The 62,233-nt window shown below is 42.4% G+C and overlaps 4 protein-coding genes across 6 annotated transcripts; 3 read left to right on the forward strand and 1 right to left on the reverse strand.

Annotated features, from left to right (window-relative positions):
• Nucleotides 1–1,409: 1,409 nt before the first annotated feature.
• On the forward strand, nt 1,410–16,742 carry APOOL (apolipoprotein O like). Its single transcript, XM_081964147.1, has 9 exons — nt 1,410–1,493; nt 5,406–5,513; nt 7,693–7,812; nt 9,658–9,712; nt 11,196–11,294; nt 12,534–12,625; nt 14,353–14,460; nt 15,310–15,475; nt 16,301–16,742. Exons 1-9 carry the CDS (start codon nt 1,482–1,484, stop codon nt 16,399–16,401), a joined length of 861 nt encoding a protein of 286 aa, XP_081820273.1. The 5' UTR covers nt 1,410–1,481; the 3' UTR covers nt 16,402–16,742.
• A 142-nt stretch (nt 16,743–16,884) lies between these two features.
• On the reverse strand, nt 16,885–26,022 carry SATL1 (spermidine/spermine N1-acetyl transferase like 1). The gene is made up of 6 exons (XM_081964159.1): nt 25,903–26,022; nt 25,165–25,216; nt 23,509–23,589; nt 21,155–21,256; nt 19,821–19,861; nt 16,885–17,995 (listed from the first exon to the last, which is right to left on the reverse strand). Exons 1-6 carry the CDS (start codon nt 25,987–25,989, stop codon nt 17,825–17,827), a joined length of 534 nt encoding a protein of 177 aa, XP_081820285.1. The 5' UTR covers nt 25,990–26,022; the 3' UTR covers nt 16,885–17,824.
• Nucleotides 23,513–37,101, forward strand: LOC309397801 (uncharacterized protein). 3 transcript variants are annotated; one of them, XM_081964152.1, is made up of 9 exons: nt 26,330–26,406; nt 26,512–26,548; nt 28,016–28,155; nt 30,751–30,856; nt 32,952–33,131; nt 34,196–34,259; nt 34,519–34,601; nt 35,680–35,818; nt 36,963–37,101. In XM_081964152.1, exons 3-9 carry the CDS (start codon nt 28,077–28,079, stop codon nt 37,062–37,064), a joined length of 753 nt encoding a protein of 250 aa, XP_081820278.1. In that variant the 5' UTR covers nt 26,330–26,406; nt 26,512–26,548; nt 28,016–28,076; the 3' UTR covers nt 37,065–37,101. The 3 variants fall into 3 exon arrangements, with proteins under 3 accessions (XP_081820279.1, XP_081820280.1, XP_081820278.1); XM_081964153.1 differs by lacking the exons at nt 26,330–26,406; nt 26,512–26,548 and adding an exon at nt 23,513–23,694; XM_081964154.1 differs by lacking the exons at nt 26,330–26,406; nt 26,512–26,548 and adding an exon at nt 25,277–25,294.
• Nucleotides 37,102–38,906: 1,805 nt separating this feature from the next.
• On the forward strand, nt 38,907–59,756 carry ZNF711 (zinc finger protein 711). Its single transcript, XM_081964095.1, has 9 exons — nt 38,907–39,064; nt 43,980–44,081; nt 44,988–45,515; nt 51,546–51,704; nt 53,003–53,149; nt 54,156–54,293; nt 55,860–55,907; nt 56,357–56,500; nt 58,118–59,756. Exons 2-9 carry the CDS (start codon nt 43,997–43,999, stop codon nt 59,293–59,295), a joined length of 2,427 nt encoding a protein of 808 aa, XP_081820221.1. The 5' UTR covers nt 38,907–39,064; nt 43,980–43,996; the 3' UTR covers nt 59,296–59,756.
• Nucleotides 59,757–62,233: the final 2,477 nt, after the last annotated feature.

The raw sequence follows: 62,233 nt of genomic DNA on the forward strand, positions 1-62,233 counted from the left end.
TATAAAAGGAACATATTGCTCTTTTTTCAAAGATATTAACTTATTTAAAAAAATATATAGAGACTGTATATTATTGAAAAAGGACATTTATTCTTCCTAAATTGAAAAGTAACTTTTGTTTTGGGAAAAGTTGTAAAACTTCAGTTGTACATTGGACTTCAATAAACGGAATTCTCTGCATTTCAAAGATTCGTCTTTCCTTCCTTAGCGCTTTAGGTCCTTGAAGAAGAAAACAGAGGCTTCGTTCCTACAACCCATTTGTCAAGCACGGTAGTCCTCAACTTATGACCACAACCGAGACCAGAATTGCTCTTGCTAAACAAGGCAGTTGCTAAGTGAGCTATGCCCAATTTTACAACTTTTTGCCATGGTTGATAAGCATTACAGCTCTTAAGTGAATCATACCATCATAGCAGTTGTTAAGTGAATCATACTGTCCTTAAGCGAAGCCAGCTTGCCCCATTGACCTTGCTTGTCTGAAGACAGCTGGGAAGGTTGGAAGTAGCAATCCCAGCACCTAAGACCTTGCAACGATGGTAAACACGTACCGATTGCCTGAATTTTGATCATATGACCATGGAGATGCTATGATGGTTATAAACCCAAGGACCAAACGTAGATCATTTTTTTTCAGTGTTGTTGTAACTTTAAATGGACACTAAATGAATGGTTTGCAAGTTGAGGGCTCCCTCTATTACATCTTGAAGATTTAGGCTTGTAAGTTTTAGTTTGTATGTTAAACGACTATGGAAGTGTAGAAAGTTAGCAAAAAACAAAAACCCTTTCTCCTAGAAGAATAAAATATTTTCAGAAATATTAAAAAGGCAGAATATTATATTTCCGTGGATGAGAAATGGAGAAACATGCCCTTGGAAAGCAACTCCCACAGCAGATGTCAACACTTAAGAGATAAAGAGAGAGCTAGCTGTTCCATGGGTTGATTCTTCTCACTGTCAGTAAGTTCTTCCTTATTTCTAAGTTGAATCTCTCCTTGGTCAGTTTCCATCCATTATTCCTTGTCTTATTCATTATTATTAGTCTAACAAGGCTAAGAAACCAAGGAAGGAAACTACCAACAAAACTCATATTCATTTTCACCCCAAACACCAGGGGCTGGAACCTTATTTTAGCCCAGTAGATTTAAATCTTGGCAAGTTTTAAGAGGTGTGGAGTCCAACTCCCAGAATTCCCCAGCCAGTACTGGCTAGGAATTCTGGGAGTTGGAGTCCACATTTCTTAAATTTGCCAAGGCTGTAAAACAATGTTTTAACCCTCCCCACGGCAGTTGAGCCATGCTCCTGGGGGATCATGGGAGCTGTAGTCCCGCGCGGGAAACTCTGCCGCTAGGGCGCCGCCGAAGGAAAACACCGGGTGACGTCACTCCGACGCCACTTCTCCGCTCCACCAATCCTAGGCCGGCTTTCCTACAGCTCCGCCCTCTTCCGGGTTGGATGCCTCCCACGTGAAGAGGTGGAGCCAAAATGGCGGCCAAGGTGAGTGGCTGCGTCGCGCCTCTCCGGGTCTCCAATTCCGACGACTTTCGAGACTACTTGAAGCCCCCCCCTTTTTTTTTAATCTTTCCTTTTTTAGTTTCGGGATCCACGACGGGGCCTCCCAGCGTTAAAGGGAGCCGTTTTCCGCTTTTCAACTGAAAGCTGCTCCTAGGCTGCAAAGGGTGCCTGAGCATGTGCAGAGTTCCCTTTCCCTGCGGGGGGGGGTCTCTGAATCAGCCAGCAGGGCCCCTTTCTCATCTTCGCTCTTCTCTCCCGCCAGCCACGAAATTAGAACTTTGTCCTGCAAAAAAGAGGCCCCAAAGGGGAGGAGGGGATGGGAAAGGCGAGTGGACCTCTGAGCATGCACAGAGGGATTTGTCCTATGCCTTACTGCAGCCATCGCTCCTTCCTTCTCTGAATGGGGGGGAGGGGCGAAAGAAATAAGAGCCGCAGGGCAATGGATGAAGAAGCTCAATGGGCAAAGCTTGTTCCTTTGCATTTCTTCCCAAGCTTGGCCCCAAAGGTGGACATTTGGGGTGTTCCTGAAGATGCTGGGCAGCAGAGCATGTGCAGAATGCCCTCCCATCGTGAAATCAGATTTAATAGATTAACAGAGTTGGAAGTGACCTTATAGGTCATCTAGTCCAACCCACCCGCTCAAGCAGGAGAGACTACACCATTTCTGACAAATGGCACTCCCATTTCTCCTTGAAAGCTTCCAATGATGAAGCTCCCACAACTTCTGAAGGCAACTTCTGTTCCATTGGTTGATTGTTCTCACTGTCAGAAAATTTCTCCTTTTTTCCAGGTTGAATCTCTTCTTGATCAGTTTCCATCCGTTATTCCTTGTCTGGCCTTCGGGTGCCTTGGAAAATAGCTTGACCCCCTCCTCTCTGTGGCAGCCCCTCGAATATTGGAAGATACTATCATGTCTCCCCTGGTCCTTCTCTTTACTACGCTAGCCATGCCCAGTTTCTGCAACCGTTGTTCATATGTTTTAGCCTCCAGTCCCCTGATCATCCTGGTTGCTCTCCTCTACACTCTTTCTAGAGTCTCAACGTCTTTTATAATGTGACCAAAACTGTATTCTAGGTGTGATCTTACTAAGGCTTTATAGATTGGTATTAATACCTCACTTAATCTTAATTGCGTCCCCCTGTTAATGCAATTTAGGATTGCATTGGCTTTTTTGGCTGCCGCTGCACACGGCTGGCTCATATTTAGCTAGTTGTCCACTAAGTCTTCAAGATCCCTCTCACAGTCACTGCTATTAAGCCTGGTTTCACCCAGTTTACATGTGTGCTTTTGGGGTTTTTTTAACCTAAGTGGAGGACTTTACTTTTATCTACATTGAAAATCCCACTGACGCTGCCTCCAGATGTAACCCAACATCCTTGGGATGTTTCTGAGATTCCTGGCCAAACTTCTCTCCCTAAGAACCGCAATAATTATTTATTGGCCAAGTGTGATTGGACACACAAGGAATTTGTCTCCGCTGCATAAGCTCTCAGTTTACATAAAAGCTATGATAAATCACGAACACTTAGTGATAGTCATAGGATACCAACTAAGCAATCAACATAAATCATACTAGGAAACTAAATAAAACAATATAAATCGTAAAGATACAAGCAACAAAGTGATAGTCATAAGTTTAAAAAAAGGAGATATGTAATAGAAAAGATGAGAAGGTGCATAGTAATACAGTGTTAGTAAATTATTGACAGTGTTGTGGGAATTAGTTGTTTAGCAGAGTGGTGGCGTTCGAGAAAAAACTCCTTGTCTCTAGTTGTTCTGGTGTGCAGTGCCCAATAGGCTGACTCTAAAACCGCTTAGAGGGGGGCTCTAAAGCACTCTAAAGCGGTTTATAAGTCTCAGTGCTATTGCTATTAGCTTTCAGTGTCATTTTGATTTCTGGGAATGCCTCTGGAACGGATGGCATTTTTAGAAAATAAACACGCTAAGCATCTGTAACGTCAGCACCAGGGATGGCTTTACAACTGGCTAAAGGGGATGTGAAGGAAGAAGCTCACAGGCCTCTCTTGACATAAATACAGGGGTGATGTGCGCTTTCTCTAAACAGGCAGCGTGCATACTGCCCCACCAGCAATGTTTTTAGGGACTGCCCCACGATGAAGGAAGTCTCCTACAAGCCAAGCTTTTCTTTTGAGCTTTTAAAAAGAGTCTGGATAGCCGTTGGTCTGAAATGGTAAAGGGTCGTGATGGCGAACCTATGGCAGAGCCCTGTCTGCAGGCACGCAAGCTGTCGCCCCCACTCAACTCCACCATGCATGCCTGCGTGCCTTCCGCTGGCCAGCTGTTTTTGGGTCTGCCGTGCATGTGTGACATGCACGCATATGTGCAAGGGCGGGGCGTGTGCAGGGGGTTATGCGCACATGTGCAGCGGTTGCGCAAGCATGGGGGCGGGGCATGCAGGGTGGGCATGCACGAATTGCATTATGGCGCACTTTTGGCACGCAATGACAAAAAGGTTAGCCATCACTGCTATAAGGACTCGTGCTTGAGCAGGGGGTTGGACTAGAAGATCTTTAAGGTCCCTTCCAACTCTGTTCTGTTCTGTTGGTCTCCAAACTATTTTCTTAGCCAGCCGAAGAAAATGTTTTTCAGTGATGTGTTTCAGGGTAGGTTTTTTTTTTTTTTTCCCCTGTCTAATTTACATCGTGATTTCAAAATTGGAAGCATAATTCTTACGCTTTGCAGCTTGGAAATCCTGTTAGTTGCCCCTGAATTGTAATTAGGGATAACTGAGCAGCATTATTTAATCATAGCCACTTAATTTAATCTAAGTGAGAGACGGTTAAACAAAATCAAATAATCTCCGTTTTTATCCGGACCTCTAATAATATGCCCCTTCCACAGACAGGCTTGAGTCTTGTGATTTTAATGGAATTTTTTTTTTTTTTTACATCAATCAATGTTAAGATAACTGCTTCGAAATAATTGCTGGGCAGTGAAATCTATTACAGGAGCATTTTGTTAGTCGCTGCCCAGTTCCTTTCAGTAGACATCTCAAAGCAATCACTGTTATTCGTGGACTGAGCCCATTCTAGCTGTCATGCTACAATTCTTACCATGTAAATAAGATTGAAAATGTATGAAGAAATGAGAAAGTTTAAAAACTAACAAATCAATGTTGAAGTTTCCAGTCATGTTTCTAATAAGCCCCTCACCCCAAAAAAGTAATTTTGCCATTAAAGTGGATTAGACAAACGAAGAACAGTTGCAGAAATTGGGTATGGCTAGTCTAGAGAAAAGAAGGACTAGAGGTGACATAATAGCAGTTTTTCAGTATTCGAGGGTCTGACACAATGAAAAGGGGATCAACTTATTTTCCAAAGCGCCAGAAGGCAGGACAAGAAACAATGGATGGAAACCGATCAAGGGGAGAAGCAACTTGGAATTAAGGAGAAACTTCCTAACAGTGAAGACAATTAGCCGGTGGAACAGCTTGCCACCAGAAATCGTGGGCGCTTCATCGCTGAAAGTTTTTAAGAAGAGACTGGACAGTGACTTGTCTCAAATTCTATAGGGTGTCCTGCTAGAGCAGGGAGCTGGACTAGAAGACCCTTCCAACTCTATTCTGGTCCCTTCCAACTCTATTCTGGTTGATTGATTGAGGTGCAAAGAGAAAATATCTGCTCCGAGTGCCACATAGGTATCAGGAAGGGCATCCGGCCAGCAAATGCTCAGCTCCGCTCGGTCGCCCCAACTCCACCCCGAAACAAGGGATAAAAGGCTCATTTTTTTTAAAAAAAAAAGGATAAACCAGCCTTCCCAGCTTAAAGAGAAATGTGAGCATAACAGTTTTCTTGATGTTGGAATGGATGTTGAGGAACAAAAGCTGCTTTCCTGAAGGTATTGAATTTGTCCCTTGATTTCTTCCTCTGACAGCAGGTCGCCAAATGGGCAGCTCTTCCTACTGTTCTAGCATGGACTTCTACTCCTGCGCTTGCTGCAGCCGAAGGAGAACAGAAATCTTGCCGGATTAGAGCACACCAGGTGAGATTCGTAAGGTCACTGCAGGTTTTGTGTTGTGCAGCAAAGCTTTCCCTGCGAAGGTTACATCTCAGGAAAAAAAGTTATTTGTGTAGTAGCCTGGAAATGTGGAATTATGCTCAAAACAAAAAGATTTAGGGGGTATCTCCGTTGGGAGACAGAAAGTAGCACAGCGGAATGTGCAGCCGGAGAGAAAAACGTTGCTAGTAGAAACACACGAATAGAGTCACAGACACTGCTAGTAAAATTAAGTAGCTTTACTACTAAAGTTGCTTCACAAGCAGTGATAGTAGATGGTAGATATTAGTCCAAACACAATTCAAAGAACAAACAATTGCTTACAGTCGCAGTTCACGTTCCAGTCATCAAGTATAGGACAAGCAGAGAGAGAATCAGAGAGAGAGAATGAGCTCTCCTGACTTCCTCTTATAGCAAAGATAATTACATCTGTTAAGTACATCCGCTCATTTAAAGTAACAGCAACCTTTCGTCATTGTAGATAGATAGATATTGCCTGCCCAACACTAGGAGTATACTCCCAACAATGCATCTTTGTTTATTTAGCCATCTGTCAAATAAATATGCATGGTGGATCATAATACAGCACCCTAAGAGGAAAGTAATATGTAATTAATAAGTAAAAGCAATTAACAAGTAATAAGCTTCTCGTAACGACCTCTTGGTGGCTGAACTCAAGATCACCCAAAGTGATCTTTATAAATACAATATTTCCACCTATTTGGAAAGGTAGAACTTTTCCCATCTGTTTGGTTTTGGTTGAATTGCATTGGGGAACAATCAGACAAAACATGATTTAATCAGTCTTATTCTCTGTTATGGGCTTCCCCAGGCAGCAATGGCTGTTGCTGAGAATTCTGGGAAATAAGCTCCATACATCTAGAGAGGAGATAAGTTAAATTCATGAAAGGATTTCGCTCCTGTTTAGAGCAGCTTTGAATCCTAAAGAGCTACACTGATACTCCTTGGGGGAATACTTCTCTCTCTCCCCCCGCCCCCCAGCTCCTAACTCCAGGGTTTCAAGGACCTTTTTGGGTAGAATCGTGGCTTGATGGCTTTTCAGCTCAATCACTCTAGATTTTTTTAAATTTCTTATGAAACCAGATAAAAGCACAAAATGTAAAGAAAGAATGGGGAGGAGGGTTGGCTTGTAGTGATTTATTTTGATGGACTTCTGTTAACTCCAGAACCTACAGCAGATCAGGATGGGTCAATGATTGGCATTCCCTATTCCTAGCTTAGTGGTGTGCAAAAAAAAAACCCCAGTAGGTCTCTTTGGGGAGAGATGAAAACAGTGACTCGCTTGGGAAGGGTGGTGATATGGAAGACCCCTTTAAATGACTTAGAATAGGAGGAGAGGCGGAGTCAAGAGAGGAAGCAGCCTAGAATCCTTACATTCCCACAAAAAATCCAAGTTGAGTCCCTCTTAAGTTCTGTTGACTCTTATCTATTTAGTGCTGACACTTTAGTGCTTGACTAGACTCTTGTGTATAAAGATAAAGGTTCCCCTTGCACATATGTGCTAGTCGTTCCTGACTCTGGGGGACTCATCTCCGTTTCAAAGCCAAAGAGCCAGCACTGTCCAAAGATACCTCTGTGGTCATGTGGCCGGCATGACTAAATGCTGAAGGCGCACGGAACGCTGTTACCTTCCCACCAAAGTGGTCCCTTGCATTTTTACGTGTTTTCAAACTGCTAGGTTGGCAGAAGCTGGGACAAGTAACGGGAGCTAACTCTCATTATGCGGCGCTAGAGATTCGAACCGTCGAACTGCCGACCTTTCTGATCGACGAGTTCAGCGTCTTAGCCACTGAGCCACCATGTCCCCTCTGAGCCACTCTGTCTCCTCTTGTGTATAGACGCGAGCAATAAATGAGCCTAACTGGAACTTAACATGTGGTCCCGATTCTTCGTGCTTGACAAGAAGCAGATTTGAATACCTCTTATGAGCAATCGCATTGCAATATCTGTGGCCACCTAATGGTGGAGCTCTAGTTCCTTCTTATCAATAACCACATGGCCAATTCTTGTTGAATGAGGAGCAAAGAAATATCACTGATAAGGTAACGGAGTGGAGGCTCGGCGTTCATTTCCGTAGGCAAGCCCATGGTCACCATCTGCCCCTTCCTCCTCTTCTTCTTTTTTTTTTTTTTTTTTTTTGCAGCTTCCCATTTACAACCCCCCACCTCTGGAATCACGGTATGTTGACGAAAAACCCGGCCGGCTACAAACCAGGATTTCATCCGTAAGAAAGACGACAAGTTACTACCTAAAGAACTGCAAGGTGAGAACACAAGCAGGCTTCTCGATTTAGGAACAGAAATAATACATTTCAGAAGATTCAGTCACAACTCTGTTGGAGAAGGGGGGGGGGCGGAAGCATGTTGGAGATCAAAACAGCCTGTGAGATGCAGATTCAACATCTCTTGGCCACAACTCTTGCAAGCTTGTTGGGTTTTTGCATTTAAGATGTTTCTCCCTTGTGAATGGAGACATTCTCAAATAAGCCATTTCCCTATTTTTTTTTCCCGTGCCTATCGTTTTGTCCTCTAATTACCATGATAATCCTGAGCTTGTTGGATAATGACATCTGGTGAGGTGAACCCAGACTTAATGTTTAATGCAAGATTCCTACCTTGCAAACTGTAAATCTGAGTGGTGAGAGTGCAGTGTTGCAGGCTACTTCTGCTGACTGCCAGCTGACTGCAATTTGGCAGTTCGAATCTCACCAGGCTCAAGGTTGACTCAGCCTTCCATCCTCCCGAGGTTGGTAAAACGAGGACCCAGATTGTTGGGGGCAAGAGGCTGGCTCTGTAAACTGCTTAGAGAGGGCTGTAAAAACACCATGAAGCAGCATATAAGCCTAAGTGCTACAGCTATTTTCTTTCCTTCCTTCCTTCCTTCCTTCCTTCCTTCCTTCCTTCCTTCCTTCCTTCCTTCCTTCCTTCCTTCCTTCCTTCCTTCCCTCCCTCCCTCCCTCCCTCCCTCCCTCCCTCCCTCCCTCCCTCCCTCCCAGTGGTTAGAGTGCAGTATTGCAGGATAATTCTGGCCACTGCTAGGAGTTCAATCTTGACAGGCTGAAGGTTGACTCAGCCTTCCATCCTTCCGAGGTTGGTAAAACGAGGACCCAGATTGTTGGGGGCAAGAGGCTGGCTCTGTAAACTGCTTAGAGAGGGCTGTAAAAGCACTCTGAAGCCGTATATAAGTCTAAGTGCTATGGATATGGATATAGGGTAGACATTCTGATTGATAGTTGAATTAATAATTGGAATTAAAGATACTATAACTGTCCATAACATCTTTGACGTAAATGGCAATTCTGTATATTCCAATAGCTGAATTGGATATTCAGTTATGAGGCCACTGCTAAACCCGCATAGAGGTTTTGTATATAATTACACAGATTGTGTGCATATGTTTACTTTTCTCTCCTGTTCTCATCATACAATAAATACAACAAACAAAACCTTGCAAACTGTGATGAAAACTGAAATTGTCCCGCAGTTGCATAGCATGGAGATGAAAGAGAGAAGATATGTGTGTATATCGTTCACTACCATATGGTCATTCTTAATTGCTGAGAACTTGGATCGTGATGTGAATAAATCTAATAAGTAATGTTCATGTATGAGCACACCAAAACAATAGGGGAGATTCTTGCCAGTTTTTTGGGTTGTTTCTTTTTTTGATTTTGTAAAAGATTGCAATATTTATTTATTTTTTACTTTGTAAGCTGGAAATTCAGAGAATTGTAACCGCAACACATTATTTGCATTAAGTGACATTATTTACCCGATTCTGCCCGTGAATACACGGGGGATGACAAGGGGGAGCAGTGATTTGTGTTGGTGTGTATACAGTGTCATCCCCCAAAAGCTGCCCCTTGCATCACACACCACGCGTACAAAACATGAAGACAACTTCTCATCACTTTGTCATCCCATGTATGTATCATTTTCTAATTGCAAATCACAATACACTGGGATGGGTTTACACATTGCATAAAAACAAAGAGTATTTTTTTTTCCAGCCGTCTCTCCTTTCTATGAAGCTGCCTTCATATTTGCCAGTGGGATTTTTTTTTATTAAAAGAAAAAACCAACCATGATTTTTTTGTTTGTTTCTACAGGACGCTTACCTCTTCGTCAAAAATGGAGTCACGGCTTCCTTCCAGTTTGGAAAAGGTGGGTGTGTCAATAGAGCAGTTTGCACCTTCTTAAGTTTTGGTGTACCTCTTGTCAGCCTTGCAAGGTAGTTAGTCCAGACAGGAGGCACAGCTATAAGTATAGGTAGTCCGCAATGTGCGACCAGTTTTCCCCATTTTACAACCTTTCTTGCCCCAGCTGTTAAGTGAATCACTGCAGTTGTTAAATTGGTAACACGGTTGTTTAGTGAATCTGGCTTTCCCCCATTGACTTTGCTCATCAGAAAGTTGCAAAAAATGATCACTGCAACTACCATAAATATTTGCCAATGTCAACACGCAACGCACTCCTGGCCTGCTCACGACTTGCCGTAGGCAGAAGGGGGGAACTGCCACGACCAGAAGCACGTTCCACACATACCTTACGCCAGGTTACCAGAGCCAGCTGGAGTGGCGGGGTTTCTACAGCCCGCAAAAGTACTCCTTTGGAGAATGTGATTTATGACACACCCTGGGATGGGGGGACGACGACAGGGTTGTGGTTGGGCCTTAAATCAGGTGGGGCAGAGCTGGCTCCACTCAGGAACTGCTGACATGTTGCTCCTAATAAGTCACTGGATTTCCTTTGAAACTTGGCTCAAGGCTCATGGATTAATTAGGGGATCTATCAACCCTGACAGCCAAGTGCCCCACTTTTGATCATGTGATCATTGGGATGCTGCAACAGTTGCGTAAAAAACGGTCACAAGTCACCGTTTTCAGTGCCGTTGTAACTTCGAACAGTCGCGAAATGAATGGTTGTAAGTCTAGGATTACCTGTACTAACTTTAACTTTATTGTAAGGATACGTTAACAAACTCTTGCAAGCCTGGAAGTACAATTTTCCACCCGTCTCCTTTACTCCTGAGAAAGTAGGGAGGGTCCTTTCTGAGCTGCTTGCCCTGCCCATATTCCTTTTGTGGGCTCAGCTGCCTGTCAGGCCTGCAGTTATATTCCTTATTAGGATCCTTGGCCTGCCACACACTATTATTTCTTTATGCTGTTTCATTAGTGTAGTAATTGGGAGGGGGAATAGAAAGGAGTAGAATTGTGGAATGTGTTGTTGTCATTCCTTTCTAGAAGCCCAAGGTCATCTTTTGTCTCCGCACCTCTGCACCTGACCGGAACCGGCTAGGTGGAGATGCCAGCATGGAAGAAGAAGATTGGACCATGTGATGGATTTATGGGTGTGGGGATAAGACCATGAACTTTCAACTGGGTGGAATCCCAGGAAGCTTTTAGATTTGGGATTCCACAGATGTGCCAACATGTCTGTCTTATTAAATTGAAACTTTAAGGATAGCTCTGCCTTGGACTCTGATTTAATTCTGCATGATATTTGGAACGCTGACACTGCCTCTTACCCATTATGTAGTCCCTAGTCTTCCTTCTGTCTCTCAAGGCCATTCCCACACACCACTACAACTTCTGAAAATAACCAACGAGATAAAGAACTAACCACGATTGTTTTGCATCTCTTGAAGATGTGTTCGTTTACCTGAAGAATCCTCCCCCAGAATTTCTCCCTAAAGTTGGTGTGATCACAGTTTCAGGACTGACCGGAATAGTCCTAGCAAGGAAAGGTAAGATAATGCTTATTGTTACAACACTACCATTATGGGGAAGGAAGCTACTCCAGATGATAAGAAAAACTGCACTTACTTATTAGAGTGATCTTTGTTGCTGTGTTCAATTTATTCTTAACCTACAGTCGGTATCTGCCAGGGGTGTGGCTAACAATAGCCTAGACAGCAACTGTGAAAGTGTGATGGTAGCTCTGCCCTCTATGGGATGGGCACAACTTGAATTACACTATCACGGCTCCATCTTGGCTTTTTTTTTTTGACCGTGCTGTGGGGATACCCCACTCCAGGCTAAATTAATCTTTTTACCTACAGCTTTTGAAGCTGCAGCTGTGGACAAAAGGAAAAGACGCAGCTGCTTTAAAGAGTTCCCAGCAAATGTTATAGGTGCAAACCCCTGCTTCAAAAATACCATCGTACTTCCATATCCTAAGCCCTGCACAGCTACTGAATCTTGAGCGAGTGGAATGTGTGCTCAATTAGTTCTCAAGTAGTGTTGACTTGGTTAGTTTTTAGCGGCTGAGCCTGATGTGCAAACCTAGACAACTTGTTCCCACCCAGCCTTCACAAGTAACGATAAGCTGTTTATTCGTGAGTGAAACACACCCCTTTTTAATAACAGGGCAGTATCCGTCTTTTATTCACATGGCTAAAAAAAAAAATTTGAACGTTAATTAGTCCCAACAAACTTGGGTTTAGCCAAGGAATCTGAATTGCTTGCTGTGTACTAGAAACGAACGGTTGTTTGTGACAACTGGCCCCTCCCAAACCCCTCCTATTTGTTTCCCAGCCAGGGAGGGGTTGGCTAGCATCCACATCTGCTTTTCCCTGAGATCTGGCTTATTGTTCTCCTTCGCTCTCCTCTCCTTTCCTCTCTGCATATACGCGCACCTGGCCAATCTGTTCCTCCCCCCCCCTCAGTTCAGCCCCCCCCTCCCACCTGGGGGAGGATGGAAGGCCCCTGCCTCTGCCTCTGTCCCTGATGCTGTTCTCCTTTCGGAGCTTTCCAAAGTCTCCAAAGTTGGCCCAGGCCATCCCTCAACCTCCTCTTTGTCAGATTCTGCCGCTAGCTCTGTTGGCAGCCGATGGGCCACAATGCAGCTTGGCCAGTGCATGTGCTCTAGGAAAGCAGATCAATTATGTAATGAAATCAGTGAATTATGAGGACCCAGGTCTTGAAGCTTCATGTTGCAGTTAGTGGTACTCTGTGTATTCTCACTTGGGCCTTGTTTCTCTCAGGATCTCGGTTCAAGAAAATCGCCTACCCCGTGTGCCTTGGTTCACTAGGCGTAGCTCTTTGCTACCCAGCACAGTCGGTGATTGTTGCTAAGGTAAGTTCCTCTTAAAGTTCATATTTAGGGGAGATGATAGATAGATAGATGATAGATAGATAGATAGATAGATAGATGATAGATAGATAGATAGATAGATAGATAGATGATAGATAGATAGATAGATAGATAGATAGATAGATAGATAGATAGATAGATGATGATAGATAGATAGATAGATAGATGATAGATAGATAGATAGATGATAGATAGATGATAGAATAGATAGATAGATAGATGATAGATAGATAGATAGATAGATGATAGAATAGATGATAGATAGATAGATGATAGATAGATAGATAGAAGATAGATAGATAGATGATAGAATAGATAGATAGATAGATGATAGATAGATAGATGATAGAATAGATGATAGATAGATAGATGATAGATAGATAGATGATAGATAGATGATAGATAGATAGATAGATAGATAGATAGATAGATGATAGATAGATAGATGATAGATAGATAGATAGATAGATAGATAGATAGATAGATAGATGATAGATGATAGATAGATAGATAGATAGATAGATGATAGATAGATAGATAGATGATAGAATAGATGATAGATAGATAGATTGATAGATAGATAGATAGATAGATAATAGATACCGTATTTTTTTGGAGTATAAGACGCACCAAGGTTTTGAAGAGGCAAATTTAAAAAAAAAGTTTTTGCACTCTGCAGACCTCCCCAAAACAGCTTTCTTTTCTTTTTTTCTTTTTTTTTGCAAAAACGGGCCCGGGTTTTTTTTCCAAAAAAAAGAGAGGCATGAATAGCCTTTAAGAGACTTGTAGAGTGCTTGGGGGGGGGGGGGGGGGGGGGGCAAAAAACAGCTTGTTTTTTTGTCCAAAAAAAAGATGCATGAGTAGCCTTTAGGAGGCTTGTAGAGTGCTCCTAGGGGATGGAGGGGGCAAAATTGAGCAAAAAATGGGTCGTCGTTCGCTCATTTCTGCCCTCCCCAGCCCCCAGGAGCACTCTGCAAGGTTCCTAAAGGCTCTGCAGGGCCTTTTTGGTGAAAGGGGCGGGGTTTCAGGAGGCAAAAACGCTGTATTCAGTGTATAAGATGCACCCACATTTTCAGCCTCTTTTTTGAAGGAAAAAGGTGCACCTTATACTCTGAAAAATACAGGATGGATGGATGGATAGATGATAGATAGATAGATAGATAGATAGATAGATAGATAGATAGATAGATAGATAGATAGATAGATAGATAGATAGATAGATAGATGATAGATAGATGATAGATAGATAGATAGATAGATAGATAGATAGATAGATAGATAGATAGATAGATAGATAGATAGATAGATGATAGATAGATAGATAATAGATAGATAGATAGATAGATAATAGATAGATAGATAGATAGATAGATAATAGATAGATAATAGATAGATGATAGATAGATAGATAATAGATAGATAGATAGATAGATAGATAATAGATAGATAGATAGATAGATGGATGATAGATAGATAGATAGATAGATAGATAGATAGATAGATAGATAGATAGATAGATAGATAGATAGATAGATGAGAGAGAGAGAGAGAGAGAATTAAACTCCATGGGCCAAATTTCAAGTAGACTGCTATTCAGAATTAGGAAGCTTTTCTTCCACTCTCCGAATTGTCCTATTCATAAAAAAAAAAGCAAAATCACCACCTTGTGTCTGTTGTTGACTTGAATAACCCATTTCATGCTAAACCAGGTTACAGGTAGCAAAGTTTATACTGCAAGTCATAAGACGTATACAGCTGTAGGATCACTCTGGACCAAAAAACCTTCTGCAGAAGTTGCCCAGGAAAAAGATACTCAGGTATGTCCTTTTCCAAGAAGCTTTTTAAATAGCAAGTGTTTTGATATGTTTTAAAACATCAGCATTTTGCATCTGTTTAAATAATACAATTAACTGCATCTCTATAATTGCCCATTGTAAAGAGGCCCTAAGGTAGAGCTTAATGTTAGTTATCTACACATGGAGTCCTTGATGCTCCTGAATTTGGTGGCTTGCTTGCAGATGTTTCATTACCCAACTAGGTAACTGACCTCATAAACAAAAAAATTATACCCTAAGTAAACCTTGACAACGTTAAGATGTGTGAACTTCAACTCCTAGAATTAAACTAGGGACTCAGTAAAGATTTTTTTTTTAAGTTGCCTGTTTCATCGTTGGGTACCAATTCTTTCTTACCACAACTGACCAGATATGAAGCTGCTTTTAAAATCTGGCCCAAGTCCATTGTCTTTATCTCTATTTGTATTTTGTATTAAGGGGGGGAAATCTTAAATAAAATACATCTTACAAAAATTAAAATCTGGCCCAGGTCTTTCTCGTGCTAGCATTTATGACTTCTAATAAGAATTCTGAGCTAAAGCAGAAATATTTTGGCCAATGTCTATGGAGATTCCAGTTGTCCTTGGTTGTCCCAAAGGTGTTTTTTTATAAGAGGCAACTGGACTTACTGGTTTTTCATTTGAAGACGTTTTGCTTCTCATCCAAGAAGCTTCTTCAGAAAGTTTAGTTGCCTCTTGAAAAAGAAATATTTGCCAATGCTTTTATTAAAATCAATCCCTTTTTGGAAGCCACACTGTTTAATTAGAATAGACTGCCCAGCCAAGATATCCTTCTGGATATGCCATAATTCCGTCTCTTTTTCAAGTACAGGAAGCTTCACGAGTCAGTCATAGCCTCCCCAAAGCTCAAGAGGCTTCTGTAAAATCGGAGGACAAGGCAGAAACATCAGAGAAAGTGACCCAGAGGGAGAGGTCGGACGTGCACAAAGATTATGAGACTTCGGTGGGCGAAACAAAGGCGCCAAATGTCAGAACAGGTGAGATGTTTCTAATTGCCATCACAGACTTTTCACAACTCTGGAACTGCAATTCCCAAATTGGATGATAGTTCATGCAGATTTTGGGTAAGGGAGCTTGTTTTAAATATATGTGAAAGGCAGCTGGTTAGTGCAGGCTGTATCTGTTGTGGCCCGCCAGTGGCCAGTCATGAACAAATCTTCACACTAAACAAGCTAATTGTCTCCTGCAAACTCCCCTCCCCTTTCGCTCCTCTTTTATTCCCTCTGGGAGGGGCCATTCACCGTCCACCTGTGCCTTTACTCCCGAGTTGGCCCTTGTTCTTTAACCGTTCCCTTCTCCTGGCAGCTCTGTATATGCACACACTGGGAACAGGCTCCAGCTGTTCTTCTGCCCCACAGATGTCCGACACCGAAGGCAGCTGGTAACTGTCGAACAGCCCTGGCCCCCTGTCTCTGATTCAGAGCCTTCATCAGAGCCTTCCCCAGACTCCAGGACTGGCCCATGTTCCTCCCCAACCTCCTCCCTGTCTGAATCTGCCACCAGCTCCGCTGGCCACTGGCGGGCCACAACATAAATCAACCTCAGGAGCAGGGGTGAAATTCAGCAGGTTCTGACAAGTTCTGGAGAACCAGTAGCAGAAATTTTGAGTAGTTCAGAGAACTGGCAAATACCACCTCTGGCTTGCCCCAGAGTGGGGTGCGAATGGAAATTTTGCAGTCTCCTTCCCCTGCCACGCCCACCGAACCAGTAGTAAAAAAAAAAATTTGAATTTCACCTCTGCTCAGGAGCCTCTCCCTGATTCCAGAAATGCTTATCCTAACATCTTTGTGTATATTTGGCAGATGTATTGAAGGTGCCCAAGTTCAAAGCAGATGCCAGCCTCATGGACTATGGGCAGGCCAGCCCAGAGGACGCAGATCTGTATAGTAAGAGAAGCTTATAACCTCCAGTTTTCCTCACGGGACTTTAAAAACAGGTGTGGAAGCCCTTGTGCAATTTGCTCGCGGTCTGCATGGTGATAACGGAGTCGGGTAGCTTCTTAACTCTCCTTCTCTTGCCAACTTTCTCGTGCAATCCTTAAAAATCTTTTTCTACCCGTTAGTGCCACTTCGTATTTTCAACTGGTTGAAAGCATAATTGGCCTCTGGGTGTAAAAAAGCCAAGAAGCTTCTCAAGAGATCCTTGCTGCCAAATTAGTGAATAGTGTAAATAAACAAAGGATACCACGCTGCTTCTAATTAAAAAAAAAAACCTGCAGTAATAATAATAAGAGAATTTAAACCACACGTTGTTTTGCGTTTCTTTCTAATCCCTGAGCTACTCAGAAACTGTGCCTGTTTGAGTAATCTGCAGAAAGGTTGAGGACCACGGATGCTTAAGCCTGTAGAATTGATGGTGCAACTTTCAATCTATAAAAGATCAACGATATCGTTCTGTGCGCATGACTTTAATGCGTATAAGCACACTGCTGTGTTTCCCACACATCCTCTGTGCAGTGTCGAGGGCCTGGAAACGAAACCACATGAAGAACGGCTGCAGGATTTGGGCTCGGCTAGTCTAAACTAAAGAAGAATTAGGGGTGACATGGTAGCAGTATTCCAGTATTTGAAGGGTTACCACAAAGAAGAAGGGGGTCAAATTATTCTTCAAAGCACCGGAGGGCAGGAGAAGAAACAACGGTTGGAAAGTGATCAAGGAGAGAAGCAACCTGGAATTAAGGAGAAGCTTCCTAACAGTGAGGACAGTTAACCAGTGGAACAGCCTGCCTCCAGAAATCATGGGCGCACTCTAGAGGCTTCAGCAGGGCTGGGGAAAGGCAAAAATGCCCCCGTTCTTGCGAAAAACAGGCGGAAAATGGTCTGTTTTCCGCAAAAACTGCATTTTTGCCTTCCCCCAGCCCTGCTGAAGCCTGCAGAGTGCTTCTGGGGGCTCAGGGAAGGCAAAAAAACCTCCGTTTTTGCAAAAAATGAGACGTTTTCCCCCAAAATGGGATGGGGCAGGGCTTTAGGAGGCCAAAAATGGCTGTATTCGATATATAAGACTCACCAACATTTCCACGCTCTTTTTTTGGGGGGGGGGGGGAGGTGCCTCTTATATTCCCAAAAAATACAGTATGTACTTATTAACCAAATATTTAGGATGGGGGGGGGGTAGAGATTTCGGGACACACCAACGCAGCTTGCCAATGGAAAACACCAGACTCCAATCGCGTACCAAGCTACTGCCAGTCATAAAGAAGGCAAGCTTCTTTTTAATTTCGTGTTGCTAGTATTTGCCTGCCTTAGAGAGCTTCCCATTTTAGCCAGAGGTTTCCTTGGGACCGATGAGCCGACGGTGCGCCAACCTTGGAGAGAGAGACTACCGCGTTACTGTCCGGTAGCCATTCTGACGAGGTGCTCTTTATCGAATCGGAAGAGATGCCATCCCTCTTCGGTGGAGAGATCGGACGCCCCGTGCCTCATGTAGTACTCGATCGACGGCTTGTTCCAAACCACGACGAGAAAGTGCATGCAGCTGCAGTTGGACTCGAGGGCGATCTGTTCAAGGGTAAAGCCAGAGGATTTGCATTGGAGAGCAAACACGAAGATGTTCGCAGTGCAATGCAGAAGAATCCACTATAGCGGGGGTCTCTAACCTTGGCAACGTTAAGACTTGGGGACTTCAACTCCCAGGACTCTGGGAGTTGAAGTCCCCAAGTCCTAACGTTGCCAAGGTTGGAGACCCCTGCACTATAGCTAAAATGTTGACCAGTACAGCTTATTGTACCGGTAACGAAACTTAGAATTAGTGACTTCCTTCACAACAGTCATTGCATGCAGAATTGTACACAGGTAGTCCTCAACTTAACACCCAGAATTTCTGTTGCTAAGTTAATTTAATTTTGCCGCATTTTAACAACCTTCCTCGCCACTGTTGTTAAGTGAATCACTGCCATTTTGTTGAGTTGGTTAAAGGTAAAGGTTCCCCTTGCACATATGTGCTAGTCGTTCCCGACTCTAGGGGGCAGTGCTCATCTCCATTTCAAAGCCGAAGAGCCAGCGCTGTCCGAAAACGTCTCTGGTCATGAGGCTGGCATGACTCAATGTCAAAGGCGCACGGAACGCTGTTACCTTCCCACCAAAGGTGGTTCCTATTGTTCTACTTGCATTTTTTATGTGCTTTCGAACTGCTAGGTTGGCAGAAGCTGGGACAAGTAATGGGAGCTCACTCCGTTATGCGGCACTAGGGATTCGAACCGCTGAACTTCCGACCTTTCTGATCAACAAGCTCGGCGCCTTAGCCCCTGAGCCACGGCGTCCCAATGAGCTAGTTACATGGTGGTTAAGCAAATCTAGCTTCCCCGTTGACTTTGCTTGTCAGAAGGTCACAAAAGGGGATCACATGATCCCCAGGGACATGGCAACTGTCATAAATATGAATCAATTGCCAAGCGTCTGAATTTTGATCATGTGACCACGGGGATGCTGCAACAGTCATAAGGGTGAAAAATGGTCATAAGTCACTTCAGTGCTGTCGTAGCCTTGAATAGTCACTAAATGAACTTTAAGTCAAGAACTGCCATATAATTGTATCGGCATGTAGAATTGCTTATACAAAGCTGGAGGTACATGCTTTTTTTGAGTACTCTAGTTCTCTAAAGCAATGGTTCTCAACCTTGGCCACTTTAAGATGCATGGACTTCAATTCCCAGATTTCCCCAGGTAGTGCAAGTGGGCAAAGTAGATAAATAATTGCTCTAAAGCTACCTGGGCAAATCATGTTGACTAGAAGGAGATCAAGCCATTAAACCTTTTGTTAAGATTTGAATGTTTGTAGGTATAAAAATTGTTGCATTTTCAGGCATGCATCCATAGCTATACTTGAGCTATAATTTTTTCTCTCTCTCTAACAACAGCTATGTTGCACGCCAAATTGTGAAATAGTAAAGGAACATTCAGTCGTGAAAACCTGTCTTTGAAATCTAAGAATTCATTTTTTAGCAGTTTTAGCCGCTGGCTGCAAATAAAACTCAACTTATGAGAGAGGTCAAAAAATGTAAGACGGTGGACTCCATTGTCATCTTGACTTTTTCAGCCCTACAGACAACCCTGAGGCAGTGGCCTCTTTCTTTTGTGGACACAACCACGGATGCTCCTCTAAATTTAATGTCCCGTCCTAGGAATGGCCATTCGGACTGAGGAATGATGGAAATTTTACCCACCCAATTCAAGGAGAAGGAATCCCATTTTGGGGGAATTGCTGTAGCTCTTTTGTTTTTGTATTTTTAACTTTTCTGCTAGCTCTTTAGCAATAGAGTTATCCAATGAAAACGATGAGCATAACATTTAAAATATAACTTAAAAGTCTTAAATGGTTACTTGCCTGACTTAAACTTTTTAAAAGTTCCGTTCCAATGCCCCAGCCTGCCAAAACACAGTTAAGAAACTCAGTTGTCTGAATTGGAAATTTTCCATTTTGTTCTAACCCAAACTGCGGCTCTGGAGCCGCATGTGGCTCTTTCCTCCCTCTGCTGCGGCTCCGTTACCAGTTGGCGCCACAATTTTGAGAGGAGCTTCCAGTGGTGGGGGAGAGAAGCACAGTGCGCCAGGAGAAGACTCTATAGCAAGGGGAAGGTTTTCCAGTTGTCTCCACAATTGATAGGGCTTTCAGTTATGACAGGTAGAGGAAAAAGGATGCTGCGCTAGGAGGAAACTCTATGGTGGGGGAACTGAACTTCCGGTCAGCTCCAGAATTGAACAGGGGGCTTCCGGTTAGGACCTTTGTGGTTCCCGGTGTTTTCTGTGGGAAACGGGTCCAAATGGCTCTTTTGAGTGTTTAAGTTTCCCGACCCCTGTTCTAACCCATAGAATTATCTGTTCAGTAAGCAAAAGCTTGCTAACGTTGTATACAGGCTAAAACGTGTTTAGCTTCAGATCTTCTGAAAGGAAAAGAAAAACTGTAACTGCTTGGCTGCATCTATCAGGATGGAACCAATCCACCAATTACGTCAGGTGCATTTGCACAACGAACGTATATGTAGGGTACTTGAGTGGGGGGTTGGACTAGATGACCTTCAAGGTCCCTTCCAACTCTGTTAATCTGTTATTACCGTGCGTCTCACCTTGGCGACGTGAAGATGGGGAGACGTCAAGCTGCTGAGGTTGGGAAACCCTGCTATATTGGATAGTAACACATTCTTGGATTCACAAAATCTAAATAAATTCGGATTGTTCAACATACTTGAAACCCATCACCCCAGTTGGGCAAAGGATGCAAGCAACCACATTGTTGTGGCCCTCCAGCAGAACTGGCAGCAGATTTGGACAGTGAGGAGGTTGGGGAGGGACCTGGGCCAGTCCTGGACTGTGGGGAAGGCTCTGATGAGGGCTCTGCAGAGAGGCAGAGAGGGGGCCAGAGCCGTATGCCAGTTATCAGCTGCCTTCAGAGTCAGACATCAATGAGGCAGACAAACAGCTGGAGCCTGTTCCCAGTGTGCTCATGCGCAGAATTGCCAGATGACGGGAACAGCTAAAGAACGGGTCGGCTTGGGATTAAGGCCACAGGTGGACGTTGAACGGCCCCTCCCAGAGGAAATAAAAGGAGCAAAAGGGGAGTGGAGTTTGCAGGAGACTAATTCCTAATTCCACCTGGTGATTCTTCCATTTTCTGGCTGTATTAGAAATGGGCAACAAAGAAACAGGGTCATTAAAAGTTACCTCTATATTCTTCCATAACATAAAAGTCTTCTAAGTATAACAGCTTGCCAATCCAAGGGTCGTAGGTAAAGTAATACATCGCAAAAGCTACAATACTTGCATCTGTGGGGAGGGAAAAGAAGAAGCATTGCTTTAAGGAATTATATCCCCCAAATGAAAAAGGGTAAGGCTATCGAGCGACTAAAGAAATCCAGTCCAGTTTCTTTTCATTTTGTCAACTTAATATGACAGATTTTGTGATGGAAGTGGTTCTTGGAGAAAAGAGAATGTATGAAGATTTAAGGTAACCGCCTACCTAACTGCATTCTGGCAAGGACAGCCTTCTGTTAAAATGGACCAAGAAATTAATACCTCTCACCGAGTCATTGCATTTTATTTTGAACTAGCTGATATCCTGGCGTTGCCCGGGTATTTATTTATATGGGGGAAATGTCCGGATCAAATGTAATTTCTAATGTTGGATTTTTTCCCCTTACCAGAGGGAGCCCCCTTGTGGAGTACTGTGAAGCCATTACCATGGGCACTCCACTGCACAGTAGAAGCCATTTTACAGCAATACAGTAGAAGCCATTTTAAGTCACAACAGGATGTATCTTAACAGAACACACACCACGGGGGGTTTTAGGGGTGTCTTACCCCCTCAATATTTTTCTCTAGAGGGTAAGTCATCTGTGTACCAAGTTTGGTTGAAATTGCTTGAGGCGTTCCAGAGTTATGCTGGAGCATACACACAAGTTTTTGTATATAGATTGGGAAACAGTGAATATTTAGCAATAGCACTTAGATTTATATACTGCTTCTTCACAGTGCTTTTAAACAGTTTTACAGAGTCAGCATTTTGCTCCCAACAATCTGGGTCCTCATTTAGACTTACAAAAGATGGAATGGGGCAATTCATGGTGTCCAACTCACTGCTGGACAGCTCAACCACAACTAACTTGCTGTGGAACAATTTAACAATTCTACTTAATTAGCGTTTGTTTTTGTTTTTTAATTTATGTCATTCAGATTTCATTCTATGTCTGTCCCTCCTTTTGCATCCTTTTTGTAGAATCCTTTTTGATTCTATGCCACCATTTCTTCGATATTACTGTAACTCTTGTCCTGCAACGAGTTGGCCACAGCGAATTGTCGTAGACCTTCACGCACTCGGTGGGAGTAATGGATTTGTGTGTCTGAAAGCACAGCTCCTTTCACAATTACTGTTGCCTTGCCACTAATTGACTTTGACACTCTGTTCACCTCGGGCTCAGAAGCAGCAGGAAAATGTCAGAAGGAGCCTCTGCATATCATGAACACCTCTGAAAGTTCAATTGTTTTTTTGCCCCTCCTGCCTTTTTCCTACCCGCCGCCATTGAGAAAATTTATCAAAATGAGGTAGGCAGAAGTAAAATACAGCCAGCCATTCTACTCCTGGGCTGAACAGAAGAGAGGTTCTTAATGGAAAAATAAATGTGTTGATGTTATTTTTTTAAAGGGTTGTTTTATATTTGGGACTCAAAACCAGATAATTCCAGGCACCTATTAAAAATAGGGTAGAACAGTCTTTTTAAGTAACCCATTTTTTTAAAGCCTCTTATGCCCTTGGTCCTCCTTCGCTACATTTTTGGAATACGTGGCTTCTGATAAAGCATAAATCACATGCTTAGTCCCCCAAACCCTGTTTTATTTAAACGGCTGTGAATTATGGTCATTCACAGCCCATAATGAGTCATAAACAGTCTGTAAAGAGTCCGACAGAAGTCTGCCACAGTCTTTCAGAGTAAGGCTGATAAGTACCCACCTTTATCTCCCTTGAAACACTGCCAGAGACCTAATTGCCAATTAGTTTTGCAAGGTCAAACAGAGCTTCAGAGTTTAAACCGACCAGAATGAACAAATTGCTTCCTGCAAAGGCTCATGTCTGTTGGCTCCTCTTTTATGTCTTATGGGAGGGGCCAATCATCTCCAAGCCTTACTCCCAAGTTGCCCCTTTTGTCTTAACTGTTCCTGCCTTCTGGCAGCTCTGCGCATGCGCACATTGGGAACAGGCTCACACAGTTCTTCTTCTGCCTTGCTGATATCAGTCTCCCGAGGCAGCACATCACTACCAAATGGCCTTGGCATCTTACCAAATACAGAATAACAGAGTTGGAAGGGACCTTGGAGGTCTTCTAGTCCAACCCCCTGGTCAAGCAGGAGACTTTATACCATTTCAGACAAATGATTGTCCAAACTTCCTAAAACAGTGGAGGAGGAAAAGACTGTTGAATTTCTTAGATACTCTAAGCTCTGAACAGGAACTTTCCATCCTGCAAAGATAACTAGACTTATTTCACCAGCTAAAATATATATATATATATTTTGTGGCTTACCTAACATTACATTTTCCGATGATACCTCTGCTACTAAACACTGGAAGAAGGGATGTGTTCCAAAACCATCTCGAAGTAAATCTGAAAAAATGTTCAATGAACATTGAATGAAGGGTGAGAAATACTACATGGAAATCACAAAAGAGAAGATCACCATTGGCCCCAAAGCTTAACAAAGAAAAAATGGTAAGTGGATGGATGGATAGATATACAATGGTGGGTGGGTGGGTGGGTGGATGGATGGATGGACAGACAGATAGATAGATAAGACAAAATGGTAAGTGGATGGATGGAAGGTGTAGGTAGGTAGGTAGATGGTAGGTAGGTAGGTAAATAGGTAGGTAGAAGACAAAATGGTAAGTGGATGGATGAAGATATACAATGGTAGACAGACAGACAGACAGAAGATAAGACAAAATGGTAAGTGGATGGATGGAAGGTGTAGGTAGGTAGATAGGCAGATAGATGATAGGTAGGTAGGTAGGTAAGTGGGTAGGTAGAAGATAAGACAAAATGGTAAATGGATGGATAGAAGATATACAATGGTTGGTAGGTAGGTAGGTGATAGATGATAGATAGATAGATGATAGATAGATAGATAGATAGATAGATAGATAGATAGATAGATAGATAGATAGATAGATGATAGATAGATAGATGATAGATAGATGATAGATGATAGATAGATAGATAGATAGATAGATAGATGATAGATAGATGATAGATAGATAGATAGATAGATAGATAGATAGATAGATAGATAGATAGATAAGATAAAATGGTAAGTGGATGGATGGATGATAGGAGAGATGACCAAATGTTATTCCTACCATGTTACACAGACACATCACACAGAGAGAGAGAGAGAGATACCAGTGATGCATTTTTTCTCTCCAGTCCCTTTTCCCTCTTGTCCCCATCCTCCTTCCCCTTTTCCCAAGGAAGGGCCCCATTTCTTCCCCTCCATCTTTACAAGACATCCTGAAGAGGAAGCCCTGTTTTGCCCCCAGCTGTTTCGTGTTTCTCTCCAGCCGGCCAAAGAGAAATTCTGGATGATTAAGATGCCAGCATGAGAGCAATTGGAATATGCCACATACTGTAGTAGAATTGTTCTAAGAAAGAAGGGAGAAGTGCATTAGAGGATGGGAAAGAAGGGAGGTGGGGAGGCAGGGAAGGACCCTGAAGAGGAGGGGGGAAGGGCACGGGCTTCCTTGCTGTCAAGCTAATGGTGAACTTCTTCAGCGTAGAAAATATAGGTTGTCCTCAACTTATGACCACAACTGAGGCCCAAATTTCCATGGCTAAGTGAGACAGTTGGTAAGTGAATCCTGCTCCATTTTATACCCTTCCTTCCCACGTTTGTTAAGTGAATCACTGCAGTTTCGTTCAGTTGTGAATCTGGCTTCTTCCTGGACTTTGCTGGTCAGAAGATTGCAAAAGGGGGATCGCATGACCCTGGGACACTGTGACCGTCATAAATATGAACCAGTTGCCAAGCATCCCGAATTTTGATCACGGGGATGCAGAAAAGGTCGTAAACATGAAAAACAGCCAAAAGTCCCTTTTTTTCAGTGCCATTGCTACTTTGGTCACTAAAGGAAACATGGGTAAGTCAAGGACTAGTTGTATAAAACCCTCAAAGCTGCTGTTTTTTACCTGTTTCTGTTATTTTTACTGCTTCAGGCATGTTTTCATAAGCAGCCAGTTCCTGCCAAGGGAAGAAACCAGAATGTCATTGGGATAAAGAAAATAATGTTATTTGTTCGGCCTTCTCAACAGTTGATAGGTTAGATCCCAGTTTGACCCCATCATCTTCTCCTCTCTTACTGTTGTGACCCGCCAGTGGCCAACGGAGCTGGTAGCAGAGTCGGACAGTGAGGAGGTTGGGGAGGAACCTGGGCCAGTCTTGGAGTTTGGGGAAGGATCTGAGGAGGGCTCTGTGTCGGAGGCAGAGAGGTGGCCAGGGCCATCCGACAGTTATCAGCTGCCGTCGGAGATCAGTGAGGCAGAAGAACAGCTGGAGCCTGTTCCTGATGTACCCATGTAAAGAGCTGCCAGGAGAAGGGAACAGTTAAGGAACAAGGGCTGACTTGGGAGTAAAGTCAAAGGTGGAGGGTGAATGGCCCCTCCCATGGGGAATAAAAGAGGAGCAAAAGGGGAGTGGAGTTTGCAGGAGGCAATTCATTCATTCCTGCATTCTTGCCAAGTATTGCGCCATCTGAAAGATATCGGCCTGGCCACTTTCCAAGCCTGATCAAGGTCGCTAATTGTGAACTACCTTGAAACGAGTGTGGGAGAGGAAAGACTTTGCTGGAGAGGAATGAAACAGAAGGGGTTTATCAGGACGAGGACTCGGCTTCGTGCTGCTGGAGAAGCCTAAGTCAGAACACTTACTTTAATGAGTCGCATGATATGAGGACAATCCTGTGGCTCAGCTGGTCGTACCCGGAAGCGATTCATGGAGCTGCTGTTGCCTTCCATAGTGAGACTTCGGAGCAGCCGCGCAGCCGTTCGCTTCCCACAAAGGGGCTTGAGCGCTGCTGAGCCTCTGCTGGGGCTGCTTCATTCACCATCTCAGAGAGTGACGGTCGAACAAGGCCAGAAAAAAGAAAAAGAAAAGGCAAAAGAAGAAGCAGAAGCCGCCCCCTCTCCCCCGCCGCCACCTTCCCCTGCGTTATCTTTTCTCCTGCCCGTTTACAAAGAATGGAAATTGGAGATGCGGTCTCTGTTTCTGGCTCGCTTCCATCCCAGCCTGTGCTGGGGGGTCACCCAGCAGGCTGTGATCCTGCCAAGAGTCACAATGGGGCCAGCATCACAATATCCCATCTCTTGCTCATCTTCTTCCCTTGTAGACAATTATCAAGAGCCAAGGTGAAGGCGGGGAGGGAAGTTCTCAAGGTAGGACAACTCAAGAGTCTACTTCTCGAGGTTTGGAATCTCAAATGGAGGTTTAGGAATTGACTGATTAGCTTGTCTCTCTCTCTCTCTCTCTCTCCTTCCAAGAACCACGCAAGTCAACAGACATCCCCAAAAACGGATGGTAAGAAAAATACTCAGGAAGGCCGACCTACAATATTTCTTGGAATAGGTCTTCATTTAACGTTGGGGAAAAAAAGAAACTGTAATAGCAATAGCACTTAGACTTATATACCGCTTCACAGTGCTTTACAGCCCTCTGTAAGCGGTTTACGGAGTCTGCCTATTGCCCCCAAACAATCTGGGTCCTCATTTTACCAATCTTGGAAGGATGGAAGGCTGAGTCAACTTTCAGCCGGTAAGGATCGAAATGCTGAATTGCTGGCAGCCGGCAGGGAGCAGAAGTAGCCTGCAGAAGTAGCCTGCATTCTAACCATTGCGCCACAGGATGACATCTGGTTGGGTGGGTGGAGCCTCCCACCGTCACCACAACTGGTTTGCCAGAACCATAGAGAACCAGCTGAATAGCACCACTGGTTCTGTTGTGGTCGTAACTCAAGGACTACCTGGTAGAGGATTGCTTCCTGCTGGTTGAGGAATTGTCTCCGAAAAGGAGGAAAACAAAGCCAAGGGAATCCACCAATTTCTGTCTTTCATGTGCCCTATATATCTTTTATTAATAAGGCTATCGCCACTTATTAAGATATTCTACTTCTCGTGGACATTATCATCACCTATATGCAGTGGTGGGATTCCAAATTTTTACTACCGGTTCTGTGGGCATGGCTTGGTGGGCGGGGCAGGGGAAGGATACTGCAAAATTCCCATTCCCTCCTGATCAGCTGGAACTCGGGAGGCAGAGAATAGATGGAGGCGGAGCCAGCCAGAGGTGGTTTGTTTGTTTGTTTTATTGGATTTGTATGCCGCCCTTCTCCCAAAGGACTCAGGGCGGCGTACAGCATTAAAAAACACATCTTACAAAACTTAAACGGAAATTAGAAACAATCCAAAAAACAAACCCAATTAATATAACAGTAACATTTTAAAAAATGAGGTAAAATTAACAGGCCAGGGCGGCTTGCTGGAAAAGGCAACTTTTTAGGGCGCGTCGGAAGGACCGGAGGTCGGGGATTATGTGAAGCTCCGGGGGCAGCTCATTCCAGAGGGAAGGCGCTCCCACAGAGAAGGCTCTCCCCCCCGGGGGTCGCTAGCTGACACTGTCTGGCCGACCCTGAGGAGGCCAACCCTGTGGGATCGCACTGGATGGTGGGAGGCTACTGGTGTCAGTAGGTGGTCTTGCAGGTACCCTGGGGCTAAGCCAGGTGGTATTTACCGGTTCTCTGAACTACTCAAAATTTCCGCTATCGGTTCTCCAGAACTGGTCAGAACCTGATGACTATCACCTCTGCCTATATGCAATATAGGAAATGCTATGATTCCCATTTCTAATCATTTATTTGCATGAATATTGGTCTGAGAACCAATCCAAGAAGACCTATCTTTAGAGAAGTTAATTAAAAACCAGAAATGATGCTGTAAAGCAAGTTCAAAATCCATGGCCTTTGGTCTAATGTAAATCAAAATTATTCAGATTGGAATGAAAACTTCAGAAAGCAGGAAAAGGATCAAAACTCTCTTTTCGAAAGAATTCCATGATGTTCCCATCCAGTCTTCACCTGCCCCTACTTCTGCTGTTGACCATCACTTGCCTGACCGCACAAGCTGCAAATCGTAAGAAAACCTTTCCTGATCTACTTTTAGATGACTTCTGGTTAACCAGATCCCCCAGCTGTCAGAATCAAGGGGAATCCTTTGGAACTTGACTTTTTTTTAAAGAGGTGGATGTAGTAAGGACTAGGATTAAAATCCTCAATGTTAATATTCATCTGTTGGAAACTAAACATAGACCTCAAGGGATACGTCTATACAATATAATTTACCTAGTGCAGTTAAAGACTTAATATGTTAAACCTAGTTAGTTCCTTTGGAGCTTAGCCTATGGTGCAAACCTAGTCCAATAACGATGATCGTGGGAACCTAAAAAGGGGATTAATTTAACAGCCATCATGTAATGTAAAAGAAGACAAAGATGAAAGATTGTTTCCCTCAAGATTCAAATGATCTTCTATCATACTTTGTTTTCATAGAGATATGGGGAACCAGGTTACAACCAGGATTATAAATTCTCCGGGATTATCTATCATACTTGAGACTGAAAGTCCAACTATTGCTGAGAAACAAAAGGGGAATAGAAATAGAATAGAATAGAATAGAATAGAATAGAATAGAATAGAATAGCAGAATGGAAGGGACCTTGGAGATCTTCTAGTCCAACCTCCTGTTTAGGCAGGAAACCCTACACCACTTCAGACAAATGGATATCTAACATCTTCTTAAAAGCTTCCAGTGTTGGAGCATAAACAACTTCTGGAGGCAACCTCTGTTCCACTGATTAATTGTTCTCACTGTCAGGAAATTTCTCCTCAGTTCTAAGTTGCTTCTCTCCTTGATTAGTTTCCACCCATTGCTTCTTGTTCTACACTCAGGTGCCTTGGAGAATAGTTTGACTCCCTCTTCTTTGTGACAACCCCTGAGATATTGGAACACTGCTATCATGTCTCCCCTGGTCCTTCTTTTCATTAAACTAGACATACCCAGTTCCAGCAACCGTTCTTCAAATGTTTTGGCCTCCAGTCCCCTAATCATCTTTGTTGCTCTTCTCTGCACTCTTTCTAGAGTCTCCACATCTTTTCTTACATCGTGGTGACCAATGACCTATCCTGGTCAAAACTGAATGCAGGATTCCAAGTGTGGCCTTACCAAGGCATTAAAAAGTGGTATTTTCACGTGCTCTTAGAATAGAAATAGAATAGAATACAAATATCTTGACTGATTCAAGAAAAAGAAATACATGTTAAGTTTTTGTTTTCCTCCATGGAAACCAGTTTCAGTCTTTCGGCTGAGAGGATTCAAAAACCCCTTATGGTCCTACAATCATGGGAATATAGCTAAAGATAATTAGAATTTTTTAAATCCCGAGTGTAGATATTTCCAGAAAGAGACTGCCTTTCTTATCTACTGGCAACCTAGGGCAGAAACATAGTTTTAGAAGTGAATTATTATTATTGTTATAGAAGAATTTAAAAGGAAATTGATGCCCTTATCAAAATCAGCGGTTAATTACACAAAACACAATCCAATCCTTTCTTTTCCAGACAGGAAAAAGTAACTTGTTGGCAATTTGGGAAAAGGGAAGATAAGCTAGAAAAATAATAATAATCACATTTTGACTTGGTTTTTCCTCATATAATAGAAAGGGACCAGGCTTGCATACGGTGATAAGTCGTAGTTTGTTTGTTAAGTAAGTCTTATCTGGGTGTTCTGATATGTAAAAATCCATCTAATCCAGGGGTGTCAAACTCAATTTCATTGAGAGCTGCAACAGGGTTGTGTTTGACTTTGGAGCGGGGGGGGGGGGGCGTGGCCAGCTTGACATCACTCCTGTCGGGGGCACTTGTGGTGGCAGGAGCACTCTGCCAGGGAAAATGCGCTCCCGAGCTCTGTTTTCTGCTGCCACGGCCTCCAGCAACCCTCTGCCAATAAAAATGGAGGGTTGCAGGAAGCTGTGGCAGCCGAAAATGGAGCTTGGGAACCCATCTTCCCTTGCAGAAGCACCATGGCCCTGTCCTTCGCTGTTTCCAGGGCGGCGCCATGGGCCAGATCTAAGTATCTCATGGGCCGCATCTGGGCCCCGGGCCTTGAATTTGACACCCCTGATCCAGGGGTGGGTTCCGGCTTCTTCTACTGCCGGTTTGCTCAGGGATGCGCTTTGGGTGCGCGGGCGAGCATTTGATGCACGCTACACGCTTATGTGCGGTAAGTAAAAAATGCTTCTGCGCATGCCCAGATTCAAAAAACAAGATTGAATTGGTAGAATTGGTTTGGGGGCGTGGCCAGCCAAGTTACTACCAAATTGGCCGAAGGGATCTGAACTAGTAGGAACCCACCTCTGCCCTGATGTAATCCAACATTCTTTACAATAGAAACAAAGTTTGTTTGTTTTTTAATTCCACTAAGCATGGCTTGGTATGCTGTTAAATGAACCACACTTCGCTCTGTTCTCCTACACCGCTAAACCACAAGTCTGGCTTATGAAGGACAATAGCCAAGCTGACAAGAACGTACCACATCGAAAACAATTAAATCATATTATGGTTTAACCCAATGCATTAACCTGGTGGTGAGCGATCCACGTATACAGTTGACATTTGCTCTTGGAAGTCCAGTGATGATGGTGGTTGAACTGAAGTTTGCCTTGTTTTCCAGCTGATTGCACCCATGTCGCAGACTTTGACAACTGTGTAGGTGACACGAACGGTTTTTGCCCTAATGGGATTGCCTGCGGTTGTAAAGATAAAGCTCCTTATTGCAAGTAAGTACGTTCACTTCCTTGTTTTGAGAATTAGGGAGGACGGCTATATTTGCAAAGCTCAGCCTCTTCTTATAATTAAGGTGACCAACTTTTTTACAATGAAATGGAGGACAAATAAATTGGGAAAAAAATGGAATATGTTCAATTTTGAAATGGCTGAAAATAGCCACCCATCTTTTATCAATTTCAATTTGTTGATTTTCCCATTGTATTAATTTTTCAGAATTTAAATATACATTCAGTCTTCTAATTTCTTCAGAGACAATTGTCGTCTATTTTAATGTCTAGCATTTCTTTAGATAAAAATTCAACACAAGATTCAATATCTGTCCAATATACTTGCGATGAAGTAAAAAAATACCATTAAAAACTGTTTAATAAAACGTGAATTGTACTTACCTCTGTATACTTGAATATTCACTGAGAAAGAAATAATTACCATGAGTCATTCAATTGCCGACGTGCCGTAGGTCTACTGCGTGCGTATGTGCCGTTTCGTGTTTCGGTAAGAAGAAAACAAAGCCACTTGCACGCGGCGCTCTCTCTCAAGGTCTCCCGTGCGGAGCGCATGCGTCTCATAATCGCATCTTATACTGCACTATACCGAGCCTTGACGAATTGTCATGTCAAATACAAATACGTCACATAACGCGCAACAGATTAGTCTTCAAATATCGAAAAGGAGGACATGTAGGAGGACACTTTTCGAGGGAGGACAGAACTTACAAAAGAAGGACTGTCCTCCCTAAAGGAGGACGGTTGGTCACCTTACTTATAAGCCTCCTGAGATGGAAAATTTATGACTTCCATAGAGACAACTTCCATTCTGAACTTTTTCTTTCTTGGTAAACTAAATCTAGGTAGGTAGCTCTCTTTCCATCCCTCCATCCAGCTTTCTTGACTATATTCTCTCTAGCTTCTCTTTACATACTTGAACATGGCTATCATCTCTCCCCTAGGCTTTTTTTTCTTCATCCGACTTCCAAACTTTAATCTTCCTGTCCTTGAAGGCATGTCCTCAAGCTCTTGAAACTCGGTCTGAATGTTTGAGGCAGATAACGTTACTTGCAAACGTTACTGCAGAACACACACTGCCCAAGGAGCTGCTGATTCTGTTCTACAGAGGATTGATTGACTCTGTCATCTGCATATCTCCATAACTGTCTGGTTTGGCCCTGCAACCCAACAAGACAGACACAGACTTCAGAGGAGAATCAGAATGGCAGAAACAACAATGGCTACCAACCTGCCTTCCATTGAGGACTGTGCACTGCACGAGTCAAAAAGAGGGCCGTGAAAATATTTACAGACCCCTCACATCCTGGACATAAAGTATTTCAACTTCTACCCTCAAAACGACCCTATAGAGCACTGCACGCCAAGACAACTGGACACAAGAACAGTTTTTTCTCTAACATCGTCACTCTGCTAAACAACTAATTCTCTCAACACTGTCAAACTATTCAATAAGTCTGCATTACTATTAATCTTCTCATCATTCCTATCCCCATCTCCTCCTACTTAGGACTGTATGACTGTAACTTTGTTGCTTGTATCCTTATTCCTTGTGTGTCCAATCACACTTGGCCAATATTCTAATCTATTCTATCCTATTCTATCCTATCCTATCCTATCCCATCCCACTCCACTCCACTCCACTCCACTCTATATTCTGTTCTGTTCTGTTCTGTTCTGTTCCATTCCGTTCCATTCTCATTCTCTTATACTCTACTCTATATTCTATTCTATTCTATTCTATTCTATTCTATTCTATTCTATTCTATTCCACTCCACTCCACTCCACTCCACTCCACTCTATATTCTGTCCTGTTCCGTTCCATTCCATTCTCGTTCTCTTAGACTCTATATTCTATTCTATTCTATTCTATTCTACCCTACCCTACCCTACCCTACCCTACCCTACCCTGTCTTTGCTTGCAAATGTTACTCCAGAACCCAAGGAAGCCCTTGATTTTAGCATTCAACCCTAGAGTTGTTGGGTGGATTAGCACCCAACTTCATGATACAAGCTATGCTTCGCAGGCAAAGTGGTTCAAAGCTTCTCAATTTTGGTCTCCTCCATTTCTATCTCTAGGTGTCCCTCCTACCGAAACAAATGGGAAGATTATTGGTACATGGGGCCCAAATGTAACTACCTGTGGAGCACCCTGGACTTGATTTTGATGATCGTAGTACCTGCGGTAACATTGTCTACGGTTGTCTTCACCTTAATGCAGTGGAGTGCCTACTGTAGAAGCCAACCGAAAAAGAGCAGGTGAGTTGATTTGGGGCAAGAAGAGAAGACCTTTTTTGATCAAGGTAAGATTTACCAGTATTTGCACCGAATCCCTCCCCTGTTCAGTGAATGTATACCGTATTTTTTGGAGCATAAGAAGCACCGGAGTATAAGACGCACCTTAGTTTTTGGGGAGGAAAATAGGCACATAGGTTTGCTGGTTTTGAATGTGCGTGCGCACACATGCTTTTCATGCCCTGGTTGGGGATAAAAAATAGCTTCTAAAGCACAGCTGATCATCAGAGAGAAAAGCAATGAGAAAGTAGGCAAAGCCCCGGATGCGCTTCACTCACCTCATTCGGGCTGAAAAAAAGCTTCGAAAAAGCTACATTCGGAGTATAAGACGCACCCAAATTCTCAGCCTCTTTTGGGGGGTGCGGGGGAGTGCATCTTATACTCCGAAAAATACAGTAGGTAACACTGAACTAAAAGTGTCAACCATCCTGATAAAGAGGGAGCTTAGGAGCAGCACAGAGGTGGATGCTCATGTAACATACTAAGCCATAGTTTGTCTAATTATGGTTTATCACCCTACAATAAGCTGAGATCAGGGGTTGTATTCACTTACCGTCCTACCAGTTCGCAAATGTGAGTGTCTGTGCATGCGCTCGGGCTAAAAACAGTGCCTAAGTGGGATGCCATAGAGCCAGGATGGGCGGGCAGAGCCAAACCGGCTAAATACTACCTCTGGCTGATATCATCCATTTTTCATGGTCTATGATCCTAGTTTTAGTGGCAAAGACGTAGAAGCCAGGGGACTATGAGTTCCAGTTTAACCTTAGGCACAAGGCCAACTGGATACCCTTTGAGCCAGTCACTTTCTCTCAGCCCTAGGAAGGAGGTAAGGGCAAACTCTTATCAAAATCCTTGTGAAGAAAACTTCCGGGAATATGTCCAGACAATCTCCAAGAACTGAACACGGCTGAACAAAATAAATTAGCTTAGCTTAGCTTAGCTTTTGTCTCCTCGTCAAGGGTATGCTACGTTTAAATTAAATATTTCTTTTTCTTTTTTTAAATCTGATATTTTGGTAATATTTTCAGAAGTCAAGAAAGGCAACCAGTTCTCCCAGCTTCTGTCATGCCAAATAACCCCAAAAGACAGCTGGTAAGCGAATACGTTTTGAATTTATTTCATTGTTGTTGTTATGGCTTTGCTTTGTTTGTTATGATTATTTTTGATTTAATTCAACGAGGTTTTTAAAGGGTTTTTCCCTCCGGTTTTATTTTATCTCCATCAACATAATCTTGGCCTATTTCATTTTTCATCAATATTGTTATCTTGGAATGCTTTTTCCCCTCGTTTAAAACAATAATCAGAATCAAAGCAATCGGCTTATTTCTCATTTCTGATTTTTCTCACGCAGGAAGCCCAGCCCAAACAATTGTTGGCGTTTCCCAGGCCTTTGGCCCAAAACCAAGAGGAGATCCCTTTTCCTGATAGATCCAGGTATGACCTGCTGGGATTTAAAAAATGGTGTTTTCTATCACAGGGCCTGAATCCAGATTGTTAACTTTCTTCCACACTTGAAAAGTGAAGCTCCTGTAATCCCCGCTAATTTTAAGCATTGGTTTAAAATGCTTAGATGGAAATGCAGTCTAGGTAGTCCTCAACTTACAACAGCCCGTTTAGTGACAGTTCGAAATTACAACGGCACTGAAAAATGTGTCTGCTTTTCAATCTTATGACCATTGCAGTGTCCCTCCTGGTCATGTGATCAAAATTCAGCCGCTTTGCAACTGACTCACATTTACGACGGTCGTAGCGTCCCATGGTCATGTGATCCTTTTATGACCTTCTGACAAGCATATTACTAACTTAAAACTGCAGTGATTCACTTAACGACTGTGGCAAGAAAGGCCATAAAATGGGACAAAGTTCAGTGAATTTGGTGAATTTCAGTGAATTGGGTCCCATTTTATGGCTTTTCTTGCCACAGTCGTTAAAGTGAATCACTGCAGTTAAGTTAGTAACATGCTTGTCAGTTGTTAAAACTGTCTCACTTAGCAACAGAAATGTAAGGCTTCATTCTGGTTGTACGTTGAGAACTACCTGTACCATCCACTCAACTTGGCTTAATCTGGACTCTGTGTGTGTGTGTGTGTGTGTGTGTGTGTGTGTGTGTGTGTAGCATAAACCCACTGTTTAGACATAGACACATGTGTACACACCCACAGTCCACACCCAGAAAGAAGCTATTTCACATTACTTCGTGACACTATTCCATCTGCAGTGATTTGCTTGAAAATCAGTTCAAAGAAAATATTTATTGGGAAATCAGCTGTACAGTAACTTCCACATTGTGATGATTACATATACAATAGCCGAAAAAAGCTCTCTTTCCCAATAAGCAGAGAAAATTAGTAACAGTGGAAAATTTGTGTTTGTTTATGCGTCTGCTTTCATTTCCTGGCCGACACAGTAAATCGAGCCGTATGTGGTTTAGCTTAACGTGTTGCAGGAATACAGCTCCTAAGTTTTCATTTCCAGAATGTGTTTATGGTTATCTTCCATTTTCTCGTGACAGCTACTCACCCCAAAGACCTCTTCCAAGGATAGTCCCATCTGCCCAAGCTGGCCAGAGGAACCACTGGGTGAATGAGATGCCAAGTGCGGATTATGATCAAGAAACCCCATTTGAAGAGGTGCCTATGAGGCTGTTTCCGGTATGTCCGGATTTTGGCTGTGCACAAAAATGCCTTTTTTTTCAGAGTGTTCTTGGTATCAGTGGAAAAAAGCACCTTTGAAGGAATTGACTTTAGCTTCCACTGATTTCTGCTTCAAACTTGTCATTTCCTAGTGCCCAGCTCCTTGGGCACATATATATATAGAGAGAGACATATATTGGGAGACATATATAGAGCTTTTGGGGGAAGGAAATAATTTTCATCATTGTGCAAATAGAATGTTGCCCATATAAGCCAGCAATGTGCAGTGGCAGCCAAAAAAACCAACGCAATCCTATGTTGCATTAACAGAGGAATACAATCAAGATCAAGTGAGGTACTAATACCTCTCTTTAAAGCCTTAGTAAGAGCACACCTAGAATACTGCATCCAGTTTTGGTCACCACACTATAAAAAAGATGTTGAGACTCTAAAAACAGTGCAGAGAAGAGCAAGCAGGATGATGAGGGGACTGGAGGCTAAAACACGATGAACGGTTGCAGGAACTGGGCATGGCTAGTCTAGTGAAGAGAAGGACCAGGGGAGACACGATAACAGTCTTCCAATATTTAAGGGGTTGCCACAAAGAGGAAGGGGTCAAGCTATTCTCCAAAACACGTGAAGCCCAGACAAAGAATAATGGATGGAAACTGACCAAGGAGAGATTCAACCTAGTTAAAATAGCATTTGCACCTGGAAGCAGTGTTTCCGTAATCAAGAAATACTTGATTATAATGAGGCCTGACTAGTTCAAAAGGCCCTTTTATTTAAGCTTTAAAGCCCAAATTTTCAGAGGTTATTCTAATGCCAGTGTCCAGGAAACACCCTGCTGAAAGTCAGTTCCTCTACATGGATTTAGGCTTTAGGCTTACCAGTTCTGAGCTGCAAAAGTCTAGACAACTACTGAATGGCATAAAATAATTAGTTTTTATGGAATTTAGTGATTGTTCAGATGTTTGTAGCCTGGATAATGTAGGTCTACTTTGTTTTAACATAACTGGCTATGGTTTGCATGCCCTCTTTCTCACTCTCCTTATTTTTGTGGACTTTTCAATTGGGAGAAACAAGTCAAACGCCCTATCTCGAAGATTGCATAGTTGAAACACTCCCTTAAGTAACTTTTAATCTTAATTTTCCTTTACAGAAACCTAAGGCATCGTTTCCTCTTCACAGTTCCCAGCCAATGAACCATCACATTGCTAATACACCCTCTAGATTTGTTCACCCACAGTATACATACAACTAAAAGGAACTTCAGAAAACTGAAGTGTCTTATGGTATAATAAAACTATGATAAATTATTTTGCCTGCTTACTCTTTATCCCTCAGAGTTGTAGTCCTCAAAATAGTCTTCAGGTTGTCCCAAAGGTGTTTTTTCAAGAAGCAACTGGACTTTCTTGAAACATTTGAGGACATTTTGCTTCTCATCCAAGAAGCTTCTTCTGTGACAAGAGAGTTGGGAATGGAAGGACCTACATTCCTTGCAGACAGCTGGTCATTTGCATCCTTTTAGAGTTGGTGATAGGGTGCGTGACAACCCCACAATATTTCAGTATTCATTTTGCAGTCCCAGAATGAAAAGATACTGAACCGGAGGCCCACTCTCTTAATCTTAAAGGGGCTTTGTTTTGCATTATCACAGTAGAACTTCACCAGTTGTGCTTTGTGGAGAATTGTTGGGAGAAATATCCATCTGGTTCAGTTGCAAGCTGGGAGAAAGACACTGGAAACATGGAGGCTGACTGGAAAGATGGTTTAATAATGAAGCAGAACCACCAAGCACATGGTTCTGATACAGCTGACCAGAGGGAGTTGGTGTGTGTGTGTGTGTTATACCTTCTTTGGGCTTTGAACCTGAATCTTTCCTGTGTATTCTATTGGCTGTTGCCAGATTCCTATGGGGTCATGTAGGGGTCATAACTGGCTCTATAGGCAAAAGAGGAAATGCACATCCTTGTGTCTGAGCTCCCAGGTTTGGTTGAAGTTTGGGCTGCTCTGGGGGTGATGCAATTCCTATTATGGCTTAATGGCTTTAGTCCTGTTTTGGCTCTTGGGTGAGGGTATTTGCTTATGAATAGAGCTATCTAGATATTGGTCATCTTTCAATAGGCTCTATCTCAAGTCCTGACATCTGCTGTGGGCTATTAAGGAAAGGGTGGGGAGGCTTCCCACAGTATCATTTTAATGTTTGATAGGGTAAGTATTGATTATAGCCCATATAAACAAAAGCTCTTTGGAGGTTGTCGTCCTCTAAAAAAATGGGAATATTACAAAATGTAATCCAGTCCCCTTTCATCTTACAAATGTACCTAGCAAAAGACTGCAAATCTTGCTATTTGTGGAGTAATAAGTAGGTGAATCTTAATCTTTTTTTTTAAAGGTCCGTTTTACATGTTGGCCGTTATGAATTTTGACGGCTGTTGTGTTTTGCGCTTGTAAAGGAAACCCAGGCAAATGCCTTATTTGCATTGCTCGGTAGAAACAAAACGTTCACAAACAAAACTGGCACTTTATTGGTACGTTTTCATTGCAAGAATAACAGGAATCCGATAATAGAACAGGGAGTGTTAGGAGAAGATAAAGGTTAATAAGTTGGACTTCGGCCTCTTCCTTTATAGGAAAAATAATAACTCATTAAAATCGAGGGGAAAAGAAAATCATGGTAACATTACAACCACACATTTTTCTGCCAATTTCTGGAGTCTGCCCTCCCGCCCCAGGGAAATGGTCTTGTCGTGAGACGATACCCGCAGAATAGCCCGTTTGGTTTGTTTCTCGTGCGCCGCCCTCCCCCTTTCCCCCCCCCCTCTGGGTGTTTTTCGCTCCTGGCTTTTGTTCGCCTGCTTTCCTTACTCCTCCCCGCCCCCTCCCTTCGACTCAGGGAAAGATGCGGGCTCCGCGGAGCTTCACTCGCCTCCGCGCGCATGCTCCCTCGAAGGAAAAGTGGGGGGGGGAGAAAGGCAACCCAGGGGGACGACGCGCCTGGGTGACGTGTTCCGGCGGCGGCTGTTCGCGAGGACGGCGCAGGGGGGAAAACAGGGAGGGGGGGCAAGAGGGAGCGCGCGCGGGCGAGGGAGAAGGCCGCGCGCGCTCCCGCCCGCCTGCCGTTTCCTAGCCCGAGTCTGTGATTGGTGCAGGCCTCGGACCTGGCGGACCTCGAATGCCAGGCCCCGAAAACTGGCAGCCGAGGCGGCCGAGCGTCCTCCGGCCTACACCCCCGCTCGGGCCCGAGCCCGCCCGGCGAAGGTGAGGAGGTGAAGGGGGGGGACGGGGACGGCCCATCCGCCGGTCGCTGCGAGGCGTCTCTCCTAAGGAAGCGCCACAGAGAGACGGAAAGACGAGGCGTTGTCGGGAGGGACGGCCGCCAGGCCGCATAGGCCTCGGCCCAGGCCGCGCCCCGAGGCCTACTCCAGGCCTCAATGGCGGCCAACTGCTTTCTCCTCTTCTAAGGACGGGGTTTCTTTTTACCTCAGCCCGAGCGCCGCTCGGCCCCTCTCTGGCGGCTCGCCGAGAGGTTTAGGGGCGCCTCCGCTGCTGCCTTGGGTGGCCCCGGCTTCAGAGCGGGCCAGAAAATGGCGCGTAAAATGGCGGCCAACAACGGCCGCAGCCACTGTCCCCCCCAATCGCCTTCCACAATGTCGCCGCCGCAACCCCGCCTCTCCCGGCTACGGAAAAACCCACCCCCCTCCTCTACGCCGCCCCCCCCAATCCGTTCCCACCCCTTTTGCAACCCCCCCCTCTCCGTCCCGTTCCCTTTCCTCCAGACAGGCGGGGGCGAAAAGCTTAGAGGGAGAATTAGACCAGCCCGGGCCTCCCCTCAGCGCCTCAGCCGTCTCCAAAAGCCAGGAGGGGGAAGCGCCTGTCTGGCTCCGGCCGGCCCGCTCGCTGCTTCTTTGCCCACCCTCCCTTCCTTCCCTCTCTCTCTCTTTCCCTCAGCCGCGCCACAACCGCCCCGGGGAAGGATGGGTACAACCCCACCCCTTTTTGCCCGACTCGGGCTGCAAAGCGCCGCTTTTTTTTTTTTGTTTGCTCATCACGGGCGCTGATTGGAAGAGGAGGGTGGCGTTGGAGCGCGCGCTCTCCCGCTCGACTCCTTCCCTCCCTCCTCCCCCCTCCTCTTGAAGCGCTCGCACGCGCGCGGGGAGCGTGGTTGATAGAGCGCTGATGGCGCGTGCGCGCGCACTAGTGGGAGGGGGAAGAGGTCCGCATGACGCAGGCGCGGTCCCGAACGTTGTCTTTGTATCATCGGCTCCCCCCTCCCTCCTTCCCAAGGAATCCCCCCAGCCCGTTTCTTTCTGCCCCCCCCCATGTGCAGATGCCAGCCAGATGTTCGGCGGCTGGGCTTGTTCTATCCGACGCGGGCTTGCAGTGGCCCTTCTCCCCGGGGTTCCGTTTCCCCAGTCGCTTCCTAGAGGGGGAAATAACCCTAAAACCAGCGCCCCCCCCCCATGCATGGCTTAAGGCTTCTCCCAGAGCCCCGTTTTTTAAACGCGAAAGAAAAAGATCGTCGTTTCTCCAATCCGGGAAGGCAAAGGTGTCCCCCCCCCCCCCCAAAAGGCAACTGGACAAACTGGGTTTTTCTTTGAAGGCGTTTCACTTCTCATTTAAGAAGCTTCTTCAGTTCTGATTGGATGGTGGGGAATGGGCAACCATGGATGACTGAGAATCTCTACAGACGTTTAGCTGTACAATTTGGGATGAAGACCCTTGGAATGATGTGGGAGGAGGAATGGATTTCCAGAGGGGGGGGAATTGCAGACTACAGGAACCATTTGCACCACTCAGGTGACCCTGAGGACACCGATAAACCTCCTTCAATGACCCCCTAAAAGACCAGCTGTCTGCAAGGAGTGTTAATCCTTCCCATTCCCCACCATCCAGTCAGAGCCGAAGAAGCTTCTTGGATGAGAAGCGAAACGTCTTCAAAGAAAAACCCAGTTTGTCCACCGTTGCCTCTTGAAAAAGCGCCTTTGGGACAACCGTGACCTGGATGACTGAGAATCTCCATAGTGAATCCAGTTTTCCAGCCCTCCACGTCCCCTCCTGGCGTATCTTGTCCCAGGAAGGAGGAAGTGGTTGGACTCTGTTTGAAAGGGCAAAGCAATTAAGACGGTAGTTGCAAGGAAGGCAGATTCCCTGATCCCTGTTCCCCCGGGGCGGGGGAATATTTAGGGCAGTGATGGTGAACCTTTTTGGCACTGAGTGCTCAAATCAGAAGGTGCACATGTGCGCATATACATCGGAGCGCTGGAAACCCGAAGACCAGTTGGCTGGTGCTCATGCGCACGCTGGCCAGCTTTTCTGGCGCATATGGCGACCAGCTGGCTGGCGTGCATGTGCACAGTGGAAATCAGAAGAGCAGCTGGCGACGGCACGCATACCCAGAGAGAGGGCTCTATGTGCCACCTCTGGCATGCATGCCATAGGTTCGCCATCACGGGTCTAGAGAGATTCCCAATCATCCAGATCATGATTGTCACACAGGTGTTTTCGCCCCCCCAAAAAAAGGTTACTGGACTTTGGGGTTCCCCTCGCCCCCTTGAAAAGTTTTGCTTCTCAACCAAGAAGCTTTTTTCAGTTCTAACTCCAATTCTTCAGTTAGAAGTGAAGAAGTTTCCTAGATGAGAAGCAAAACGTTTTTTCAAAGGAGAATAGAATAGATACCTTTATTGTCACTTTGAATGTACACTAATCAGCATACATAAAAATGAAATTTTGTTGCATACAGTACTCAGAAAGTCACCACCTCCAACATACATTACACGAACATGACCAAATAAATACATAAATAAATACAAAATTATGTATATACCCACATACATGGCACATGGAAGGAAGGAAGAAGGAAGGAAGGAAGGAAGGAAGGAAGGAAGGAAGGAAGGAAGGAAGGGGAAGAAAATAAAATAAGTCCAGTTGCCTTTTGAAAAAAGCACCTTTGGGATCCCCCCCACTCAAAAAAAAAAAGGTGAATAAATCTTTGGAGTCGATTACGCTGGGGGTGTTATTGACAGGGAGGGGTATATTGGGCTAAATTTTTTTCACTTATTTTTCAGGATGTGTTTTGGAGTATTTAAACTTCATTAAAAAAAAATTGGAGCAATGGTATAGAGTGCAAGTGCTGTTAATCAGGAGTGGGCAAAGAGGCCCTGAGGGGCAATTCTATGCTGACCAGACCCGACTTAGAGGCCAATTGTTGGCAGCCTTACCTAGTTTCCCCCATTTTTTAAAAATAATCTGCGATGAGAAGACATCAGAAAATAGTCAGAGGTGCAAAAGTCCTTTTCGAAAGTTCAGAGCTCTAACTGTGAGGATGCTGTCTCACCCAGTCAAGCATTTCATAGACTTTATAGAAACTTCTCCCTCCAGTTAATCATGTCCTGTTACAAAATTTTAATACCTTGATGTAGGGAGAAATTTTGGCTGTGAACAACTCTTGCAAATGTAGATCCCTAACTAGATTTTTATGATATTCAAGATCTAGGCTAAAATGAATCCCCATGCATTTGTGTTCCAAAGAAAACATTTCAAGAATGCTTGCTTTGATCAGATAAACAATCCAGCCCTCCAAAATCACACTCCTCTTGGTGCAGTGCTCTCCTCTCCTGTGCTATCTTAGAGTCCCAGAACTAACAGTCCACAGTTTTGCAGTTAACATGGATTGGAAGATTTGGGAAGGAAATAAGTATGTACAGCAGAATATAAGCAAATTTATTATATGCTTTATGCAAAATCTCAGATAAGATTTGGTCTAATGGTTAAGGTGCCAGGCTAAAAACGGGAAGTTCTAGTCCCTCCTTAGCCATGGAAGCTGACTAGGTGGTCTTGGGCTAGAAACTCTCCCAGCCCAAAGCAGAGTTGTTATTGTGGGGAAAATAGGAGGAGGAAGGTGTGTTCACTGCCTTGAGTTATGGTATTATTGTAAAAATAATAAAGGCGAATACAAATCAATAAAAAAGATGAAAGCTTGAATTGATTGTAGGAGGACGTGTGCTGCATCTTTTCTTCAAGACTGTTTCTTGGAAATTGGCTTCCTTCAAGCACGCTAGGATATATTAGCAGACTTTTGATGATCACAACTGTGAATATGAATATTGCAAACTTTATCTTAAGAATATTAATTATAGGACTTGTCTTTACGTATCTATATACTATGAAAATTCTCATGTCTGTTTGGTTGTAATTTTAAATTGGGCAAAATGGCCCGCCAACCATTTTTGAATCAACGTGCCTCAAATGGGCTAATTTACAGAATGCGTTCAGATTCAGGAACTCTGGCTCCTAGGGGATTAAAAATTGCCAAAGTTGTGACCGCTTCAGTGCTGCCACGCCACTATGCTTGTGGCAGTTAGCTGTGGTCATGTGATCATCACTACCAACACTTCCTGTTGGCTTCCTAGAAGGGAAGTCAATGGGGAAGCTAGTAGGAAGTTGGAAGTTGCTCCTGCTTTTTTACCACCAGTAGTGACTCTGTTTAGGAAAGGAAGTATCCCTGAAATGATGACCCAATGAATCGTGTTATCTAGTACCACTCTGTTTACCTAGACATATAGATCGACTTTGGCACTGGCAAACAGTCTTGAGACCCAGGAAGTACCGTATTTTTCAGAGTATAAGACGCGTCTTTTTCCCTCAAAAAAGAGGGTGAAAATCTGGGTGCGTCCTATACACTGAATGCAGTATTTTTGGCCTACCGAAACCCCGCCCCTTCACGAAAATGACCGTGCATATCCTTACGAAGGCTTTCAGAGACCATAATTTTGGGTTAAATTTTCAATGTGAATAACAGTTATCACATACAAATCTTTTAACATATAAAAATGTCAGGTGATTTAGGCTTCAATCTTACATTCACTTAACTGGAAGTAAGCCCCTTTATTTTTAGGGTTTAATTAAAATGATTTTACAACATATTAGTACATGTTTTGAATACATTAATTGCCTAATTTGCAAATAAGTTAATTTAAATAGTAGCCAGATCTACTGTCATACCCTTTAATTGTTCTGCTAATTTTCACTTCTGGTTTAGACTTTTGGTAACTATGGAGAACAGAAAGTTCCTGCAATGTGTTTACGTTACATTTGCACAGAACAAAACAATTTAATAAAGATACTTCATGTGGTGTTAATATAAATAGTAATCTCTGTATAATTCCCTTTTCAGTTTGTGAATGAGCCTCAATGATTATGGATCCAGGTGGTGGAAGTCTTGGTTTGCAGACACAGGAATCCAAAATGCCTCACACAATGATTATGCAGGATTTTGGTAAAAACCATACTATACTAACATAAAATTATTATTATTATTATTATTATTATTATTATTATTATTATTATTATTATTATTATTATTATTATTATTATTATCTAAACTATTATCTTTTCAGGTGCATTGTATTTGTAAATGAATAATCTGCACCAAGGGTGCCAAAATTGGTATGGGGGGTATGGATTTTTTAAATCTTTGGACAGGCTCATGGGGCTGACTTCCTACTGCCTCTCCAAGGCTGCACTCTGGTTAGCTGCATGCTTCAGTTGCTTACGAAGAAAACCACATTTGGGCGTGGAGGGTGTATAGTGCCCACTAATGAAATCATTCCTTTGAATTTGATTGTATTAAATTTCTGAAATCAGGTGAATTAGAGTACATTTGGCACTAGAAGGCCGCTAACCTTCTAGCTGAGCCGTGGTGGCGGACTGGTTAGAATGCAGTACTGCAGGCTATTTCTGCTGACTGCCGGCTGCCTGCAATTTGGCAGCTCGAATCTCACCAGGCTCAAGGTTGACTCAGCCTTCCATCCTTCTGAGGTGGGTCAAATGAGGACCCAGATTGTTGGGGGCAAGAGGCTGACTCTGTAAAACTGCTTAGAGAGGACTGTGAAGCACTGTCAAGTGGTACATAAGTCTTAGTGCTGTTGCTAACACGAATATTTAAAATGCTCAGTCTAGCTTGCAGACCTGGTATTTCCTAGCAGACTCATTGAGTGCCAACAATTATTGTAATGATTGCATCCAGCTGCGGAATTCTGTTTAAAGTTGATAATAAATATACCGGAAAGATGGAGAGTAATTTGGATGCGTGTACAGCATTCATTAGCTCCTTAGGAATATGTAATGGTTCAACCTTGAGAACAAGTATTAATATGCTTCCTCGTACATTATTGTTTCCTAGTGGCTGGAATGGCTGGTACCGCTCATATTGATGGAGATCACATTGTGGTGTCAGTCCCTGAAGCTGTACTGGTTTCAGATGTGGTCACAGATGATGGGATCACCCTTGATCATGGCTTGGCAGCTGAAGTTGTCCAAGGACCTGATATCATAACTGAAACTGACGTTGTGACAGAAGGTGTGATAGTACCCGAATCTGTCCTGGAAGCAGATGTCGCTATTGAAGAAGCATTAGATACCAGTGATCACGTTTTAACTTCCGATTTAATCACCGAAACTGTTAGAGTGCCTGATCAGGTTTTCGTGGCTGATCTTGTTACGGGTCCTGATGGACACTTGGAACATGTGGTGCAAGATTCGGTATCGGGACCGGATTCCCCCACAATGGTATCCGAAGAAGTTCTTGTGACGAATTCAGACACCGAAACTGTGATTCAAGCAGCCGGCACCGTTCCCGGATCCACAGTTACCATCAAGACTGAGGATGATGATAGCAAGAGCGCATCTGAAGACTATTTAATGATATCTTGTAAGTGAAGTAAAGGTATATATAAAATTACCTACTCAAGACTAGAAGTGATTTAATCATGAGAGATGTAATTGTGTAGAACAGGGGTGTCCAAACTTTGGAACTTTAAGACTTGTGGACTTCAACTCCCCATGGCTGGCTGGGGAATTCTGGGAGTTGAAGTCCACAAGTCTTAAAGTTCCCAAGTTTGGACACCCCTGGTGTAGAAGTACTGCGTTTGGTCGCTTGGTTTCGTATCAAGGAAGACATTGTAAATGAGTTAACAGAAACGAGCTGGTAAAAGAAATGAAGAGGAAATTGGAAATGTTTAGGCTTTTAAACAATTCTAAGCTAGCATATATTGTCTCAACTGAGAATAATGGGTGTAACTCGTCCTTGGACCGATTGCTTGTATCAGTTTCCACTTGAATTTCTTTTTTTCAATCCTTAATTATAGTTTACAAGTTGAGTTTGTAGTATTACAACAACAACAACAACAAAAACTATAGTTGAAAGTTGGCCACAAAAGTAACTGTGGTTGACATTAAAATAGCTAAATATGTTTCATGCTAAAAAGGGTAGAATGTCATGGAGGCAGATGAAAAAAGAGCCATCAAATCTTTCTACTTTGGTTAAAATCAACACACAAATTATTTCCATATTATTTCACCATTTTAGGCTTAAATATGGTCGACAAACAAAAATATTTCTACATTAATGAAAATTGTGACTAATTCCAGCAAAATATTTCATTCTGCTTGATCAGTCTACCAGCCCTACACGTTTAATTGTTTTGCATTTTATAGAAATAGCTATTTTACATATTACATGGAAATTACTTTTCTCCTAAAAGTGAAGTGTTGTAAATAACACAAATTTGTCATGCTGATGAAGATTTGCTTTTCACTTCAGTCAAAAGAGTTCACTGTAAGGACATACAATATTCTTCATACCTGTGAAAGAGTGAAAGCTTTGTACATTTGTCTCATGACTAGTTTGGTCGTACTTGAAGTGAAAAGAATATTTTTTTTCCAAATAAAATAAAACTTATTTGAAAAGAAAGGTCCACGTTTAAAAGTTTACATTTTTAAAACTCGTTACCTAAAGGGGTTGGAGTGAAAGATCCTGGGAAATCCCCTCTAGCTCTGCAATTTTATGATCTAGGATTTCTAGTGACCGATGGCAAGAATTCAGGAAAAATAGAGATTTGGTGTGTGTGTGTGTGTGGAGGGGAGGGGGGGGAAATCACACAAAACATAAAATGCCCTCCTTTGTTTCTGTTTTTCAGGTTTGTGATGTTCAGACACCCACAATGGATTGCTAGCTTTTGAGCCATAGGATGATACTGCATGCACATGCTGGTGATCCTATATACCCACAACTGAGCCACCCTGGAGCTGTCCTTTAGGGATAAGGTAATATTCCACTGCCACCTCCTTTTAAGAATCTGTTACAGTACAGTATAGCAGGGGTGGGCAACTTTTTCTTGGCAATGAGCCATTTCCCCTCCTTTGCTAACCGGCTTGATCTTCTTGCCTGCACCCAATTGGATCCCACTGCCTTCAATCATGTCAGTAGCACAGTTGGGCAAAGGTGGCGGAGTATTTTGCAGGGCACAAGAGTTAACAGAGCGGCTTACGGCCACTCTACACTGCAGCTCAGCAGGAAATCGGCCCTAAAATGAGCGGTTTCACCATATTTGACCCGTTGGCCAAAAGTTATTCACCCCTGCAATACAGCATTGCATAGTCTGCTACAACTATAAGTAAAATCCTATTCTGTTCCCTTTTTGAGAAAGCAATTAGGAAAGTCAGTTTTTTTAAAAAAATAAAATAAAATAAAATTGCACAGCTGTAAATTTTGGCATGTATCTCATGGTTTTATGGTGGGTGTGATATCACCAGCATAGTGCATGCTGAGACACCACAGGAATGGGAAGCTGGCAATCCACAGTGAATCTGAACATCTCATACCTGGAAACAGCTGAGAAAGGTAAGTTAGAGGCGGTTAAGACTTCCTTATAATTTTTCTTTGTCAATGGATATCCCTTACTATTTCTGCACAAAAACTATTCCTTACAATTGCCTGGGTAATCATAATAATAGATCATTAATAATCAAAAGAAATAATTGGGTTTTAAAAAAATGTTCAAGTTTATGTGCGGTCAGAAAATAATCTTCTGGAATTATAATTTGGTTAAGAATGAATGTGGAGTTAAATATGTTTTTAAACGTCCTATAGATTTACCAAAAAAAGGACGCAGTGGCTCAGTGGTTAAGACGCTGAGCTTGTCGATCAGAAAGGTCGGCAGTTCGATGGTTCAAATCCCTAGTGCCACGTAACGGAGTAAGCTCCCGTTACTTGTCCTGGCTTCTGCCAACCTAGCAGTTCGAAAGCATGCAAAAAAAAATGCAAGTAGAAAAATAGGGACCACTTTAGTGGGAAGATAACAGCGTTCCGTGTGTCTTTGGCATTTAGTCATGCCAGCCACATGGCCACAGAAACGTCTTCGGACAGCTCTGGCTCTTCAGCTTTGAAACGGAGATGAACACTGCCCCCTAGAGTCGGGAACAACTAGCACATCTGTGCGAGGGGAACCTTTATCTTTATAGGTTTACAATTCTTACGTTGAAGTCTGTAAACCGCTTGTTGTTAAATCAAGGTGGGAAAATTCATGGATGTATGAGTTATGGGCCCAGCAGTTTAGCTTGTATGTATTTAATTCTGGAATCCCTTGAATAAATGGTGCATGATGTTAATAAATAAATAAATAAAAATAAAATATGTAGTTAGCTTATGTCTAACAGATATCAACCTAGAGATTTAAGATACAGTGCATTTCAATATTGATATATTAAAGCATTATTGACACATGCGATGTGTTTCCAGTAATTTATAACCATTTTTATTTGCAGCTTCTGCCCCAGTACTATAGCATTTCTTCCAATATATTTTTTCCGACATTTCCCTTTGTCCCTATGGGTTATATGCATTATTTATAAAAAGTAAACTTTCAGCAGTGATCAGATAGGGTAATTCTAGAAAATATATTTCCATGTTTTATCTGTAGTTATGAGAAAAATGGGTCCTAGCTAAAATCAAATTGAAATCATTGCATTTTGATAAATTGCCTTAGCGTTATGTTCCTGCTGTATTGAGAACTTTCAATGTTAAAAGAATTTTATTTAGCAAATATTATTTAGTGCAAGACACACCTGAAGACGTGAAATGCTAGATTATCCATTCCAATACTTCTGCTGGTGCCTTTTTAGGCATGACATTAATTATATTTTACCGATAACCTTTGGAAAAATGTGTTTTAGGAAGTAAGATTTTCTCCGTACATTAAGTACTGCAGTTTATACTACTAATGTATGTTATAGCTGCAGGTTTTATTTTGGTTGGGAATCATTAGGGTGTTAATTAACATAAGGATTATTCTTTCTAATAAGCTGGAATTTGAAACTAGGGTTTATAATTAGTGTATGCAACTTGACTTGTCAAAATAATGGTAAGTGGGAATTTAAACAGAGTTGCAATGTTAATTTTTCCCATTCTTTTCAGTTTTGTTAATTTGGTAAATAAAAAACTCTGAGGGCATTATTTTACAGTCATTGGCACATCTTACAAATCTTAAAAAGAACTTCTTTTCTTTTATTCTTAGGAATGGAATTAAAACAGCAACTATGAATTTGCACAATTTGTTTATTGTTATTCAACAGGATATACAGAAAAAACATTCTAAAACCTTGGAAGAAGGAAGCTATCACAATACAATAGAGAAATCATTTCCATTTCCTTCATAGGTTTATGTGTATTTTTTTTCTTTCTCATTTTTTTTTACTACATCTTCGTGAATCTAGTAAATGCTTCACTGTTTGGTCTGAAATCCTTTTTATTAGGCCAGCAGCATTTGCACACCCCTATCCAATGTTGCATAGATTAGTTACAACTTTCCAAATGCTTCTCTGCACTCTTTATTTTTAAAGGAAAATAAACAAAAATGTAACATTTCAAAGGCAAGAAGTGACTCCACATTAAAAAGAGCGTTTTGTAGCAATCCATTCTTAAATATTTTTTGGCTGGGCAGTTTGCAAAAAAATACTTGAAACTTTGTGATGTCTACTTCACAATGGAATTTGGTATGACTCTTCCCACTCCTGAGTATGAATGTGAATTAGAGAAGATATTTAAGCCAAACTGGCAGGAAAGCGTTCTCTGTATATATGTATGTATGTAACACACACACACAAATCAGCGAGAGCCACAGAAAAACTACACCAAGCTTTCAGAGGTAGAGAAGTATTTGAAAGATCTCCTTCTCTGCTAGCAACATAAACCCTTCCTTCTGTCGGTACATACTGACACAATTTAATAAACCTTAAACCACCCCAAAAGCAAATCACTGTTCCCAACTTGTGAATTAGCCCCCCCAATAAAATAACGGGTTATTTGTATATAAATCTACTAAATAGTCCAGCATATCCCTATAATTTCAATATGCAACCTCTTTGTGTTCTTAATGTTGTCTACCTGCAAACTGATAGATGGGAAGGGAAGGGAAGAAGGAAGATTGTTGGCTTCTGTGAAATAGCTTTTTGCATATTCAGATATGGAGGTTGCTTGGGCCAAATGATTTGAATTTTATTAGCTTTTGTTTTTCTAAAATTCATTAAGAAACATCAGCAACACCGAGTTCTGTCATGCAAGTTGAATTTCGCCATGGTTAACAGTAGCAATACTGATAACTCTCTTTTTAAAATTCAGTGATTAGCTTTTTTATTTCTATGTAGTTTTCTTTGCAGTAGCTCCAGCATTGTTCTGACCAGTTCACAGCCTTCTGAAACACAAGTTCATCAGTGGCACCTAAAATTGCAGCAGTTTTAGCAGGTTATCCTTAAAGGGCACCTAGCACAGGCAATATGGACACATATAAAGCATATAAAATGCAAGAAATTACATTGAATCTTTGCTTGCTTCTCCCTGAAAGAATGGACACCTATCAAAGAGCTCAGCATCCAGCTGACTATTGCAACTGTAAAACAATTTCTTTCATCCAGCTTCCAGCAAAGTAAATGATATTAAATTTCCTAAAGATAAATCACGCGAGTCTTGTAGTATTGTCAATGGTGCTAAAAGGAAACTATTCTTGATTATGACCATAAAAGAGTCTAAAATAGTTATGAAGTAAAGACTAGGCCCAAAGCATGCTTCCTTTCTCCTATATAAGATATTCTCCCCCTCCCAAGAATTTACTTTGGTACCTACAATTTATTTCTGGATCATTTTGAAACAAAGAGCTCCTATTGGGAATTGATTAACATGCTTTAACTGAGAAAGAACTCTGCCCATAAATTAAAATAACCTAATTCTGATTAATGGACAGGGAAGGCTTTTCATGCAAGGAACAAATATGGAAGAGATTGGGTAAATTTATTGCTTTCTGACTCCCCACCCCCATGAAATAGACCTGCCATCAATTCATTCACAGTTTCACTATTCTACATCAGTCATAACTTCATCTGGTAGAGTACCTCCTTATGGAAAGGAAGCAATATGTGTGAATAAATACTAATTAACACTTTATTGAAAATGTTGAAGGTCTTTCAAAGATCAAACCAAGATGATTTTCCTTTTTTTAAAAAAAAAAGATAACATGGGTATCCCTCCCGCCTTATACCTTCTAAAATGCAAAATAGACCAATTAAATGCAAAATATGCATGCAATGCAAAATACCATGCCTTATTTAATTGCTTAATCAGGTATTGTAATATTATTGATATATTTCTACGCCACACGTACGGATTCTTTCCGATGGTGAAATTAATTATTTTGATTTACTAAAATAATAAATTATGAACTTACAGTGGATGTATTTATACCATGTACAGTCTTCAGAAATTAAAACAAATACAGAGTGATTGGTGTGCATGCCAGCATCTAATGCAGCCAGGTTGCTATTTCAATAAATGAGCTAAAATTCTCAGAACATGGTTGTTTTGCTTCACATTCTGCTTCAAACTTAACTTCAGTTCTTATTTATTTTTTAGTGGATGATGTTGGGGAAAAATTAGACCACATTGGAAACACTCCTCTAAAAATCAGCACTGAGGTTTCACATGGTGATGTATCTAAAGATGATGGGTTTGGCTCTGAAGTTATTAAAGTTTACATTTTTAAAGCCGAAGCGGAGGATGATGTTGAAATAGGTATGTACCTTAAACTTAGGTTTATGAATCAGTCCATAAATCAATCAATCTCTGTGTGTGTGTATAAATGGCTGTGCGTGTGTGTGTATTCCAGCATAACTCTGGAACGCCTCAAGCAATTTCAACCAAACTTGGTACACAGATGACTTACTCTCTGGAAACAAATACTGTGTGGGTAAGACACCCCTAATACCCCACCCACCCCAGTGCGTGTGTGTTCTGTTACAATACAGCCTGTTGTGCCTTCAAATGGCTTCTACTGTACAGCACAGTGGCGTTGCCATGGTAATTCACAGTACTCCACAAGGGGGCTCCCTCTGATAAGGGGAAAAATCCAACATTAGCAATAACTGTTTAGTCTGGATATTTGTGAATGTCTTATACAGGATTGGGATAAACAAATACCCGGGCAACGCCGGGTTAGCAGCTAGTATTAAATAAAATCTGTCTGCCAATTTTCATAAACGAAATCATTCTTTGTAATGATTCCAGTTCAATTAAAGATTCCATCAAACCAGTTTAAAGGAGGCAGACACTCAAACTAAAAGCTGGCCCACAGATTTCAAACTATATGAAATGACCTCTCCCACCATCTTCTAGAGCAGGGATGTCAAACTCGATTTCATTGAGGGCAGCATCAGGGTTGTATTTGGCCTCAAGAGGGCCGGGAGGGGGGGACATGACCAGGGTGAGATGTCACACATTGAGGCTCCATTTTCAGCCACGTTGGCTCTCCCAGGCTCCATTTTTGGCCACGACTGTCCTCCTGGCTTCTGTTTTCGGCTGCGGCAGCCCCCTGCAATCCTCTGCCACAAAAACGGAGTTTCGGGGAGGCTGCGCACAGCCCGCCCGGGCTCCATTTTTGGCTGCACCGACCTCCTGCAGCCCTCTGCCAGTGAAAACAGAGCTCAGGAAGGCTGCATGCAGTTTCCCTGAGCTCCCTTTTCAGTGGCAGAGGCGCCGAGGTCCGGTCCTTCACTGTTCCACGGTGGGGCCATGGGCCAGATCTAAGCATCCCACAGGCCGGATCCAGCCCCCAGGCCTTGAGTTTGTCACCCCTGTTCTAGAGGCTTAGAGGCTTCCCAAGCCTTGGGCAGCTATCTTTATTTTTCCTTCCTGCCATGTGTTTACATCTGTCATGCTGCTTACAGATTAAGATCATCCTGTTGTATTATCTGTTGTCCCTAAAAATGTGTTGACTTCTATTATGCCCCAAACACAGAAGAAAAATAGCAAGCTTTTACTGTCCTTATTCAAATTCTACCATGTGAAATACCATATATTTTTGTTTATTCAAGGGGGAACAGAGATTGTAACAGAGAGTGACTTTCACAATGGACACTCTGTCGCTGGAGTTCTAGAGCAAGGCAGTGTTGGTAGAGTCCAGCGAGAGAAGATGGTTTATATGGCTGTTAAAGATTCCTCCCAAGAGGATGAAGATATCAGTAAGGACCACTTTTTGTGTGTGCTATTACTAAGTAAATAATAATGGAATTCCTAGAAGGTCTCTCGGTTACTAAATGATTGTTCTAAGTTCCAGAAGACCAACAAGTTTTCTCCCCTTTGCCACCTGTGTAAATTACTCAGGTCACAAATTTTGCACGAAGAAAGACTTATGTGGCCTCTTACACAAGCTTTAATCCAAGCAATTGCAAAGGCCATTTTGACAATATTATGTTGTCTCGTTGCTGACGTTGATCTGTTTGAATGTGTGACTGGCAGAAAATAATACATTTCTTGACATTTACGGGAACTGCTGGCAATGCCAGATAGATTGCGCGAAATGTCTGAAGAGAAGTATTTAGTTCTACATGTACCAATGATAATACTTTTATGAATACTTCCCCAGTTGTCAGTATTCACTGTGTTTATTTTGCTTTTATAATTTACCTTAAGCTATGTTAATGTCTAAATATCAGTAATCTCTGACAATAGTTGGCATATTTTAGTTGCCTGTTCAGTATTTAAAATATGTTGAAGCCAGTGAGAAGCAAGATAGGAACATAACACAGGATATTGAAAAGCATTGTCTTTGTAATTTTAATTTCTTCTTTAAAAAATGACCACCCATATTTAAAATTAAATATCCAAACCTTATGGTTTAAGTAGAAGTTAATTGAGCAAGAATAAAGTAATTACATCATCATCATTTTTAGCCCTTGACTATCCACTGCAGGACGAAGGCCTCTTCCAAATTTTTCCAACCAATACAGACCTGAGCTTTCTTTTGCAAATTGGGCCCACAATACTTGCTGATGTCGTGGTTCCATCTCGTTTTAAGGGTTAGGGCAGATTTCAAACTACGTTATGCTGGTTGGAGAATTCTGGGAGTCGAAGTCCACAAGTCTTAAAGTGGCCAAGTTTGGAGACCCCTGGGTTAGGGGTTAGGGTTATGAAAAGTAGTTACGTAAACAGAATAATCCATTTCGCCTCCTTTCAAATCACATCTAGGCTGTGCTGAAATAGCAGATGAAGTTTACATGGAGGTAATTGTTGGTGAAGAGGAAGCCGCTTCACTCCCCGATGCACAGCTTGAAGACGCTGGTGTGAATAAAACGTTTGTTCCAGTTGCCTGGGCTGCCGCGTATGGTAAGATGTTACTTTTTTCTTTAACTCGGTCCCTTCTCATCATTCTACTTGCTACTTCTAGAGCAGCAACTTTAAACACTCAAAAGAGCCACAACGGTCCTAATCGGAAGCCCTCCATTCAATTCTGGAGCTGACCGGAAGTCCAGTTTCCCCACCATAGAGTCTCCTAGCATGGCGTCCTTTTTCCTCTACCTGTCCTAACCGAAAACCCTATCAATTGTGGAGCTGACCGGAAAACCCGCCCGTTGCCATAGAGTTTCCTCCTGCCGCGCTGTTTCCCCCCCCCCAAACTGAAAGCCCCTCTCAAAATTGTGGTGCCGACCGGCGACAGGGAGCTGCAGCAGAAGGATGAAAGAGCCACATGCAGCTCCAGAGCCGTGGGTTGCTGACTCTTGTTCTAGAACCTTGCTCATGTTGTGGAGGGTTGGTTTCCCCCCACCCCCACCCCCAATCTCATTCCACCTAAAGTCAAGTCTCCTTCGAGTCAACTTCACCTTTGGTGACTGAGAGAAGATTTCTGAAATGGCATCTTCCAGTTGACTGCTTGGTGTTAGAAAATAAGGCCTGATTTTGTTCCAACCACCCATTTGGTTATGCACATTTAAATGTTCTAAACATAACTTCAGAAAGCGATTAATTCCCCAATTTCTTTTGCATCCTGGGACTTTCTGTTTTCATATCAAATAATAAAAGCAGCTGACCTTACCTGCTATAATTACAGTGTCATCTAAATAAAGAGGCTTGGAATGCAGAATATTGCCTATTAATTAACCCAAAAGTATTGTCAGATATCCTGGGAGCTCTGTCAGAGTCCGTGATGCTGGTCGTGTGGGTCAGTGCGTGTGTGTCTGTGTGTACACTTGTGTGTACAGTATGAAAGAGAAGATGAAGGTTGTTAGGCAGGTTTGTTTAGTTCATGCACTGACTTCGGTTTACATAATACATATTTTTCATGTTACTATAAGCAGAACATCTGAAGCCAATTGCTGCTGTTTCGTCCACCTGGCATAATTATATCCACAGCAAAAAATGGATTCTTAGACATCAAAGTGTATCTGTATTTTTTTTTATTGGAAGCAACAGACAGCAAAGCTTAGCAATATAAGATACATGATTGTGTTTTGATTTTGTATGGCACTCTTTGGAATCCTTACAAAGAAAGCTTTGGCAATTAATTACTCCTTGTTTTGTCTTTCAACTATTTTACAGTAGCAGCGCACAGACTGTTAGCTGTGTGCAAAACCTCTTGTTTTTCTCCTGGATCAAGGAGATCCAGTCAGCCATTGCAAGGACAGTCTTCTGAGCTGGAGGGCTTGTGGTGTTCTCATTAAATCGAGGCCCATTTTGGGGTTGGGCTGCATCCAGAACACCAGAAATTACTTTTGGTCGTGCCCCCTCCCCTAAAAATGAAGAAAAAATTAGCTTCAGAAAACTTCTGGAGGAGCATGCTCCAGTTGAGAAACAAAATGTAATTAAGTTCTTGGGAATGTTCTGTCCCCAGAATGATAGATATTGCACATCCCCCACTGCTTGTGAATTAAATCACTAAACTGCTTATTTCTCTAGGGGATGATAGAAGACTTCCTAGGAAATATGAGGACTGTCAAACACCAGGTGAGAAGATGAAGAATTGTTCCATGCTTAGTGTAAATATTGCTCCTTCTGCTGTACAACATGGAGCAGTCTATGTCTTTTAGAATAACTCAGAGTTAAAATTGAAACGGGGGGGGGGGGGAAGAGATGCTACTTGAATATAGCTATCGAGAGGGACAACCATGGGTGCCACTATATCAGGTTAATAAATATGGGAATAATGAGTAAAATACTTATTTTCCTTCATCTGAGAAAAGTTCCGAAATTCAACGCAAATATAAATAGTGATAAACTATTGCTTCGTATATGATGCATTAAAGAGAAGTTTGAAGGCATTCTGGGGTTCTGGCATCATAAAATAGAATCCTTTCACACATCAAAGGCTCTGCAAATGCTTTCTACTTTAGTTTTGTAAATCAGGTATTTTAAAGCTCTTACTTGCAACATTCTGATGTTATCTTTCATTCCAGGAACAAATTTAGATGCAAGATTCGAGAACAAGAATGGTAACACAACTCAGTATCTCCAAATCTGCGACAGTATTAATACGAACAGATTGCTTAAGCAGAAGACCAAGAAAAGGAGAAGAGGTGAAGCCCGCCAATGGCAAACAGGTAAAACAACTTTCTAAAAAGTTATTATCCAATTAAATATAGCTTTGAACATAGCTAACCTTTCTACTTCTGTCAGGATTTTTTTTGGCAAAAAACAATAAGTCTTTCTTTTTTGTACAGTCTCTTAATCACTTCCTATTATCTTCTTCCCAGCAAATTTTGAAACTACTTGGTGTAACCTACCACCAATTGCTTTGGGTAAAAGCAAGTTTTCTCGTCGTGAGACACCCTGTCCATCTCTTTGAGGACATAACCTATTAATTGACACCTGTGCTTTGATTACAAGGCCATATTTTTCTCCTTCATGTTTTTCCCCTAGACTTTTAACCACCTTGCTTGATGAGACGTTCTTAAAAACTTGAAAGGGTACAATTTTATTGGCCAAACAAAAGTGTTGTTTCAAAAGGGTCTTTGAATTTAAGTCAGAGCGTATTTCTTATATCATACTTTTTCACTTGGTAAGCCTGTAATATCAGCCTGTTCAGTTAAAATAGGAGAAAGGATGGGTTGAAAATGACAGAGGCAATTCATTTGTCTTCTCCTGTTTTCTACAAGCAAGACCATCGTTAAATTATATTTAATATCTATTCTTGATAGCATAAATAGAAGGCTAAATAAACCCGAGCTTTTCAAATAGTTTATTTAGGAGCAAATTATGTTGCCAGTGAAATAACGAAACATACATTTTCTAATACCTAGAGTGCATGTGCACAGCTCAATAGAAATGGTCACTTTATTATGGGAAATAACATTACATATTGAATAGAGGGTGTCTAACCTTTAGATCATAAATATATTTATTAATGTGTAGAAAAAAGATGTTAGTCAAGAGACGTGCCCTTTTTTTTTAATGTTTAATGAATCCAGCAGCCTCTACAGATAGGGTTGAAGCAGGCAAGATGGCATTCATAGTATCACAATCCACACAGAGGTTGCACCATGTCAAAAGGTTGCGGCTTTGACCATGATCCTCTGACTGCTGTCATACTCCTTTTGATCCTTCATGAAGCTCCCCAATCGAGTTAAAAATTTTGTATGTCAGATTTTGGGGGTAAATACATTATGTTCATTGTAGAATTGGGAAAGAGTGTAAATAAGCATTCGTTTATAGAAAATTAATTTGATTAAAGAAGATAGATAAACTAATACTTGTTTTGGGAAAACTAGAAAACTTAATTGTTGATTTGAAATAATAGATCTTAATTCTTTAAATTTTACTTTTAAAAAGTTTGTCCTGTAATACAAACTATAGGTTATTTTAGAGGATTAGAACTGGGAATATGCTGAATTGTTTAGCGGAGTGAATGCCTAAGGTACATTTGCAATATTTATAGCTATATAGAACTATAGCTTAAAAAGTGACTTTACTCTTAGTGTATTGTCAGATTTTATAAGGATTTTGATTGTCACTTTTTGCAGACTAATACATATTTTTCCTGGAAATAAGGTTTCATTTAATTCAACAAAATATTTACGTCTGAGTAGTTCTATTGTGTGTTGGTTTGCATTGTTAGCTATTGAAAGATTTGCTTTCTTTTCTGTTGCTATTGCATTATGCGTAACTTTACAATAACCTTTACGTAATTTATTTCATAATTCTTTGTTTATTTGACCCAGCTGTTATAATAGGTCCCGACGGACAGCCCTTGACAGTCTACCCTTGTCACATATGTGGGAAAAAATTCAAGTCCAGGGGATTCTTGAAAAGGCATATGAAAAACCACCCAGATCACATGATTAAGAAGAAATACCAGTGCACAGACTGTGACTTCACAACCAACAAAAAAGTCAGCTTCCACAATCACCTGGAGAGCCATAAGCTGATCAACAAAGGGGACAAAACGCACGAGTTCACCGAGTACACCAGGCGCTACCGAGAAGCCAGCCCGTTGAGCTCCAACAAGCTCATCTTGCGCGATAAAGAACCCAAACTGTACAAGTGCAAATATTGTGACTACGAAACTGCGGAGCAAGGCCTGCTGAACAGGCACTTGCTTGCGGTTCACAGCAAGAACTTCCCCCACGTTTGCGTGGAGTGCGGGAAAGGCTTCCGCCACCCTTCGGAGCTGAAAAAACACATGCGGACCCACACGGGGGAGAAGCCTTACCAGTGCCAGCATTGCGTCTTCCGTTGCGCGGATCAGTCCAACCTGAAGACGCACATCAAAACCAAGCACGGGACAGACCTGCCCTTCAAATGCGAACACTGCCCGCAGGCCTTCCCCGACGAGAAGGAGCTGCAGCAGCACACGGAACTCTTTCAGGGGCACAAGACGCACCAGTGCCCGCACTGCGACCACAAGAGCACCAACTCCAGCGACCTGAAGCGGCACATCATCTCCGTTCACACGAAGGACTTCCCGCACAAATGCGAGGTCTGCGAGAAAGGTTTCCATCGTCCCTCGGAGCTCAAAAAGCACAGCGAGAGCCACAAAGGGAAAAAGATCCACCAGTGTCGGCACTGCGATTTTAAGACTTCCGACCCTTTTGTACTCAGTGGGCACATCCTCTCCGTTCACACCAAGGACCTGCCTTTTAAATGCAAACGGTGTAAGAGGGGATTCCGGCAGCAGATGGAACTCAAGAAGCACATGAAGACGCACAGCGGGAGGAAAGTCTATCAGTGTCAGTATTGCGAGTACAGCACGACGGACGCCTCGGGCTTCAAGCGGCACGTCATATCCATACACACAAAGGACTACCCTCACAGGTGCGAGTATTGTAAAAAAGGCTTCCGGAGACCTTCGGAGAAAAACCAACACATCATGAGGCATCACAAAGAGTCCCTCATGTAGCATCGGGCGCTGCGGGAAGACAATGTGATAGATAGGGGAAGGAAACTCTCATGAACTGTTTCTCCTGGTTTCAAAGCTTGATCTTAAACCATAACTTTGCATTCTTTGTATTAAAAGTCTTAAAAAAAAAAAAGTATTACGGTCGACTGGGTATCTCTATAGCCCTATGATTGTTGCTTATAGGAACCTAACGAGCACTATAAACGCGGAGAGATGAATGTCTTGAGAAGCTGCAGAGAAAGAGACCTTGAATGTCTTCTGTTAATTAGAAAGCGTTACACGTTATGAAGCGAAAGAAATATTAAGTCCATTCCCGTAACTCTTTATATCAATAACGCCATTTGTCACCTTAACGAAAACCAGAAGTTCTTTCAAAGTGTTTTTTTGCTGGAACAAATTATACCACATGCAGTTTCAAACAGTGAAGCTAGATAGAAGTCAGTCATGTAGTCCTTACATTTTTTAAAAAAAATAAAGAAAGAAAATTGTGCTGGGACATAGTATTCGAGAAATGGGTCAGATTTTAAGATCTTGTATTCCTTTTGTTTTTCATTTTAAAGCAATCATAACATTTCATACGTAAACCTTTTAGTTTTCCTCCCTTTCGTCGTCGAATGAGCAATTTCCAAAGTTTTCTTTCAGAGCTGCTAACCTATTTTTTACTACAGAATATCGTGTTGAAAAATACAGCATTATGTTTTCCGAGATCAAATGTTTGGTGCTAGGGACCGAGAACATGTATGTACATAATTTCCCTTTTTACCTGAAACTACAGCTGAATGTTTAATACGGCACATGTATTACGATGACAAGTAACTTTTGACCAATGTTATTTTTTAAAAAAAGAAGTTAACACCCCCCCTCCCCCCCCCCATAGATGCAGTTATGGAGCACTGTTTTTTCTTTTCTTGTGACTTCACAACCGTCCTTAAGAGACAGTATCAAGGTAGAAAGACACCAGCTGTTGGAAAATCCTAGAGAATCTTTCAAAAGCAGTGTTTCTAGTGAGTCAGCATCCATGGCCCTGACTTGCTATTAATCTTTTTTTTTTAAAAAAAAATCAGTATAGAAACGAAAATTGCACCTTTTAAAAGAATTCATACGAAGCATATACCATACTATAAAACTTGCATTCTCAATCTGTATGGAAGTTATGTATGCAGTATTTAACCCAAACAGTAAGCTGCCACTTGGGGGCACAAACGGATTTTCAGTTTACATTGTATACATTTGAAATAACCATCCCTTTAAACAATGCTTTGTGTTAGCATGCTGCAAAAATGCCGCTTAATATAACAAGCTGGTCTAGGGCTATTTAATAATTTAAAAAAAAAAAACCTTCATAAATGTTATACATGCGTGTCCTTTTTTTAAAAAAAACGTTTTAAGTTGCTTCATGTTTGCACACAGCTGTTCACATGATAAAATTGTAACTTTTAATTCATTCATGCTACTATATTGTGGTTTTGTGTTTCAGATAATGTTCATTCTTTGTTTTTGCACCAGATGAGAATCAGTTCCTTGAGAAATAATTTTTTTATATATATATATATTTCCAACCTTCGGAAAGTTAACTTTGGGAAACCATAGGAAACTACTTGTGTTTTATGTGGCTGTATAAATGATGTACACGCTGTAAAATAAGATTGTCACTGTTATGTGGGATTATTATTTTAAAATGTGTTACTCATTGTAATGAGCATACAATAAAATGCATCTCTTGCACTCCAAACTCAAGAACCTTTATATTCCTTTCTGCTGCCAATCAAGTGACACACACTCCTAATTTATGTACTTACATTTCTTGCTTACTCTGATTATTAAGACACAAAAGTACAAGAAAAACCTGTCTTCAGGTTCCTTCCCAATGTAAAAAGTTCCCTTTAGTTTCCGTATCATAAAACAATTATTTCTTACACCTGCAGCAATTAGAAAAGTTGCAATAGTGATATTTATTTTAAAATGGCTTAAAAAAAACCCACTACAATGGTCTAGTACCATGATGCCGAACCTACGATGTGTGTTAGAAGTGGCACGCAGAGCCATTTCTCCGGGCATGCAAACCTTTACCCGTTGCTCTTCTGGGTTCCAGCACACCAGCCAGCTGGTCTTCACACACGCGTGTGCCAGAAAACAGAAGAGCAGACACGCGGTGCACCTGCCACCTGTTGTTCTAGTTTTTGGCACATGGGCATGCGAAGACCAGCTGGCTGGTGCACATACATGCGCCGGAAACTTGAACATCTTCCCAGCGCGCACATGCACACTGGGAAGCTGCTCATCCAGTTTCCGGCATGCACAGGTGCTCCCATTTTGGCACTCTGCCGAAAAGATTCGTCTAGTAGAAAAATTCAGTATGTTTCTATACAGATAATCCTTGACTTAGCGCGATTGAGCCCAAAATTTATGTTGCTAAGCGAAACATTGAGTTTTGCCCCATTTTACGACTTTTCTTAACCACTGTTAAGTGAATCATTGCAATAGTTAACACAGATGTTAACCGAATCTGGCTTCCCTATTGACTTGGGCTTGGCAGAAGGTTGCAAAAGATCACATCACCCCCACCCCCACCCCCAGGACATTGCAACCGTCATAACTCTGAATCAGTTGCCCAACATCTGAATTTTGATCACGCAACCATGGGGATGTTGCAAGAGTTATGTGAAAAGTGGTCATGTCACTTTTTTGGGTGCCGTTGTCACTTTGAATGGTCGCTAACTGTAACCTGAGGACTACCTAACAATAATAAAGATCGTTTTCTGAAATTTCTCTTAGGATTTCCCTGGTAAGATAAGTACATCTCTTGGTTGCATCTTAACAAGTTTGATCACGTGAGATAGTAGCATTGGGGGTTTTTTGTGCTGTGGAATACAGATCCCCAAATATTCTAATCACAAGGCCTATCTGGCAGATGATGTACAAAATTGAGGAACCCATT

Source organism: Natrix helvetica (assembly GCF_964273705.1).
Source record: "Natrix helvetica genome assembly, chromosome: 11".
Taxonomy (NCBI): Eukaryota; Metazoa; Chordata; class Lepidosauria; order Squamata; family Natricidae; genus Natrix; species Natrix helvetica.

What these genes read in the sequence shown, in the direction of transcription:
- LOC309397801 (XM_081964153.1), top strand. Translation starts at nt 28,077, where the DNA reads ATGATGTTCCCATCCAGTCTTCACCTGCCCCTACTTCTGCTGTTGACC. An exon ending in GACCGCACAAGCTGCAAATC is followed by an intron (nt 28,156 to 30,750) that starts GTAAGAAAACCT and finishes CTTGTTTTCCAG; the next exon opens with CTGATTGCACCCATGTCGCA. An exon ending in ATAACCCCAAAAGACAGCTG is followed by an intron (nt 34,260 to 34,518) that starts GTAAGCGAATAC and finishes TTTCTCACGCAG; the next exon opens with GAAGCCCAGCCCAAACAATT.
- SATL1 (XM_081964159.1), bottom strand. Translation starts at nt 25,989, where the DNA reads ATGGAAGGCAACAGCAGCTCCATGAATCGCTTCCGGGTACGACCAGCT. An exon ending in ATATCATGCGACTCATTAAA is followed by an intron (nt 25,217 to 25,902) that starts GTAAGTGTTCTG and finishes TTCCCTTGGCAG; the next exon opens with GAACTGGCTGCTTATGAAAA. An exon ending in AGTAAAAATAACAGAAACAG is followed by an intron (nt 23,590 to 25,164) that starts GTAAAAAACAGC and finishes ACATTTTTTCAG; the next exon opens with ATTTACTTCGAGATGGTTTT.
- APOOL (XM_081964147.1), top strand. An exon ending in GCCGGATTAGAGCACACCAG is followed by an intron (nt 5,514 to 7,692) that starts GTGAGATTCGTA and finishes TTTTTTTTGCAG; the next exon opens with CTTCCCATTTACAACCCCCC. An exon ending in ACTACCTAAAGAACTGCAAG is followed by an intron (nt 7,813 to 9,657) that starts GTGAGAACACAA and finishes TTGTTTCTACAG; the next exon opens with GACGCTTACCTCTTCGTCAA.
- ZNF711 (XM_081964095.1), top strand. Translation starts at nt 43,997, where the DNA reads ATGATTATGGATCCAGGTGGTGGAAGTCTTGGTTTGCAGACACAGGAA. An exon ending in GGAGGATGATGTTGAAATAG is followed by an intron (nt 51,705 to 53,002) that starts GTATGTACCTTA and finishes TGTTTATTCAAG; the next exon opens with GGGGAACAGAGATTGTAACA. An exon ending in TGAGGACTGTCAAACACCAG is followed by an intron (nt 55,908 to 56,356) that starts GTGAGAAGATGA and finishes CTTTCATTCCAG; the next exon opens with GAACAAATTTAGATGCAAGA.